Genomic DNA, 69,376 nt, shown 5'->3' with positions numbered 1-69,376 from the left:
AAACATATTTTTGTTTTTTTTTTTTTTTTACCTCCATTTAGGCCTCCGGCCAAACGTCTATAGCTATAGCATAAAAAAGGCAGCTATAACAAAAGCTAATTTAGAGTTGGTTGCCCATGCCATGGTATAGAATTCAAATGCTTAGTGCATTAGAGCCACTGCAGCCTGCTGCACTAAAGGCTGACTTATGTGCACAAAATGCTCAGCTTCCCGCTCAACCTGCTCCCAACACCGTTCGGCATTCTTCCCTTCCTTCATCTTCTTCACAAAACCCACGAAACGTCTCCAGTTATCTTCTTGGAACAAATGAGGACTCATCCTCAAGTATGTAAAGGCACACATTTCCCTGTCACCTGAATTACAATCGACATTCAGTGATGCTGCCTGCAAGATTTGCTCGTGTGCATATTCATCGTATCGTGGCAACGCATTTTCCCCGGCTAGTGGAATCTGGGCTTTCTGAGTTGCTAAAGCCACCTGCTGCACAAGCTTCTCTGGTGCACAAAGGGCATCCTGCGGCTGCTCATGATCACGCATCTCGATACAAGTGAAGTTGAAAATAGCACCATGGCGTCCTAACATTTGTGCAATAGGAAGGTAACCATCCCGATATCTTGTGTTATAATACCCAGCTGTCAGCTCTGGGGCATGAGACCTTGTCCCATAGTGCCAATGAATTCCTGCAATCTTTACTGAGATTTTTACATTGGAGTTCTCAAAGATGGCCTTGGCTGATGAAAGTATCCTGTCACCATGGTCTAGGAGCATCTGAGAGTACCAATTAAGGAAAAATTCACCATAAGGACTGATCCAACCACCATTTTCTTTACGAAAGAATTGGGTATCTTCTGGCCAGTTGTTATAGTGACCAGCATCAGTAGGACCTGTGCTACCCCATTCTGGCTTACCAGCAGCTTCAGCTGCAGCTTTCAGGCTGCTAAGCATGTACTGTATCGTGTTGTACAAAATCAAGTTAGAAACAAAAAATTGCGAATTGCGGGTGTAATGGCTTTATTAATAGGTGAGAATGATTTTAACTACCTTGTCATAACATTGGAAAGCTCCAATTCCAGGAAATTTCCATGTCCCATTCTGTTCTGGGTAGGAGGGGTAGCGCAGCTCACCTGCTGGACCCATCCCCACTTGAATTTCCTGAAATAAACAGAATTTTAACTATTCAGAGAGAACCTCCTTTAAATTTGTTTAATCAACGAATCGAAATCCAAAGAAAACTCCATGGAACCACGACAAGTATAAAATACATCGACGAGAGTTTATTAAACAGCAATGAGTAATTACCACAATGGTATCACCAAGAAGGTTTTTGAAGTTGTCTCTGAAGGCTCGCATGAAGTCGGAGTAACATTGCACGGGCGTTCGGCCTTTGAGGACCGGAAGGGTATCACAGCCCAGAGATATATATTCATAATTCCTTCTTCCCCACTGATCAGTGTATGCAAGATCTTTATCTTTGTCGACCTCCTCCCCAACCCACTTAGGCAATGGTATACTGCATGCAAGAAATTAATCATTGTTATTCGGGAAGACGAGTATAAACCTCAAACGCGAAGAAAGAAACAATAATTTTCCCGGGGGTCATGTTCCAATCCTAGGAAACAAACCACGAAATTCGAAAAACTCTTTCAATAAGCAACACTCAGTTTAGCTGCACACGAAAATTCTAACTTGCTTCTCTACGTCTCCATGTCATATTACTACTATTACGTGTGAACGAACACAGGCGCGTGTACATCATGTCCAGAACAGCGATGCTACCCATTTCAAAATATGAGTAGGGAAAATTACAATCAAATCCCTAATTTTTTACGAAATTTATTAATTAGCTCTTATTTTAAAATTGCCATAATAACACCTCTAATCAATTTGTAAAAACAAATACTTTAATTTTTTTTATACAAGATTATTATCCGTCTTTATAAAATAAGTATTTGTTCTTGGGATAAATTAATAAATTCTCTAAAAGTTTAAATATCTAATGATAATTCTCAGGAAGATCAGGAACGAAACTCCCACAAGGAGGGGAAAAAAAAAGAGCTAAAATAAATATACTTACGTGCAGGAGTCGCCGACGTTGCCTCCACACTGGTGAAACGACATCACTGCCTGAACCTTAAGCCCATGTCGTTTAGCCATCTGCAAAAGCTCACTGTACCCTCCCCAGTTATACACCCCAGGCGCATCTCTCTCAACCAATCCCCACCACACGTCCATCATGATCCCTTCAACTCCGGCGCTCTTCAACGCCTGCAAACTGGCGTTCATCGCCTTCCTCCGGTTCACGGTGTTGCCCATCGTCACGCTGTCCAACGGCATCATCACGTACACCGGCACACCACTCCCTTTCTCCTTCACAGAACCTTCTTTATACATCCTCTCTTCCCCTCCCGTTTCCCTCTCCAATGTCGTCGCCTCAGCCGCAAAAGCACGGCAAGCAACCGACAGATCTGCGCGGATGCCGTTCAGTATTGGAGAACCGCAAGGGCTCGTCGGCTGAGATTTCTGCTCCACAGCGTCTGGGTTTTTAATTTCGCACCGTATATTTGGAGTAGGAGTTTTCCAAACCGCAGCAGCGCTTACCGTCGACGTAGATTCACTAGTGGTTGTGGTGATGGGTCCTGTTGAGATTGGAGTTCCCGCAAGTGCTCCGATCTGGTGGGTAATGTTCATGGCCATATTTGAGTATATATTTCTTTTTATTGTTTTTCTAGATAAAGTAATAGAAAATGTGAAAGAAAATTAAGCCTTTTTCTTTTCTAGGCTATCTTTCAGAATAGAAATCTCTCTCTCTATCCTATGGATCGCGAACTTCGGAAATTTTGAATGTGGAGGAAATGGCTAGTGAGCGGGGATGCTATATTTATAGAGATCGACAAAGCATAATAACATTAAAATAATCATCAGATTAACCGTCAACTTCGCGACACGTGTTCCAATGCTACGTGGCGTCAGGGAATGCAAGGGAGGAGGCGATGGCTACGATCGCTCCGGTGCTAGTGAGGATGGACGGTGAGATGCAAATGCGCGTGAACGAGCCATCGAAAAGCAACTCCCTTTTTTATCCAATTTTAACAAAAAACAATTTGAAATAAATAAATATTCTTACTTGATAATTTAAAAAAATTAAATATCAATTTTATCTCATTTTCTTCTCTTTATTTTTAAAAGAAAATAAAAAATATTCATAAAAATTACGTAACTATTTTCATTTTAAATTTTTTAAATGTAAAACTATAAACTATAAAACTCCTTTAACAGAAATAAGGTTTTTATTTTTCTTTCATTAAAACAAAAGTAAGAAAATTTGAGTTAACAGATTTTCAAACACGAAGCAAGTCTGGTAAGAGTGAAAACAAAAAAAAAAACAAGAAAATGAATGAACCGACGTAGGAAACGGAGGAGACACGTGAGAGGAAGAGAGTGGTCACGTGTCCAGTCCGTCAGTTATGGCCTAAAACATGTTATTGGGTGGTGTTTTGTCTGTGAGCTGATTTTCTAAGGCTACTCTGACGTCCCGAAGGATCGTGGAAGGTGTAGTTAAAGAAGTGACTAACACGTGGCTGGCGGAGGATAAAAGGGCGGTTGTATTGTCCAATCATCTTCAGCTTGTGACGCGTACATAAGCTTAATGAGATGAAATAGTAATTTCACTAAGATAAATTGTAAAATTATTTAAATTTTCAAAGAGAAAATTACTTTTACATTTTTTAGATATATCTTAATTAATATTTATATTTCTATATTTTAAAATTTAATGATTCGTCTCTTATATTTTAACTTTATCAAATTGAAAGTTTTTCTACCTAAACAATATCTTTTTCTAACTCGCAGAAAGTTAAAATATAAGATTAAATTATTTATTTTTAAAAATATTGAAAAATAAGTGTTAATTTTAATATTATTTAATTTTATAATTCATTAATTATTTAAAAGTATTTTAATCATTTTATTCAATTTAATTTATAGAATTTTAAATTTTCAGTTTGATTTAATTTTTTATGATAAAAAAAATTATAAAATAAAAAAAAAATCAAACTGAACTAATTCCCTGCTGCTATGTCGTTTTACTTAGCTATATGTAGGGGAGAGCATAAATCGGTTTGAACCGAAAAACCGAACCGAACCGATCGATTTCAGTTTATCGGTTCGGTTAATCAGGATGTTCGGTTTGGTTCGGTTAATATATTTAAGATTATTCGGTTTTCGGTTCGGTTCGGTTCAAACGTGTTAAATAACCGATCAAACCGAAATAACCGAGTTTAAAGCTAAACCCTCCCCCTCCCCCTCCCCCTCCCCCTCCCCCTCCCCCTTTCAGCCCTTCTCTTCTCCTACCCTGATTCAGGCTATCTCCAGTCCCCATTCCCGATTTCTCCTCCGAGCCCGAACCCCTATTCACTCACAGTCAGTCGAAAGTAAAATCCGAATCGTCGAATCCCATTAATTTCTTTCCCGTCGAACCGTCAACCTCTTTCCCGTTGATTTGCTTTGCTGAACTTCATCCTCGTAAGATCTTTAATTTCAGAAGCTCTTCTTTTTCATTTAAACCTAATAATGCTCCGGGATGAAGTTGGGTTAATCGGGATGACACAGTGTAGCGACGCCGGAGCGTGCTGAAAACAAATGACACAGTGTAGCGACGCCGGAATATTCCTCGTAAGATCTTTAATTTCAGGCAGAAAACAAAAAGAAGCTCTTTTTTTTCATTTAAACCTAATAATGCTTTACACACGAGCAGGAACAACTGGAAAAATCACAAGGAGTCGAGTCCTCTCTTGGACAATAGCATCGTAAAGCATAACAAGAAACCCACAATGATTTCCGGCACCAAAGTTGCCGCATCTTCTCCTATGGAAAACAGAAATCTGCAGTGCTGAAATTGGGCCACCCTGAATATGAGTGGACTGCTAATGGGTTACCAACTTACCATTGAATCACGGTAGCGTTGTAGGTGAGACCATGGGTCGGGTTCAGTAGGACTCCAGCCTCTTCGCTTGTCTCGGCGGCAATGATGAATTCTGTAGGTTCAGTGGGACTCCAGCCTCTTCTTCTTCTTCTTCTTCTTTTTTTTCTTTTTTTTTTTTAATTAAGGTTATTTCGAGCTTTCATGAAATTGATTGTTTATTTCGGTTTGAACCGAACCGAACCGAACCGATTTTTATCGGTTAGGTTCGGTTCGGTTATACTTTTATAATCGGTTTTTTCGGTTTTAAAAATTTTAACAAATCGGTTTTCGGTTTTTTCGGTTCGGTTCGGTTCGGAACCGAACCGACCGATTGCACAGCCCTAGCTATATGTATGTAGATTTTTGAAGTTTTGAGTATTTTTAATTAGTTATTTTGGTGGGTTATATTTTTAATGTGATTAGTTTTATTGTTAGTTATTCAGACTTGATCTTCATAACCAAACGCAGAATAGAAATAGACTAAAAACTGATTCAATCTATTTCTGAATTGGAAATTTCGGTTTTCCTAGGTTAGTTATTATGCTAATAATTTAAATACTGATGTGCTGATATCTAAGTATGGGTAGGCTCAAAATATATTTTAGTAAGTACGGTGTGTTTTATTTTATTTTTTTTTTGTCTAGTGCTACGTAATCACTGTTTTATACTTATACTTTCCTGCCACAATCACGTTGGCCGTACATATGGATATACTGTATCATTTTTCATCGTCAGGCAGCTATTTAATTTTATCTGACACCGTGTGAACATAATTCCGGGCGTCACAGAATTTATTATCTCACGAAGCCATAGGGATAAATAGGGTTAGGTCTCCCGCACAGACTCGAGCCCGGTCCGGCTCATCAATGTGGGTTCTAGGCTTATATATGAGACAAACCTAACTGTTGGACCTTAATAGAGTTGAGACTTGATCTTCGTAGCACGGGCCTAGCCTGAGTCGGGGTGTCTAGGACCCAGTTTTCATCACGTGTCCCTTTACCTACTCATTAATTATTTCAAAAGGCGTAAATTCTAAAACTTCAATTATTAGTGTGTGGCTCTAGGAGAGTTCTTGTCAAAACGTTTCATCTTCGCCTTTATCCATTTCAAACTTGCACTTTTGATTTTACTCATTGTTCTGCCTATTGCGCTGCTTCTGTTATCTTGCCATTTCTCTTCCCTGTGATTCATGCCTTTATGATTCAAAGTATGTCATACTCTTCTTATGATTTCTACTAAAATTCCTAACATAGTGGGTCTAGTGTCCTCCATCACCCATTCCTCTCTTTCTCATTACTTTTTCAGCGACTATTCTGATACCACCATCTATAGGATTAGGGCACCCCTTCCTAATGAGAGGATTGTACACTCCTATCCACTGCCGGCAAGTTTGATAGACGCTTAGCAAGGGTGCTGTAACGACCCCAAAATGGACCGTCACCGGCGCTAGGATTCAGATCGGCTTAAGGCCGCCAGAACCCGTAGCAAGCCTGCTATACTCTCTGAGTACCTATAAAATCTCATACATGGTCATACATTTTATGTGAAAATCAAAATTTTTCTCTGGACCAAGACTTAACCTGTGCATGCAGTATCTCTGTACTCTGTACCCCTGACTAGAGCTTGCTCTAGATGGGTTAATTCATACCTGTTAAGCCTAGTGTTCACATACTCTGTAAAACAGTTATATAAACAGACCATGTATACAAAAGATTTACAACACAAAATAACTAAGTCAAGCACAATTCTAACTTTATACACAATTGTTACATCTCTTTACTATTACATGTCCACAATAGTCTATTACAACACACTTCTCTCTTCCTGTACTTTGCTGGACTTCCCCTGTACACTGTACACTGAACCTGCAAGACTGGGGTTAAGGGAGTGGGATGAGCTCTATAGCCCAGTGAGTAGAACAGTAAAACAAGTCATAAAACATGATCTTATGGAATGCATCATATCACAGACAATCCACATCAAGGGTAAACCCGTCACCACATAGTCCCAGTATCTGTTCCGTGCCAGGCCGTAGAATGGGGTCCTGGTCTTCCTGTACTATATATGTATATGTGTATATAACACATGTACTTACCATTTGCCAGGGCGTAGACTGGGCACCTGGTCTTGCTATACCTGCAAGGCCGTAGAATGGGGTCCTGGACTTTCCTATACCTGCCAGGCCGTAGAATGGGGTCCTGGACTTCCTGTCTGGAACTATTGGATCATTCAGCATTCACCCATATCAACAAATAAGTATGCAATGCAACATCTTTGTGAATTCTAATGCAATCAACCTATTGCATATCATGGTGCATGAAATATATGAAAAGCATTCAATGTCTTAATTAAAACGAGTATTCAGTTTAGTTCCACTCACCTCTGGCTATCTGGACTGACTCTGCAGGCTCTGTAAACTCTGGAGCAGTACTCACTGCTGCTCTCTCTGGTTCCTCTGGTCTGTGCCTACACAGATGGACTCAAATGAGGGACCAAACTAGCTTATGAACAACTCTATTAGACTCCCCAAGAATCCTCTTACACTTACTCAAACATCCATGCAAAGCATGTAAAGGAAGGCTGGACAGGACACTTTCGGCGGTAGGTTCGACGGCCGAAAGTCCTCTCTAGAGCCGAAACTCATGCACCTTCGGTGGCTGAATCTCAACTTTTGATAGCCGAACCCTTTCGGGGGCAAGTTTCGGGGGCTGAAAGACACTCCAGAGACGAAAGTCTCTAACCTTCGGTGGCACCTTCGGCGGCCGAATCTCCCCTCCAGAGCCGAAAGTCCAAAGGCTCGGGGGCAAGCTTAGGCAACCGAAGCCACCTCCTCAGCACATTCGGCGGCCGAACCATCTTCGGCGGCCGAAGTTGGGTTCATCAGCAAGGCAAAACCTTACTCTGCCTCACGCCAAAATGCACCAATCTTCCTCCTACTCAAACACCTCAACTCCTCCATATGCATACACTCAAGTATATGCTCAAAGGGGTCAGAAACTACCTTAAAACCCCAACAAACAGCAAAGCATAACACATACACAAGCTTTTCTCACAAAATCATCAAAACCTCTCTTTTTACCCTATTCATGCAACTCTCTCCCAAAACCTCATAAAACTTTCATAAATCATAAAAACAAGTTCAGGATCTTCACTTACCTCTTGAAACCAAGAAGATGAACGATCCTAACGTGGAGTTTTGGAGCAACTCTCCTTCAAACTCTCCAAACTTCAAATCTTGGGTTTTTAACTCAAAACCTTCAAAAGAACATAAAAATCAATCAAATATTTGCAAGATGTAATGAAAACATGAAGCAAACTTAAGGAAGACAGAGTCTCACCTCAGAAAGTGAAAGAAAACGGCAATACTTATCCTTTCAACCGACTGAGGGCCTTTTATAGGTGGCTGGCCAGACCACCTTCGGCGGCCTATCGTGAAACCGAAAGCCATGCAAGTTCGGAGGCCGAATGTTACCTTTGGCGGCCGAACCTGGCTTTTCTGCCTTGGTTCTTTTCTTGCAAAAACTCTTTTCAGTTTAACTTGAACACATTAAAACATACGATATGACTTTAAAAAAAAACATAAATCTTACCCTTCTAAAGATTCCGACATCCTGGATTCCACCAGACGACAGGAATTCCGATGCCGGACTCTAGCCGGGTATTACAGGTGCAATCTGGTTTTTTTTGTCAAACAACACGATTTTTGGCTGACCTTCCCTTTTAACCCTTTCTTCATTGAGGTCTTTCATTATTTTAGGGTGACTTCTCAGATGATGTCCCCCAATTCTATCGTGTTCATGTACTGTTTCGAGTCTATTTGCCTGTGCTAAGGTTTTGCCCCTTCTATTGAGTTGTTCTGCACCTTTTTTTGACTCGTTAGGTCTACCCATAGAGTCTACTACTTTGGTTATCGAGTTGGATTGTCTATATTTGCTGGATATAAGGACTCAATAAAAGGTTGGGCCGAGCCTTTTGTTATCGTCGAGCTAAAAGAGAGTTCAGAGATCAATTGGGATGTCGATCTCTTCTGGGGGAGGTCTTCTAGGGCTGTAATGATTTTCCTAGGTTAAGCCTAGTGGATCAAGTTTGTCTTATCCGACTGACCTCTATAAAGAAGAAGTATGACGTCGAAAAGTACATGTTTATGTCCAACCTGCAGGACTGTCGGGAAGCTGGTATTCTTTTCTAGTTTTCTTTCTCTTTTTGCTTTCCTTTTGTTGTTTTAGGCTCTAACTAAATTGGCATTTTCTTTTCAGCTTCTACGATGTCAATGGACTCCATCAAACTCTCGAAGAATTTCACTCTGTCCTGGGAGAGCATGAAGGCGACTCTAGCCTCCTTTAAGGCTAGCAAGACTATAGCTTATGTGACCTGGGAGGTCTTCCAGGCCGTAGATCCTGCTTCTGCAGCTCGTCGTTCTGCCCTTGCCCCTGTGCCTTCTCTGCCTTTGGTGCTCACAGCAAGGGGCTCTCACTCCACCGCCTCAAGAATGACAATCCCCTCTAAAGCGCCGGCTTCTGCTAAGACTCCTCCTGCTCCCAAAAAACCCCTAAGGAGCCCATCACGCTCAGCGAGTCAGCTAGGAGTAGCTCAGAATAGGGCACACAGACTGCTCTCTTAGATGTCCCACCTATCCAGGTCGTGGGAGCTGTCGTGATTAGGGGTGGGGCTGCCAAGCGAGCCCGGACTTCTAAACTTGTGATCGAGGGCAAGGCTTCTAAACACGCCCGGACCTCGGGACCTGCCAGGACAGCCCCGTCTCTCCATTCCAATAAAGGGAAAAAGGCAGTGGAGCACCTGTAATCTGTCCTAGACAACGAGTTGTTGAATGTCGCAGAGGTGACTGTTGAGTCGACACTAGCCTCTGCGACCAGGATGCTGTGCGAGAGGATGTTCGGGGGAGTCTCAGATGCTTCTGATCCCCGCTTCCTAGCCCTCATCAACCATCTGGCCTACTATACTAAGCAACAGGTGGCCTTTAGCTCGCGCTCCCTAGAGAACCTTAGGGACAGCTTGAGGGAGATGTTCTTCATAATAGGTTATTTGCCCTCTTGATAATATTTTTAATCTTTTAGCTTTCTTAACCTCGCTTTTGCTTTTCTGTGGTAGGCTTTTAGCGTGTTCATGGAGATCGACACTAAAACTGGTCCTTCTAGAGTTCAGTGGAATAGTGTATCGCTAAGAAGTGCTGAGATAAAAATATAGTTGCCACTGGTGAGGCCCGCGGGCACATTATCGAGTTCCAAGGGCAAATTGAGGACCTCACCAAGCAGCTGGGGGAGATGAGGGAGGAGGTCACCAGGGATTCCCAACGAGCTTATGTGGCGGAGTCTCAGCAAGATGAAGCATTTGCTCAACTGTCTGCCTTGGAGGAGACCTATCGTCAGTGTGATGAGGTCGGAGCCCAGCGCCACGAGGCTTTGGCTCGTGTTGCCATGCGTCTTCTAGCAAGAGCTTGACAAATATATTGAGAAGCTGAGGGGCATGACCTTGGCGGCGGAGAAGTCCCGACTTCAGCAGCAGCAACTTCACCAAGAGATTTTTGCCTTGAAGGAGAGGTGTACTTCGTTGCTGAGGGATGCCCGAGCTGCAGAGGACAGGGTCCAGCAAGCCTGCGAGGAGCGATTGCAAGAGTACAAGGACTCTACAGAATTGAAAAAAAAAATTCAATAAGCCTGTGAAGCGCAGCTAGAGAAGTATAAGTCCTCAGCAGAGCTAAAGGAGAGAGAGTATAAAGAGGCCTTCTGCATGCTCGCTTCAGGCTTCAACTAGGGCCTTAAAGCAGCTCGGGATGCCCCATCCACTCCGTTGGTAGACCTGCGAGCTCCTAAACTCGACTCTGATGGTGAGGAGGTCCGCTACAGAGACGATGACAACCCTTGCCCAAGAACCCTCCTCCTTTGCCCTCTTGAATGCAAGGGGAGATTCTATAAATAATAACCCTATAAATTATTTAGTTAGTTCTGCTCCCCCTTCCCCTGCTGCTTTTGTAAACCCACTCTAATAACTAGTTGAATTAATAAAATTTTAAGTTTTTCTGTTATTTTCTATCAGTTCGTCTTTCTTTTCTTGTTTATTTAATTTTTATTTATGTTGCCATACTTAGATTATTTTTATGTGTGTTGTTTGTGCTGAGCTAGTTAGTCGTCTGACATTTTGCTTGTAAAGCACCTAACTTATTATGTTTTATACTTTGTTTATCAAATGCCTTAATGTCTCATGCTTTTTGTTCCACCGGATTCTTTAGTTGGCCGGGCTTTTGTTTGTTATTGTCTCTAGTTTTCCCCCAAGTTGTATTTTTTACTTACTCGTATTCTGACATTCACGAATTCATCTCGGAGTTAATAACATGCATTAATTTGATTTTTATTTTGCGTTGGCTTTACTTCTCTTTGAACTTTAAGGGTGCTCAAGCTCTTTTTCTAAGTCGGTGTTATGCCTTGGCCTTATTTATTGTTATTTATGAGTCGAGCTCTTTTGTGAGGTCGGAACCAGCCTTTTAACCTTATCACTTTCTTCTTTGGATAATGGGAAGGTCTTCAGCTTGTCCACAGGCTCAGTCCTAGTCTCCTTTTTTTATCTTGGACCTCCATAACTTTAGGGTTTATTTCCTCTGGTTGGGCGTATTGTTCCTCCACTGTGGTTAGGTATACAGTTCTGGCCTCCTCCTGTCTTCCCCGAACAACTCCTACCCCTACCTCTGTTGGAAACTTCATGGTCAGATACCGAATGCTGATCACTACTTCAAAGTCATAAAGCATCGGTCTTCTTAGAATGACATTATAGCTCAGGGGTAACTTAACTATAAAAAATATAGCATAGTGAGTCCGTGACAGGGGCCACTCCCCTAGGGTAAGGGCTACTTTTACTTTCCCTTCCACTGCTACTGGGGTTCCCCCTATCCCCTTGACCGGGGTTTGATCCTTGACCAGCTGTTCTACAAGTATCTTCATCTGCTGGAAGACCCTGTAAGGTAGTAAATTTACTTTGTTGTCATCATCTATCAACACCTTTCGAACTCTAAAGTTATGGATGACGGCCTGAATGACTAAAGTGTCGTCATGAGGCATCTGCACTCCTTGCGCATCCTCCGGGAAAAAAGAAATGGTTACTAGAGAGCGATTGGTAACTTACATCACTTCTGCACTACTTTCGTCTTCGTTTCTGCTTCTCTTCTTTCCCCTCCTACTCATGCGACCCCCAGTTCCTCTTAGAATCATATTGATGGTCCCACTGGAGCCATCATTCACTGGTGCCCCAATCTACCTCTTGAATCTCTCCCCGGCCGTATTCCATTGCTACCTCTAGCCCTCTAACTTCTTCATGAAATTTCTGAGGTGGTCTCTTTTGATATCAGTTGGTAACAATCGTTTGTGTCATGACCATGAGTCCTGTGGTATTGGCAATATTTGTCTGAGTCTCTTCTATTTGCTTCTACTTTCATGGGCTTGGGCCATTGTGTGAAGTCTTTGTCATGGACTGCCACGAGCACTTCGGCTATGGACACGTTCAAGGGAGTGATTTCAGTGAGGAGCCAAGGTTGATAGGGTCTTTGCTCCTTTCTCTCCCACCGGTGTTTGTCCAATGCCTCCGGTCCCCAATCTTGCCTCCTCTCCGGCTTATCTTATCTCTTGTTCTCCTCGGCCCTTCCTCGGTCTCTATCATCTTTAGCAAACCTGCTTATAGTTAAGGCATCATCCTGCCTTATATACTTCTCTACTCTTTTCATCAGCTCTGCTAGGGTGGTAGGAGGCTTCCTGTACAATGACCGAAGAACTCCGAAGAGGTAGTGCCCTTATACATAGCTTCTATGGCTCTTCCTTCATAAAGCTCAGGTATCTGCAAAGCTTTAGAGTTGAACCTGGTCACATACTCCCTTAAGGATTCGTTCCTCCTCTACCGAACGGCTTTCAAGTAGCTTGTCTTTCTCTTCGCAGGGACTCCGACAATGAACCTACTGATGAACACATTGGCTAAGTCAACAAAGCTCTTAATACTTCCTGCCTTTAAGCTATTAAAGTACGGTCTGGCTAGTCCTATTAAGGTAGTAGAAAAAACCTTGCACATCAAGGCATCTGAGTGATTTTGCAGTTCCATGAATGTCTTGTAGTTCAAGACGTACTCCCTGGGGTTTTTCGTCCCGTTGTAAGCCGCCATTGTTGGCATTATGAACTTTTTGGGAATAATCTCTTTTTGAACCCATCTCACAAATGGTGATAAGGTTTGTAACAGGGGACTGCTGCTGTCTCGTGCTCCCAACTCCGTCACTAGTTGTTCTTTCAACCTTTCTAACTTCTGATCCATGTCTACATCCTCCTTCCTGGGCCATTTCTCTAGATGGTAGTTTCTTTCTAGCTCTTCACTCTCTGATCTTTTTGCTGGTTCGGAGGAATAACTCTCAACCCCATCATTCTCGATGAGCTCTCTCACTACCCTGCCACTTGTTCTAGCTATTGGCTCGTTTCTCCGACTGGCCTCTCCATCCTCGTCATTTGTTCTCCTACTGTTCTGTTGAGGGGCTTGATAGTTTAGTGTGGGCTAAGGTTCATTGACGATGAACCCTTCAGCGGTGGATGGTACGCTCAATGGTGAGCCCCTTCTGTTGCAGCATCTGGCCTAGCCAATGAGCGTTGTTCTATAGCTGGAGAAGTATATTTTGCACCTTTTAGTCAGGTAAGATAGTTCGGGGCATAGCCCCCGTTGAGCTCTGCAAGGGATTAAATAATGTGGGTGGCTGGCTTATTAGAGCGGTCGGGCTAGAAAATGAGAACTGTGGTTCTTCCTGAGTCGAATTCAAGTCGTTTGAGGTGTTTCCGGTATGGGTTTTGCCATGATTGGTCATGTGGATCTTAGTGGGTGAAATAAGGATGAGAACTCCGGTGATAAAAAAAGTTCTTTTTCGTTCCCACAGACAACGCCAATTGATGTTCTGAGATCCAGTAAGAGGTAGGCTCAATATGTATTTTGATAAGTTTGGTCTTATGTGTCTCTCCCTTACTTCCTTTATTCCTTTCTCTCTTTTATCATCTAGTGATGCGGAACCGCCATCCTGCGTTTGTACCCTCCTGTCACAGTCACGCTGGTCATACATACAACTGTACTGTTTCATTTCCTATCATCAGGTGACCATTTAATTCTGTCACATGACCATTTATTTCCATTTGGTGCCATATGATATGATCCCATACGTCACATGATTTATTATCTCACGAGACTAAAAGAATAAATGAAATCAAGCCTTCGGCGTGTAAACTCGAGTCTAGTCCGGTTCATCCACGGGAATGGGAACACCCCAGTTATCATCACGTGGTGTCTCGTGGATTTCTTTTTTCCAAAATAAGTGTCCCGTCGAATAAGACATTAATAATTTTCTTAACGATACAATCAATAATAATAGCAAAATACAGAATCTAATTGGCAAGTTTTATAGTTAAGATTGAATTGCAACTATTTACAAATCCCTCAAGTTAATGGTAGTTACGATTAAAATAAAAACACTAATTATTTTTATTTCAAAGTTAAAAACTCTAAAAAAAACCTTTTTTTGGTATAGAAGGTAATTTAAAAAAAAAAGTCAAGTTTCTATATATTTATGTTTAGTAGTTATAATTTTTATAAATTTAGGTGTTAAATAGATTACAATTTTAATTCAGATATTTAATAGATTAATTTAATTAATATATATATATATATATATATATATATATATATATATATATATATATATATATATATATAGAAGAAAAAAAATTATGCTTTTGAATGAACTTCACCTGGAAGCGTGAAAGCATCAGCAATAACAATATGTTCGAACCACGCAAATATAAGGAAAAAAAAACACTAATATAAAAGAGTAATTTCTTGACAAACAATTCTCTCGTGGTGATACAACTTTAACCACAAAAGTACAACTTAACATGGTATATGATGAATAATAATTAAAAATCCTCATACACTAATAATTTTGTGTATTGATCAAGCGAATGACTGCTCAAGAAATCTAGGTTGCTGGAAACAACTCATCCACGCCTCTGAATGCGGTGTTTAAAGAAACCATCTGTATCATTTGATAGAGTAAACCATCAGCTATCTCTAAAAATCAAATCAGTCATCGTGGACTATATTTACCAAAATCAAGAAATTAAATCTTCTTGGACGTATGTAAAGTTTTCCCAACCTAAGAAACTAGTTGGAGGAAGTAAAATAGATCGAGAGCCTCTCATATAATGCACCTATATTATATAGCACCAGTAAATAATAATGAGGAACAGTTTCCAGAATCTACTTAATATTTTTGTGGACATAACTAGAACTAATGAAGGAAATATGAAAAGGGATGGGGAAAATCTTGCAAGATTCTTCTCTCAGACAGAAACATAACATTCAAGTGTTATAACTCACATGGCTCCTGACTCCTCAGTCCTGAGCACTAGTTATTAGCATTCTAAAGCATATGTTGGGACCTACAATAAAACAAGAGTAACATAAGCGATTTAAATAAAAAAATAGGGAAATATACAAATATCGCAGATATGGAGATGACGCAAGGGGGGAGGACTCTGTAGCCTAAAGCCCTTTAAGCCTCTACTGAATTTTAAAAAAAAAATTACTTTGTTACAATAATAGCAATTTCATTCATCATTATTTTTTCTTTTTCATAAAACTACATTCAACTATTATGAGAAGTGACAAGTAACCATACGTTTGCTACTGCTTCCTCAAGCATGCGCTCGTCAAGAAAAGAGGATGTATAATTTGTACCATGAGAATTATCATATTGGAAAATCCTAAGCTTCCCTTCCTGCATATGCAATAACCAACATTTACCGTTCAAGATAGTAACTCCAGGAGCTTAGAAAGCAGAATTCCTTTGCAAATTGCATACCTTAGTCCCATACACAAGCCCACCTCCAACTGAGGGATGAAAGCATGCAACATTGACCTCATCTTCTGCACTAGGAAGAACTCTAACAAGTTTCATATCAGAAACTCGGTACACCTGAAACAAAGATATTAAAAGTTGAAAAATAGTAAACAAAAACAGAATGGACATTTAAAGTAAAATTTTATAACCAATGTTTTCCATTAAAAAAAAAGTAAAAATACTATCAAACAAAGAAGATAAGGGTGAATTCACTTCAAATATATTGATGAGAGAAAAATATAAATCTCAAATCTATCCACTTTGTCAATGCTTCCCATGAACTTGGTCATCATCCTTTCTAAATGCTTCCACAATAATATCACAAAACAAGAGTATTTCTAGTACATAATGCCACTGATTATTGGAAAAATTAATGGCTACATAAAGAATCTCATCCCAAATCGCACCATATCCATGAGATGGGCTTTCCAAACATATACAAGCATCTGGCTCAACTGAGCTACCCTTGCCTTTATATCCCATCCCACCAAAAAGCAAGGTTATATTTCAGAAGTCCTCCAGGGCTGAATCACCTAGGCCTCTAACATTTAGGTGCCATCACCAAATTCACAAGCATGCTATTGTTTCTGGTACTGTTTTTAACTGTGCTGCTCTGTCTTCCCAACACTCAACATCCTAGTTTACTTTTGCCGTGTTTGTACACACTGTATGTTGATGCATAACTGTTGTTGTGGGGTTAAGCATACAAGAAGCATGCTGCAAATTTTGCAACAACAATCATTTTTCACTCCTCTCACTTTGGTTACCTTTTACTATGTAAGATCTGCACTATCAATGATAAACTTTTACAAAATATGCTGAAGACTGAAAGACTTCCTTTACACTGTCAAAGTCTGTGATGCTAGTCTACCTCTTATAACATATTCTGCATCTTATTGTGCATTTAACAATACAAATGACAAAAATATTAATGATGGACTTTTCTCTGGTAAAGCAGCATTCACAAAGTAGCCAGAGTAGATATGACATAACAATGATAAGAACAAATTTATACCTCAAGAATAGTGTAAATCGGTACTGTCGTCTCCCTGTCAATGACAACACTTTTAAGGAGCGAACTGTGACGACGGCCATAGGCTAGCAGTAAGTGCTCTGATGTGGGAGAGAACTACAAACAAAAAAAACATTTTTAATTTTATAAAAGCAAACAAAGTACCATAAGTTAGATAACAATTTGATGTTATGCCTCTCTCAAACATACATGAACCTGTTACCACTTCATCTAAAAGCAAGTCCAAATTAACTTATGCAATTTAAACAATAAATTACTTTGTTGGCTCCATCACATTCAATAAATATACGGTTTATGCAGGAGAGCTGAATTAGATCTCTGGATCCATAATACCATAAAACCGGTTCCCATCCAAATTTCCAACATCCATACAAATCAAGCTGAGGTGGAATTAATTGACCATTTCATAATGACTATTGACTCCAGACTGGGATAATAAATATGTTTTTTATGTTTTCTAACCACCAGAAAAGGAGTGGAAATGAGGGCATGTAAGACCCTGGAATCTGATAGAAAGACCGCTCAAGATGTAAGGCCTTTTAAGTTTTAACCAAGGTGGAAAATTTTGGAAACCTTCCAAAAGTACATCTTTGTTTTTTCTTTTTGTGGTTCCCTGACTTCTGTCTCCCCACCTCCCCATTTTTGGCAAGACACTTATTCATTTGTTCATTGCTGGTACAGTAACATAAAGTAGTATTCTTATCAAAACTGTTGGAACAATGCTAATGAAGATTATAAATTAACTAATAGTAGGAGCAGGACAATCACAATTATTGTGCAAGACAAGTTACTTCCACTCTTCAATTTACCCAAAAGCATCCATGTCAGATAAGTATATACTGACATTAGTTAACATGAATTAGCATTTTCAGATTTGTGGAAAACCTATGAAAATTTTAGAAAATACAAGAGCCCAACCTCCAGTACATACTCTTACCAAGCCCAACAAACAAAGAATAAGAAACCAAGTGAAACAGAATATGATAAAAACAAATCTTTTATAAGAAACACACAGCATCTAGTGAAGGAGTATCACGGCAATTACACAATATTGTTGGTGAAATTCAATTAACATTTACATTTTAATTGCATTTGCAGTTCTGCACAACTATTCCATTGGATATCCCATGGCAGAAAAACTATACAGCTACAAGTTATTACATAATTCCTTAAAAATCTAAAAATTGAAGATAAAACAGAAAAAGAAAAGAAAGAAAGATAGGCACATGCAGATGAGAGAGCATGATACACTTCATGTTTAGTCCCCTAATCTCAATGAAAGGCTGATCTTCAAAAAGTAACTGACCTGAATCGAAGTTAAACAGTGAGCAGCTCTTATAGCCCGGGATGCAAGCACCAAGCCAAACCTATATTTACAGATAATATTTCATAAGAATAAAACAAAGAAAAATATACCAGCAAAGATCAGATTCTGCAAGATGTTTTAAGTATTACGTTGCCTCCTCAAGGGAATATATCCGAAGCTCATACATAACTTGGTGGGCTGAAATTGGATGCCGTGTTGGGGATGTTGCAGCCCCTGCATTTTCATTAAGCACCTGGCCTTGTAAGCCAGGATCAGCTTCCACATGAGGGAGCACACATGCAACACAAGCAGCTAAAAATCTCCCACAAGGTGAAAAATGAGCGCCCATTTCACTGCAAACATATTCCAACATGTAATGAGAAAAGCTCACAAATACTCATGGAAGGCAATGATTTTAATCTTGAAATGTTCATATGAAATTAAGTTTAGATACTAAATCATGAATCATAAAAAGATAAGGCAACAGCAAGGACTCAAATTGCAAATAAGAATTTAACAGAACAGAAGGGCTACACCTGCAAAGTACAGCATGTGATATAGTTAGGCGACATTGCTCAGCATCAAGAGGGACAAAGGGATCTTTTACATCATAAGGCCAAATTCTTAACTTGACAGTGCAAGGTAACTCTGCGGCAGCAGCTGCAGCCAGGGAGGTAGCAAGTTCAGATTGGACTCTGCTAGCAACGGGCAGAGCATCATTTTCATTACGTCCCATGCTGTCAAAAGCAGAGCTTCCACCAGACCCAGTTGCAGATGTTTGGGATCGCGAAGATCGATAATGCAGACCAGATCTCCCATTGCCTCTAGATTGGCCAATACTAATTGGCATTACAGGGGATGAAGCATGATTTTCTGTTTCACCAAATGTTCTTAAATTTTCATGAGTCAAACCATTAAGTGAGCCCATTGCATGGTGCGCTGTTTGGCTCTGGCCAACTAACCACCCATGCAAAAAAGGAATTTCCCAGTACAGTTGATCACCAAAAGGTAAGGTGGAAGTATTTCTCTCTACAGTGTGCACTTCTGCTGTCTCAGCAGTATCCATTGCAAATTGAGGAGCTTCATTATCAATTTCACCCATGAAAGAATCAGTCTGGCCTTCTTCTGGCACAGGAGATGAGCTATTAGGTTCAATGGGAGATAGCAGAAGTTCATACTGCCCTGATGGAGTTGAATATGTCAGAAGGCGCACAGAAGTGGAAGGATCAAATCTTTGTTGCACACGACTAGAACCAACATCTCCATCAGTTTGCTGCAGAGGTATTCTACCAACATCCCTAGCAAATGAAGGCCGCATAAGAAAGGGCAAGGACATTAAAGGCAGTTCATCCCCAAACCCAAGGCGTCGTTCAGGATGAGCATCTGCCAAATATACAGTGGGAGGAGGATAGCACAGGTACCCTGGAGAAGTTGCAAGTGTCATTGAGGAATCAGATGAATCGAGGTCATTTACCTACAAAACAGTGAAATAATAGATGTACAACATTGTAAACTAAGTTGTAACTCAAAATTAGCAAAACTTTACACATACAATGGAACCAATCACAAATCACAATTTGATCACAAAGAGAGAGAGAGAGAGAGAGATTTACCTCTGCTGTTAAGAGAAATGGAGCACCATGTGGGTGAAAATGCACAGCACGAAGTGAACGACGTGTCTTCAGCACAATAGCTGGAGAGGATGTCTCCCCTTTATTGTTATATTGCCATATGTATAGCTAACACAAAAAAATTTCCAAGAGGTCAGAATGAAAGTGAATAAAAAGACAAAAAAAAAGTTCAAAATGGAAAATGATCCCCACCTTGTGACCAGAAGCTACGGCAAGAAGCTCCCCATGAGCATGAAAAGCAATAGATGCAATCGGACGGTCTGCAGGGTGAAAAAATAAACCCCAGCAATTACATTGACCATAGAACCTTAACGACATTGTTTAAGAGACAAGAAATCTAGTTTAGTGGTTACAGAAGTCACGAGATCCTATACACTCTGCAGCATTTGCATTCCACAGACGAACTTCATGATCCAAACTTCCACTTGCTAGTATTTCTGGACAAGTAGGATGAAACCTAACCTGCAAAAGGTCAGCTGGACATAAGATAGAAACAAACACCTCAAATAAAAGGGATGCCCAAAACAGGTGTATATATGTGCAAAAGGTAAGACTGTCAATAACAGAAAATTGACTGGAACTTGGAAACTATTCAATTTACGTATTGCAACAGGCCATAGACAAAAGTTGTGTTTAATAAGGACCACGCATGGACCAATGCACACTTATTGAGCCAAGGAGAATGTAGTACTATAAATCATAAGGCTTGGGAGCAATAACAGACTTGCAAACATGTGAATTCAATTTTGCATAATACAGGAATTCTTTATTTGAATCTCTACTTGTTTGTACACTTGAGATAATGGAGCAATCAAATGCATAGCCATAACGTACATCAGCTTTCATAATAACTTACCTACTAGAGGCTGGAGCCTCAAATTCAAAATACATCATATCTCTGAAGGGAAAAACACTTCATGGATCTAGGTCTACCTAATTTAGAAGTGTTTTCTCGTAAAATTTGAGAATTTTATTATCGGACAAAAAGTTCCATATGTAAGTATGATGTCCAACTACAAGAACAATTTCAATTGATAATAAATATGAAACCTGACTATTATATCAGATCAGAGGACCTCAGAGCAGGAATAAGGCTCCAAATGGCAACACACCATACAAATGTTTAGAGCATGTTAGGTAAATTGTAAAGGAATGTTGCAGAGAGTAATAGAATGGAAATTTACGTGCAACGACTAACAATTTGAATTTTCTTCTAGTACATTCCATTATGGTCGATTAAATTCATCAAACATGATGACTAGTGTAATTGTTGAATCCCACGTCGGTTGTGGAAAGGGTAATATGCCCCTTATACGAACCATAGGCAATCCTACCCCTTGAGCTAGCTTTTGGGGTGAGTTAGGTCTGACCCAAATTTAACATAGTATCAGAGCCCCCTATCCGATGTCGGGCCTCCTATAAATGTGTCACGCACCACTAAAAATTCTAGCTATGAGGGGGTGTTGAATCCCACATCGATCGTGAAAAGGTAATATGCCCCTTATATGAGGCATAGGCAATCCTCCCCTTGAACTAGCTTTTGGGGTGAGTTAGGCCTTACACAAATTTAACAATAATAATAGTACAATAACAAAATAAAAAAATTGTGAGCATCACGCCTTCAACTGTATGATCCAATACCAAAGTAGGTGTTCTGATATAATGGGCATGATCACAATATTAACAATCTGGGATTTGAAAAACAATGCAGCACAGGAAAAAAGATGCAGGTAACGCTACTTACTACCCAGGGCGTCCTCCGATGACCGCTCAAGACCCTTAAGCATTTCCCAGTTCGGCAATCCATAATCTTTACAGTATGATCTCCACTGCACAAACAGACACAAAATGCAGTTTGGCAGAGAAAGAAAATCAAAGGATAATGTCTCATTCATTCTCATGGTATCTGGAAAAAGAGAAAAAAGAAGAAGAAGAAGAAAAAAAAAAAAACTCACTGCGTAGAAGCAAGGACCTTGCCATCAGAACTGAAGGCTGCGGCTATGGTTGATCTAGGAGGAGGCAACAGCGGACAATATTTGGCTGATAAATTCAGCAAAGATTCTGCCTCCACCCTTATTTAACAAAAAAAAAATGGCAATTAAAACGATTACCTAAAAGTGACAACGAAAAATTCCCAAAGAAAAACAACGAGGAAACAACTATAAAGTTTCCACAAGGTTACCATGAAACAAGAGCGCGCCTGGCATCTACGCCTGATTCGGCACTGAGCGCAAAGGAATCCAGACGCTTATCGAAAGATTCGCCCCACCAATTTTTACAGGCATGCTTTGCTCGAGGGCAAACCTCTCTTCGTGCCAGCAGTCGAAACACATTATTACCACTGGCAAAATCAATGATCGAATTATCAAAAGCAACATTCGAGACACGCAAATTAATTGTTATCAAATAACAAAAATCAAATCGTAATTGAATCGCACATAAAAATAAATAAACGAACAAGAGAAAAATCGATCGGCAACTAATATAACGTCAAGGATTTGATTCAAATTGGGAGATTTGAGAGGGAAGACCTGTGACGGCGGGAAGAGGGAGGCTGAGGATGAATGCGAGGATGCGAGCTGGAGGTTGATGGGGAATTAGATTCGTCAACCCAAAATGATCCCCTCATTTTGACAACATGAAAATTCTCATAGTTCGGAATTTTCCGTCATTTTCCCGAGAAATTTTGATACAGGGGAAAGGGACAGCGTTTCCGATAAAATTCAATATCAGGCAACTCTGAGGAGCAACAATTATACAGGGAGCACTTCCGTGAAACGGGGACATAGAATTTATGCCTGCGCCAAAAAAAATTTCTCTTTCCTTCGCTTTTGTATGAACGGTATTTTTTAAAGGAAAATTATTATTTAATTACTGATGTATATAAAAATTAATAGTATTTATATTCTGAAAATATATTAAAATATTTTAAAAATTTTAAAAAATTTACCCATTAATTTCTCTGTTACTAAGCTGATAATTATTATGGAAAAGGGTAAAACACTTTTGAAATTAATAAATATTATTATAAAATTAAAAAACTAATTAATAATTTTTTATATTACAATAATTAATTTTTTTATATTACAATAATTAAATTTTAAAATTAATAAAAAATAATTAATTAATAGATTTTATAAAATTTAATAAAAAATTTAATATATTTTTTAAAATCACTAATAAACTTTTATATAGTACTGAGACTAATTAATAATTTTAAAAATACATAAAATAAAATATTACTTTTTATTTTATAATTTTTATTAATTTTACTTTTTTTATATAATAAAAAATATAATTTTTTAATATTTTTTAATTATACTCATTTTAAAAATAATATTTTATTAAATATTAAAAAATATTTTAATAATTAATAAGAGATTATTATAAAAATAAAATTAAATAGAATTATAATAATTAATTTATATATTAATTATATGTATATAATAAATTAGACAATAATTTTAAAATAATTAAAAAATAAAATTTATGAAATAAAAGGCATAAGTATTATATAAATCATTACGGATGTTTATTTTTTTTTATCGTCAAGTAACGGTGTAATTTTCTTTCTATACTCGTATTGATAGAGTCACGGTATAATTAGGTTTATTCTTCAATGAACCATCACGTCAAGTGAGCTAATGAATCTGAATTCCGTCAATTCAATTTATTTGAATATAATCTAAATTATGCACTAATGAATTTTAATAGATTTTGAAATTGATTTTCTTATGGGAGTTCGAAAACTGTTTGGATGTCAAAATATCATAAAAAATTATATATGATTTAAAAAGTTATTTAAATTATAAAGTGAATAATTCTAAATAAATATTAAAATTTTAAATTATAATCAGATTAACTATAAAAGAGTGGCTTTTATATTACTAATAAAGAAGATTCTTTCGTGTACCACTTTAACACTTTGATAAGAGAAATGTGTATATGGTGAAATCTGGATATTCTGCGTATATGAATTTGCTAAGAATATCATTTTAATGTGAGAGTGAGTTGTAGACTAGTTTGTGAAATGTTTCGACCCCTCCAAAAGTGAAAGATTTCTGTTGGAGAGCTAGTAGAAATAGATTGCCTATAAAGGATAACTTAAGGTAAAGGGGTGTGAATGTAGATATTATATGTTTTTGGTTTCATGAATATGAAAGTGTCAATCATATTTTGTTGTATTGTCCTGTGTCCAAGAAAATTTAGAGGTTAGGGGGTGTGGAAGATTTGTACCTTAATGATAATTTTTTTAATTTTTTACTGCAAATTTTAAAGTCCCAAGATAATATTCGGAAAAACATTTGTAATGGTTCGTGCATAAAAATTATGGTTAGCAAGGAACTCATTATTATGGAGCCAAGTGCAAAATTCAGTAGTTCACCTTATGGAAAGACATCATATATCATATCTTGAATTGGAAAGCTGCTCAATATGTTGGTGCTTTGCATGGAAATACCACTGCCATTAGGAACTTATTTTATTCCTCCAACTCTTCTTGTGATCCTGAAGCCAATCCTCTTCAAATTCGTACGTCAACTTCAAATTTGGACAATTTCAGTCGGTTTTGTCAAGTTGATAGGGCTTTATTTTAAACTCAAGATTTTAATATTTATGGTTTTGTTGTGAAAGACTGAATATTTCAATGTGATATTTTTGATTTATCGAAAGGTAATGATACGTTAGTAATTGTTGAAACTTTAACTCTCCGTCACTGTTTGCTTTTTGCAACAGAATTTTTATATTTTAATGACTGCATTCTTATGCACTGTTTACAATTAGTTCAAGTTCTTCAGTCTCTACATTTAGACATTTCTGAAATTGATTTAATTTTGAATGATCGTAAATTTTTATTAGACTCTGAAACTGATATTTGTGTTAAATGAGTTCGTTATCATGCCACTTTAACTGCTTATATTTTAGTTAGAAAATCTTAGGTATGATCATTTCTCTATTTGAAATAATATTTTTTTTTATTTTTCATCATTTAAAAATATAAATTAAAAATATATTAGACTAGGTAGCTTTTATTAACTAATAACTTTGCCTCGGAATTGTATGATTTATGTATTATTTTATTTACACTTTTAAAAGTATAACCACTATTTACAAAAAAAATCATCACTAAAATTATTAAATAACATAAAAAATATTTTGAAAAATAAATATTTATATTTAAAATATTTTTTACTCTATATATCACCTTTTAAAAATAAAATATATTTAAATTTATTATAACAATGAAAATTTAGAGACGTAGCGCATTTCACTATTTTTTTTAATTTGTTGAAATTTTAATTAAAAGTGATTAATTTTATAGATTTTTTTTTTAAGAGTTGGGGGATTCCAAAAGTATTAGTATGTGTAATAAATTTATACTAAAAATTTGAAATTACTTAGATAAGTTAATTTTTAACATCAAAATAAAGATGTAAAACATAACAGAAATTATTACATATATGAAAAAAGAAAACTCGGTTGATTCTTCTACTAAACGACCTAGTATTGCGCAAACGGCTTTATATATAAACCATTGCTCGACAATGGTAGTTTCTAAGGAGCTTAAAATCTCAGAAGCAGAAAAGAGACATGAGGCTTACGCAGGTGGATTTATTCGACACGGAGGAGCAGGGATCAACAATGGCGATGGAAGTCGACGACGTTGACCCACTGGAGGTCTTCAAGGAAGGTGCCATCAACGTCGACAACAAGCTCGCCGACGCCGATTTCTTCAACAATTTCGCGGACGATTTCGACGACTCCGACATCAATTGATGCTCTCGCATCCCCTACCCTCTACTGCTATATATCTCTTCTTTTTTATCTATTGAGGGGCAAAAGAGGGGACAGCCGGAAAGGGTATGCATGGATTATTACATGCTTTAATTGAATTCGTGTGTATGCATTATGCTGTATCTACCATGTGGTATCAATCATTATAAGTTGCTCTATGTGGTATTTTATGGAAATGCGAGTTTTTTTAGTTGCTGTGAAAATTTAGGTTAAAAGCGAAGCATATTAGATACACGTTATATAGCCTTTATCTAAGGATTTCTGAGTTTGCGGTGCAATAATATCACTGCTGATTGAACGTTGGGGCGAAAAATTAAAATACCGTAGATGTGTTATTTTATTCTTCCTTCTTCATGATAATCTGCCGTTGGAATTTTTATTTTTTGGCCTTTCATGGTGATTTTCCGTTTAATGCACTAATGATTCTGAAGAACGATCTCTGGGAATATTGTTATCAGGTGGTTGGCCTTTTAGCTTAAAGCAGCATTCTGAGGGATGTGGTAAAGGGGTGTTCTCATATCAAGGGGGTAGGAACTGGAAATGTACTATGATCTTGTTCATGTTAGTTGTGTGTTCATCTATTGGCGGATTAATGTCCATTTGCATTTTAGCTAATTAATTACCTGTAAAATTTTTCTATGTTCTTTACATTAACTTATATATGGGATTCATAATGTGCATGAACATAAGGGTGCTAATACTGCTGATGAATATCGGAAGTAATTATAGAAATTGACTTCGGTGTTCGGTTCCTTTTATGGTTTCCCCCGTTATCTCTCTCCATTGGTTTCCTCCATCTCTTGTATCTATATTAACTTTGTATCTGAGCAACAGGTGGTAGAGTAACATGCTTTTATGTTTTCTTGCACTTCCTGTTAAATTTTCTATCCAGTAAACCAGTAATACCTTTAATAACAATACTGATTAATTTTAGTGATTTTCATCGAACAGTGCAATATTATGAAGGCACACTAGAAAGCAAAAAGCAGGATCACAACAATAGGTGATAAGGCAATTTCTTTGCTACTTGATTTGTAGTGGGGATATCATGCATCGTCTTCCCATAATAACCCAATATAGTCATGAAATTTGCCTGATAGACCTACCATATTGACATCACAAGGGGAACCATTAAGAGAAACCCTATTGCTTTGTTTCCTTCTAATTGCTTTGAAGCAGGCCTTCAAAGCTGTGGTGTTGCCGCCCAAGCCTGTATTATTTTGCAACATATCTGTTGATGCTTTTTAAGATGGTGGATCATTAGAGAGAGGTCCTTCCAATTGATTATGGGATATGTGTACAAATTTCAAACTTAACATCTCACTGAAAGTCAATGGGATGGGCCCGGAGAGCTTGTTGTGGGAGATATTGAACACTTCAAACCTCTGTAGAAGCCCTGACTCCTGAGGCAAAGCTCCTGTAACTTATCTGGCTTATGTCAAGGCTCTGGAAATAGTGTGTAGGTTGCCAATCTGGAAGTCCATACGTCATTTTCAAGCTCTTCAGATTGACTTTTGCCTAATTAACATATATAGCTCACCATACAAGTTATTGTAGCTGAGGTCAATATAATGCAAGTATGGATACAGGCCTAGCTCATCCACTATATTTCTTGTAAGTAGCTAGATTCCTTCAAGTCCAACTCAAAATAAATTTAGGCATTGTTTGGTTCAATATGATCTATAGAAGCATATTTCTTAGGAAGTCTACTTTGAGAAAATTTACTTCTTAGGATGTATTAAAAAAATATGTTTGGTTTATAAAATAACTTCTCAAGAAGTAAATTTATTTTTAATTTTTAAAAGATAATAATGCTTTTGATATAATTTGAAGTTTAATAAATTAAAAGATAAATTTATAAATTTCGTGTAGTAAAGTAGAACTTACTAAGGATAATTTGAGTAAGTTACTTCTAAAGTAAAATGTTTTACTTTCCAAAAGTTATTTTAATAAGAGAACTTTTTACGCTTTCTAAGAAGTGCTACTTTCCCAACTTTCTTATTTCCAATCAAACTCTAACTAAACAAGATCTTAGTATAGTTTTTCAAGCTCTCGGGAATTTAGGCTTAGAAATTGGTGGAATCTGCAGTCGATGTCGCCAAAGCAATATATCAGACAACATGTTCCCATTCAACAGCAGATCATTCAAGGAGTTTAAGGTTAGTCAGTTGTGGAGGGCATTAGCCAGTGCGTATGTTGCCAAATAAATTGAGGTTGGAAAGGAGGATCATCTGAGATTCCTACTTCTGGTTGTGTGCATGTACTTCTGGTTGTATGCATGTAGCGTGATAATTGATCAACAGTAAATAGTCATGTGTCCAACAGTGGACGGAATTGAGCCGTTAAACTTGTTGTCTCTGGAGTTTAGATAGTATAGAATTATCAGGTTTTCAGTAGTTGAAGGATAGTAAAGATTTCTCAGGTTTACGTAGGTCGGAGACCCGTCAGTTTAGCATCTTCATCAGAAACTGAGATAATCCTGATGAGGACTAATTTGATCTATAATTAAATACGAACATTCCTAGCTTATAGAATTAATGTTCATTTGATAAAAATAGCTGCCAGGTTATTAAACCTGACATAAAAGTCAAGACATTCGCAAGTTATGGCCCCTCAACTGATCTGAATACTATTTTTTTCGAGAAACAAGTGTATATAATGCAATTTTGTGTAATGCAATCTCTTCTCTTATTATTATTATTATTATTATTATTATTTTGAAAGTAAGAAAAGCAAGAAATTTCATTTTTCAGTATAGATGCTTTTGGCAACACTTTTAATCACAGTGATTATTAGTTTGACGGATAATTGAATTACTTTGATTATTTTTGGATTCTGAAAATCATTTAGTAATTATCTCTTAAATTAATTCAAACGCCATCGCATGGAAATTAAAAAACATATAATAGTAATATTTGTCTAGATCACTGTAACCTTTTCTACACCAAGACCATAATGCGCCGCCGTATAAACTGCAAAGGCACTTTAGAATGCCATGACTTTTCAAACTGTACTATTTATTTTGCAAAGTCAGCAAAGTGGTACTGAGGAATTCATACATTGCTTTGGCTGTACGCCCTTATATTTGACCAGTAGACCAGTGACCACCTTCGTAGAAGCTCATCATTTACTAACGCTATCTTCTTCATTTGGGGATTCATTCTGTTGTGGGTTGTTAATAAGGAGTCTTCCCATTCAATTTTTAAGTTCTCCAAAGTGACCTCCTTTCATTAGGTATTAACAATTAAAGTATTGCATTCACCAACTATATATTTTCACATTATGCCACTTACCCAGCTTTTTCACATTTGTTTGTCAAACAGAGATCATGTATATGCCATTACCTTCCTGGCTGTTAGAAATGCAATCTCTATCCAGCATCCTGGTGGAATTCACTTGGACCTTCCAAGATCAGTAAACAATGTACATAATTAAGATTCTACATTTAACTGCAACAAGCTTGGCAATTAGCCAAAACTTTTGTGGACCACCAACAACTTCCAACCCTGGCTCCCGAATTGACTAATCACAAGGCTAGAGGAGGTCTCCATTATGGACTCCTAATTTGTCTTCTTCTTTTCATACCACACATTTATAATCAAAATGAAGACATGTGACTTGTTTTGAAATCTTATCATATGTGTGCCCCACCACCTGCAATGTAGGAAGATTTTCAAAGGTATTACCACTTCCAACTTTATTGCACCACAAGATACTCTCCTCTTCCAAAGGAGCACCCACATGGTGCATTAAATTCACGAAGGATTCCTAATTCATAAAAGAATAAAGGAATGTACTCATCCACCATCAAGTAGTATCCAGTAATATTTTATTAAAAAATTAACCGAATTGAATTAATTTAAAATTTTATTTTTATTTTTTATTTATTTTAATTTAATTTAATTTTTAATTTTAAAATATTTTAATTCAGTTTGATTTTAATTAAAAAAAATAAAAAAAATCAAATCCAACCAATTAGTGATAATAATATATTATTTTTAATAATATAAAGAGATTAGACTATAATTAAAATTAAATTTAAAATATTATAAATAAAATATAAAAAATAAAAAAATTTATTAAAAAGTCCAATCGATTAAATCAAATTAAATTAGATCTATTCGATTCAAATTGATTTTTTGTTTAAAATCAATTCGATTTTTATAAATACTAAAATTTTAATTTTTAATTTATTTGATTTAATTCGATTTTAAACTAAATCGACTAAATGATGACGGATCAAACCTCTTGTAACTATTGTTTTTTACTCGAAACGTTGGAATCATCGATTTTGATATATATCTAAAATTCATATACTTGCACTATAATTTTATAATGACTCCCATAAGTTGAATATCATGAGAAATTATTGCGCTGCTGACTTTTTGTTTGCTTATGAATAGAAAACAATACAATCCCATTAGGATTACGTAGCCACTCATCAAACCTTGATATCCAATGCTTTATATTACAGAGCCATACACTTCATCTTCTTCATGTTAACATGTATAACTACGGATACAAAATAAACCCATTCTAGTCCAAGTCTTCGTTAACCTAACAAGCACCACCCACCAACCAATTCCTTGATTTTCACACACAATATCTAAAAGATAATATTTAATAAAAATCTCAAAAAAAAAAAAAGTAATGAAAATCTAAACATGTGATGAATTGGGAGTTGTGGCCGAGGGTTCAATTTTCCTAAGCTTCATTCCACTCTTTTGAGACTCATCTTCATCGTGGTAGACGTAAGCGAAACCACCATGCCGGGTCAGATCCATACCCGCCATCTCATCTTCAGCTGAGATTCTTAAAAGCTTAAGCTTGTGAAGAATATAAAATAATGGACCCATAGTGGCACTCACCCAACCAGTAATCACCAGAATCTGTATGACATGAGCAGCCAAAAGCTTTCCACCACCGCCCATGAATAACCCGTATGGTCGACCTGGCTTGTAAACCTGACCCACGTACTTTTCTCTCGCAAACAAGGCTGTGAAAATCACTCCCCACGTTCCACAACCACCGTGAAGCTGAGCAGCCTCAAGTGGGTCATCAAACTTAAACTTCTCAGCCAACTTGTTGCAGCCAATTAATACCAAAGCAGCTACGAACCCGCAGATTATTGCGGCCCATGGATCGACCACGGAGCAACCAGCTGTAATGGCAGCGAATCCACCAAGCAAACCATTGCACACATCTGTTACATTCCAGTGACCAGATAACATCCTTTTCCCAAAAAGAGTGGTTAAGGCTGCAGTGCAACCGGCTAAGGTGGTGGTAACGGCAGTTCGTCCAACTGCACTCCATTGGCCGTTGAAGCTCCCATCAGTGTAAGCCACCAAGATTTTGTTGAATGACCCCGGATTGAATCCGTACCATCCAAACCAGAGCAAGAAAGTACCGAGAACCACCAGAGAAGCGCTGTGACCACGTAGAGCAATGGCCCTGCCAGAATGGTCAAAACGACCTAATCTTGGGCCTTCAATGAGAGCGCCCCATAACCCAGCAATACCACCGACCATATGCACCACCCCAGATCCAGCAAAATCGATGACTCCACTACCAAACAAGAGATTGTCAGTTCTGAAGGCAGAAGCCCATCCATCAGTAGACCAGAACCAGTGAGACACAACTGGGTAAACAAAGCCAGTTAAAAAGGACGAGTAAATTAAGTAAGCGACAAATTGTGTTCTTTCGGCAATTGAGCCACTAGTAATCCCAGCAGCAGCTATAGCAAACGCCCACTGGTAAAGAAAGTTGCTGTAGTCCAAATCTTCAGATGGGATGGTCTTGAGGCCGAAGTGGTGTTTGCCAATAAAGCCATTCTCTGAGCCACCGGTACCGAAGGCAAAGGCAAAACCGAAGAGGTAATAAAAAAGGCCACCAGTAGCCGCGTCAAGGACATTGGTGAGCATAATATTCATGGTATTTTTGGCACGAACAGAGCCTGCACAAAGCATGGCAAAACCTAGCTGCATGGAGAAGACGAGATAGGCTGAGAATAGGAGATAGGTAGTGTCAACGGCATATCTGGTAGCGGTGAAGTTGTTATCAGAGGCAGTGAAGCGAGAGCAGATGAAGTCGGCAGCAGCTGTAGAGTTGGGGCCGAGGAGCTGTGCCAACTCGTTGGCTGAGCAGGCCATGGAGACCAGAATTTTTTTGGTGCAGACAGTGTAGAGACTTTGGAAAGAACTTGAAGAAATAAATGAAGGAATAGCGTGGAAAGAGAGCTTTATAGGAGAAAGGACGACTAGTCGTACGATCCAAATGTAAAGGCTGGAGAAAATTGGTGCGCAGTGATCGGAAAATAAGACTTTTCTTTTTCACATTAATTGCTGTTTTATATATATATATGGTTGTTTTTTATGTTCCATTGACAATTATTTTGAATAATTGGTGCGTCATGAATGCGTTGATTTGGAATATATATACTTCCACCTTCTGTTTATTTACATGATCGTTTTATTTTATTTTCTTTTACTGTGTGAAAAAAGAAAGTCGTAGTTGTTAAAGGAAGACTTTTTTTGAAATTAATAAATTTTATTTTTTTAGTAGAAAATTTTACTTATTTAATAAACTACATCTCAAAAAAAAAAAAAGAAAATGTATATTCACATCTCCAGATTATATAAGTTTTCAATCTTACTAGTTATTTTCTCTTTAAAAACTATTAATGCACAGGAACAAATTTAGTTTTATTAAAATTGTAGTAATTAAAGCCTCTATCACACAAAAAAATATACTTATACTTTCATATGATTAAGAAAAAAATTGAATTAACACAGTTAAAATAAGAAATATTGTTTATTTTATTTTATTTTTTTGAGGAATGGGTGCAAATAATTAATTTAATTATGTTCCATATTTTGATAATTGCGCACATAGAATGAGTTAGTATTATAAAGTACATGTGCAGGTAACGTTTTTGTAGCTGAGGCAGAAGCAGCTATCAAATATTAAATTAAGCATTGTATTAGCTGGGTTCTGTTTATTTTATGACTTTCATTAATCACATTCTAATAAGCAATCCTTTTAATTTTTCTTTAGTGGGGGCCACCACATGATATCAGATGAACCACGGCGGTCTCCCTTCGTCCAATTTGAAGATTCTTCTCGTTAAATAAATAAAAAAAAAACTTTTAAGAGTTTATAAAATAATAATGGTAATGTATTGGAACTCATAGACATAGTTCAAAATATAATTGGATCCCCACTTGTCCATTGAATAATTTGATTACTATCTTTCATTTTGAAAAGTCAACTGCACTAGATTTCTACAATTACATTAAAAAGTCATTCCAGAATGGGTGGTAGATTGTTGAATGAAGCAATTGACTTTCCGCATACGTGGCCACAGTGCTCCCCGTCTTAAATATTCAATTATTATTATTATTATTATTATTTTTAAAAAATCATTCCTAACCCTAAGACAAATCAATCAGAAGATTTTAGAAGCAACAACATCAACTGCCTTTTTCACCGCAAACATTTCTTTAAGATCAAACCGCCGGAACCCGCAATTGGGTCGACAAAATTGCATTCGGTTTATTACATCAAATAATATAACTGATTAATGAAAGTCATAACCCGAGATACCTTCTTAAGACACCTTTTATCCTTTTTTATTCTTTTTTATCCTTTTTTTTTTTGAAATTTAATTGAGCCATGAACAAATTCCGACTTCCTGAATCTAAATTTTAGGTCATTGGTTTAGTTGCTCGCATTCTGTATTGCAAAATCAAAGGCTTACAAGGCTCAGACTTTTCCGTCCAACACCAAATTTTACAGCTAAAAGCATTGCTTCTATAGTTCTTTGTATTTCTTTTCAAGTATAAGAAGAGATCCTCCACACCCTCAAAATTGAATTGCAAGTTTCAAATATCCATTCTACCTGCTATTTCGTGTTCATGGTTTTCTTCTGCCTCCTCCGCTGATCTCTTGATCCTGATAAAAAATATGGAGAAAAGTACTTAGATTGTAGCACAAATTCCCACTACAGGCATATATGGGGAAAAAACGAATTGAGAAGAGAAAAATGAGCAAGATAAGGAATAAAAATACGTTTCTTCTCTTCTTTTCTTTTCCGCTTCAAATTCTCTATAATTTTTCGTTTATCTGCCATCTCCTTCACATCCATGCGCACCTGAAATGATAGCGAGGAACAGAACAAACATGAGAACTTGAAACGTAAAAACCCATAAAAAGGACAAAATTATGTAACAATCTGGATTTTGATATTTTTATCACACAAGAAGACCAAAAGCCTTATATTGCAGGCAAGTGCTGAACATATTGCCATAGAGATAAGCCTTCTCAAGATTTTGCAATACATCAGGTGCTGCTTGGTCGAACAACTCTTATTCCTGATACTTCCACTGATTCATTTAGCACCATATTGATAGTCTTTCAAGGTTCTGGATACAAGTAACCAGTCACCACTACATTCTTGTGCTCTGGATGCATCATATCAGTAACCCACCACACGTATTCATTACTCTTTCAATGGACAATTATTATATGCCTTACCATGGAGACCTTCCTTTTAAATTCCAACCATTAGCTATATAGACACAAATATCCTAGGTGTTTACTTTCTTTCTTTTGTTATTAAAATGATTCATTTACTGTCATTCAAAGGGATAGCAGTTTGCAAGCTGCAGCTTCTCACATCACATCATGTACTATAATTTGAAAAATATGAAGACACACAAATCAGCATCTAGGTATTGAAGCATCTTGATCCCCAAATAGAAACACCAAAATAAAGCTATCATGAAATATAAGGAAGTACAGGTGGAGGAAATAACTGAACATGCTACCTCGTGACCAGCACTTCGGAGTGCCTGGAGTGGCTCCACACAATCCTGACCAATAACCACTAGTTTCCTTCTTTTGCTTCCTCCCAAATCATTGCCCGAATTTTGTCTAGCTAATTCTTCTAACTGGTGTTGCAGGAGAGGTGAAACACCGGCCTGTAAGAAAATTTGAACATGTTAAGTTCATCACTTTCATTTGATTCACTACAGTTATATTGATGCATAACATAAAGGCAATCTTGCATCAACTGAAATCAAGGAGCATAAAATACTACAAAATGCAAATGAGACAAATGCCACCAAACAGGCTCACAAGTCCTGCCCCTAAAACCTGTATACAAGGACTGTTGATTCAAGCACACTGTAGATCACATCAAAAGCACATTCAACATCATTCATCAACCTGAGAACGAGTATAATATTCTACTGAGTTTTAAAATACTATTCAGGTTAAAAAAAGAAAACTTTTGTATGCTTCAGATTCAAAACTATATAAAGAACTTAACCAAGCTCAAGTTCAAAGCAGAATACGCCTAGCTCAAGTCAAAGCAGAATACGCCTAGCTCAAAGATCCAAACGCATTAATGCAAGTACAAACATACAGTTATAACTAGCTGCTGGCCATGGTCCAGTTCATATTGTAAACCAGGCCAAAACCAAACCGATCAAACCTGGAACTGGACAAACAGTTCTGATTCATGAACTAGACAGGAACATTTATTAGGGGACCAATTACGGGCCTCCCCTCCTTGAACCAGGAATAACAAGGCTGATTCAAAAGTTCTTTTTTCTTTTTTTTTTTCCCCTAAAAGATTATATTAGTTCCCTTTATCTTTTATTATATAATCTAAATAATGACGTATTATAAACCTATATATTATAAATTTATAAATTATAACATATAGAATATTAATATCATTTAGTTTTAAATTTTCCATACCAGCATCGAACCGGAACCAGAATCAAATCGAATCGGGTTTGAACCATGAATTCAACCAAACCGGCCTATGACAAGGACAAGGTATAGCCACCAATTAAAGATGGTGGGAAAAACTATGAATATTTAGATAAAATCCTAAATTGGACCCGAACATAAAAATCTAAAGTGCTTCAGAATTATGAACAGTAACACAGTTTTAGTGAACAATGTGGGTATTCAAACTGATGGAGCAATATAAGGAAAACAAATATTTAAAAGTACCCCTGCCAAGTATCGATGTGAAAATGTTTTTGGTTGCAATGGACGTGAAAGCAGCATATTGAGCTCCTGCAATTTAAATTATAACGCAATTAACACATCCGGGCAATTTAAAGAAAATGAATTTGTCAACCTCCAATTCCAGATAAGACAGTTCAAAGTAGAATAAGACTATCTATAGTAGATGAAACCTGCTGTAATTTGTTCAACTGCATGGAGGTGATTTTCTTTTGCTTATAATTGTTCACTCTTTCATCCTCACTATCATCCTTCTCCACAATTAACTCAACTGATTCTGCATTTCGTTCAAACCAGGTTTTCTTTGCCTTCTCCTAAGAAGAGGATACATACAAGTTAAAAGGAGGAAGAACACATGACCTGGAACTTTCTACAGCTAATGAAGTAAGAAATTACTTAGCATGCAAGAATAAGGAATTCCTTGGGGCCACATCTAATAAACTAAGTTCTAACTTTACATTAAATAAATAACAAAACAACAGCGGAAGAGTAAAAGATTCATACAAGAACTTACATAACATGCAAGAATATGGAATTCTTTAGGGCCATAGCAAATAAAATAAGTTCGAATTTTACACTAGTAAATAACAAAAAATCACCGGAAAAGTAAAATATTCATACCTGTGAGTTCTTCCGCATTATCTTGTCTATCTGACGTGCAAGAGACAGTCGTTTTATCACCTCAGGCATGTATGATTCCTCTAAAGGAAATCTCTGGAAACTTTCCTGTGTGAAGAGAGAGACAATTTGTGGTCTTACAATTTAGGCTAAATAATATCCAAAAAGATAACTGTTAGTTTATGCGAACAGCTGTGATTGTCAAGCTCACAAAAACCATCAGTCAGCACTTTAATTCTGTAGAAGGATAACTCATAGGTGGAAAGAAAAATGGAGGAAGAAGCAGCATAATTAACAATATTGAAGACTCAAATCTTATACACTACCTTTGAAAATGATTTGCATAAAGAGGCAAATTTTGAGGTATCATTAGGAGAGATTAAAGCAATGCTGCATCCATCAGTAAAAGCTCTAGCAGTTCTTCCACTTCTGTGGACATAGACCTGAAAAAAAAATAATAAACAAAGCAATTTGATGAAAAAGAAAGAAACCAATTTGATCAATATTTACTTAAAAATATCTCAATTTTACTTACTTCTGCTGAATGTGGGAGCTGATAGTGAACAACAGTTCGAACACCAGGAATATCAAGGCCTCTAGCAGCAACATCAGTGGCAATAAGTATACCATGTTCATTTGTGCGAAAACGATCCATTGCCTACATTGGACAGGAAATATGACAGGGTTGAATTAGTTGACAACACATGAAAGTAAAGTATCCACATCAAAGTACATGATCTGCTATTAGCTATTACAAATGGACGACAGCTTACATTATATTTGAAATAGTAGAGAACACATGAAAGTCAAGCATCCAAGTACAACATCTGAAAGGGAAGAAGAAAAATTACAAACCTTCAGTCGAGCTCGCTGCTGCATCTGAGCATGAAGTGTCCAAACATGTACTCCCAGAATGCGCAAGAGGGCAGAAATATGACGCAAAGCTGCAATTGATGTACAGAAAACAATTGTGCGACCTTGTCCATGAACACTCAATATGTAGTATAGGTAAGCATCTTTCTCTTCTTCCCTGCATCTGCAGTCATTGCACCCAAATAAGACACCAAAGTCAAATAAATTATAGCAACAAATAATAGCCAGCATCAACAAACTTTGGTGCATTTGATGTCTGAGAAATGTCACCTGATCTGGGGACAATAGTTATATTGGTTATTATTGCAAGGATACCATTTTAAGATATCAACATCAGAGATTCTATAGCGGTGGTGTAACTATACTGGAAATAAGGCACATGCTGTGAAGCATAAAAGAATCTCCAATAAGGGAGATATGAAACATTGAATTCTTATCACAAACATGCACATGGTCATACACATTGAGAAAGTATACAATTAAGATTGAAAAACTAATAATAATAAAATTCAAAATAAAAGAATAGAAGCTAAATCTTATAATCATTTTTAAAAAATAGCAAGATAGATGATTTTCTTCATGAGTAAGCATCCACTAATGCACAGGCATGGCAGACAGTTAACCATTGTCAAAAAATATCAATCAAACATTAGCTTCAAAATATAATGCTATAAGATGGTAAAATGACTTAAATGAACCATAAATTTTAAGTTGCTAAAGAAGTTCAGATGACATATATCATATGTAATGTAGAGTACATACTCAATAAATGATTCTTCAAGCTTATGTGCCAGGATTGATGCATTTGTCAAATCAATTATGGCTGCATTAGCTCTTATTCCTGCCCGTTCGGAGAGAGTTTCTATAGAATTCAATCCTCCAGTCATTTCTTCCTTTGATTTTAGCAAACCTCGCTTTAGCTTCTTGCGAAAATCGGCAGATAATGCTATTGTTGCGGAAAAAACAAATGTTTGTCTTTTCTTCCTTTGCAGGGTTGAGAGAGTTGCACAATTTTGCACATTTTGAGATTGCCGTTCAACTTCAGTGGAGCTATTGGCCACAGGCAGCATGTCAATTATTGACTGCAACTCATGAAAATGTCCATTTTCAATCATTCGATCAGCTTCGTCCAGCACAAAGAAAGACAATGAATGCAACTGCAAAAATGGAAAACGTAAATAAATAAAGGTCAGCACGTCAAACATCTCCAAGTGCTTCAAACAGTTCTAAAAGCATGATAAGGGGGGATGGAGTCGTCTTACTAAATAACAAACATCAAGAGCCAAAAAAAAATATCATTTAAATAGTGCAACTTTTGAACATGAACAACTACAAAACCACAGATAAATCTGCATCGGCATTGCCTCCCTCAGTACATCATTGTTCAGAACCTACCTCAGCAAGATGCTTTTCTCCTCCTGACATAAGTTCCCATAATCGACCAGGAGTTCCAACAATAACCTCAGGCCTTGCCTTTAAAAGTCTTTCCTGCTTCTCCGTTGACATTCCACCAACAATAGGAACCACCCTAATGTCAATACCCTTAGCTACTTCCTTAAGATGATCAGTAACCTAGAAAAGAAGGAAAAAAAAAAGGTAAATAAGAGTGCTCACCAACAAAAGGATATACAAAGGACAAAAGCAAAAGTAGCCAAGTGGTTCAAATCTACAAAGCTAAAACCCATATCATCTAAAAGCCAACTAGGAAATTTATAACTGCAAACATTGTTCTAAAGAAAAGACTATAATGACAATTCTTATTTTTTTTTGACCAGCTATAATGAAAATTCACCACTTTTGAATTCAATAACCATCAAACGAAATGTGGATTTATTTACAACTTATGAAAATAGGACTGGGATTTGATAAGAAATGATAATCTTGCAAGTTCTTGGCAATGAAGAAATTAAACAATAAGAATTAGCTAGTAAAACCTTGAATCACATATGTTTCAGTCCTATGTCTAGTGTGAATAATAAAAATGAAAACTGTAAATAGCCACAAGAGCATCCAATCATTACTCTACCAGATATTGCAACAGGGCAAATCAAACAATTTTGGATTCATCATAATGCCATATAAACTGAGAGATCAAATAAAAAGAAACAAAATTTTGACATACCTGAAGCGCAAGCTCCCTTGTAGGAGTGATGATCAGTGCCCGCATAAGGCATTTTGGGGCAAACTTTTCAGCTTCACCACCCAACTCTTCAAACATTTTTGTGGCCTTATATCTTTCCTCCAGAAGCCGTTGGAAGATGGGCAAACCAAAAGCAAGTGTCTTTCCAGAACCAGTCTCTGCAGCACCAACAACATCCTGTCACATAAAAACATAACGATGACTACCTGGAAAAACAACACTGTCCACAGATAAGCCTTACCACAAAAAATAACCTTCTCAGAGACATTAACCCTACTAACCTTCCCTTGATGAGCTGCAGCAGGAATACAAGCTTTTTGGATCGGTGTTGGCTCCTTAAACCCAAGCCTATATATTGATTTCATAAGCGAAGGATGAAGTCTCAGCTCATTCCACGCATAAAAATCAGTCTCATCAATCGATTCTCCACCATCATCATCCTCATCCTTGCCATTGCTATCGACATTCACTGATTCACATAGCAAAATTTACATATCATTAAAATTCCAAGCTATTATTAATAAAACTGAAATCTCTATCACTTCATATATTGCCAACAAAATTCCATAAACTATCAAAATAAATAGCTTATAAAGTAGTATAAAGGCAAGAAATCATACTAACAACAGAAACTGAATGCAGGCCAAAAATTTGACCGGCTACATCAAGCTATATAATGAATCAAATATACATGAAACACTAACCAGCAGTGAGTTCCTCATTTTTCTGAGTTCCATTTGCCTTCTTCTTCTTCTCCTTCTTCTTCCGCTTCTCCTTCTTCTTCCTCTTCTTTTTCTTTTCCTCATTCCCCACAGCCTTCTCTGCTTCCTCCACTTTCTCTTCAATTGCATCATTAGCAACATCATGCTTCCGTTTCTTTGATTTTACAGATTTCTCAGGCTTTCCCTTGTCAACATTAGGAAGCTCTAAACCGTAATCAGCCTCATCAATCTCTTCAAGAGAAAGAAAACCTAAATTTCGCCAGCATTGTAGAAAGCAATGAAGTAGAAAATGAAAATTAGAAGCAGGCGGAAACCTTCCATTAACATACAAACATGATTAAACATATAGATAGAGCGCTTATACCACGAAATGCATTGCCGAGGTCACTATAAAACGTATACAAAAAATTTGAAAGCATGAAAATTCTTCCAGTTAGTTTAAGTTAGTCAAGTTTTCCAAGTCCGTATATATGTATATACATAGAGCGAGAGAGAGAGAGAGAGAGAAAGAGAGTTGAAGAACCTCCTTCGAGCTCGTGAGAGCCAGCAAAGGCAGAAAATGGATCATCCTCTGCAAGAGACCGGTGCCATTGAAGCGAGTCGAGCCGGTCAAGTTCCGGGTCCTGAGGATTTCTGTTTCCCTTTCCCTTTCTCTTTTTGTTCGAGGGCTTAGAGGAGAATGATGGTTGCGTCGGCGGCGAATTGGCGGCCATAACAGCAGAGCTTCTAAGCTGAACACCAAGAGGACTAGTAGAGACGGAGATTGCAGGAACGTACGCGCTGTCGTTCAATTTACATTTTAAGAGTGCAACTGCAACCCTATGAAAACAGCAGGTAAGGTACTGATTTTGATTTTGGGCTGGGCTCTTCTTCAAAACAATTTGCCTCTGTCCCGCACGTGTTAGCTTTTCCTGCGAAATTCTAATTTTGCCCTTCTACTTTTTTCTCGTGTCCAAATAACCCATTTTTTGTTAAATCTAAAAAAACGTGACAAAATTATATGAAAACATTAATTTTATATTTTATAAATATTACAAATTATGTATTATTTTAGTTAAAGAATAAAGTCTATATATTTTCTTTTTTTTTTAGCCTACAATAAATGTTACATTTCATGGCTTCTAATAGTAATATAATTTACTACAATAAATTCATTAATTCTTATAACTGATATAATTATTAATCGTGAAACAATAAATTTCAAAACTTAAATTTAGCGACTACGCTAAAAACAAATATGAACTTAAAATTTGTTTAGAGCTGGGCCCAACTGTACAATCGTTCAAACAAATGTCAAAAGCCAATATCTTTAAAGTATACCAGCTATGTAGAACAACTTTTTTCTTTTTACTATTTTATTTCAGTTTTACTATTATTTTATTATTTAACTATTTAATTATTAAACTTACATTAAATTATTATTATTATTATTATATATTTTAAAATAATTTAAAAATTAAAATTTTAATTACAATATGAATTTTAATTTACTATAAATGAAATATTAACTTTTATCTTTTTGATGAAGGTATTATAGTATATTTTTCCTTGCACAAACAATGCTTTAGTATATAATATTATTATTTTATTTTACAATATTAGAATAATGATAATTATTGTTATTATTATTGACAATATTACCCATATGTTTTTTTATGATATATATTTAAAATCATTAATTTATTAAAGGTTTAGGTTTATTAGAAGTAACTATAATTATATGAAACTAATTAAATTTTGATATAATGTATAGTATATTTTAATTTATTTAAATGTTAAAAATATTTTCAAGCAATATGTATACATACATATTTGATTTTTGTATATTAATATCATTACTACAAGAATAGCGTTTTAGATGGCTTAATTTATTTTTTTAATTATTATTATTATTATTTGTACACATAGTCTAATAAAGAACTTTATTATTAGTATCTAATTATATTTTATTAATGCCTTATACTAAGTAAATAATAAATATTGTAATGTTAAAAGTAGTTGATTTTAAATTAAACTAAATTGAGTAACTAAATTTTTATTTCAATTGAATATTTGAATAAAGAATTTTATTGATTATCGATGGATAATTTGTTTTATTTATAATATATAAGTATACTATTTTATATTATTAATTTATTATATAATAAAATTAAAATATATTTTATATAAACTTTTTTCTATATACTATTTATATTAATATAATATATATATGAAATAAATACAAATAAAAATATATATATATGAATTAAAATCGAACCCAAACCAAATTCCCAACTGAAACTGAACCGTAGCTTAGCAAACCTTGAGCCGCACTCTCGCCCCGTGGCAAGTGTCCGTCCGGATGCTGCCACTTTCCCCGCATCCTCAGCGGATCCTTTCTCTCCCTGTCCTCTCCATGCCCTCTCTCCTCTCCAAATCTTTTATTTTCTTCAACCGCAAATCTCCATTTCCCCTGGCTCACCATACCATGGCCAAAGCTCGCCTAAGAGGCGTCGTATTCGACATGGACGGAACCCTAACCGTCCCCGTCATCGATTTTGCTTCAATGTACAAGGCCGTTCTCGGTGACGAGGAGTATCGCAGAATTAAAGCAGAGAATCCTTCTGGGATCGATATCTTGCATCACATTGAGAAGTGGAGTCCCGATAAGCAGCGCAGAGCTTATGAGGTTATCCTTGATTTTGAGCGCCAGGGCCTCGACCGCCTCCAAACTATGCCCGGTTAGTTCGTAATTTGTTGACACAGTGTTGCATTTTTTTGAATTTTGGGGGGTTAATGGAAAATTATATGAATTTTTAGATTTAACTACGGTGCAGGCGCAGTAGAGCTGTGTGGGTTCCTTGATTCAAAGAAAATAAAGTAAAGTTTCGCTTCTCTTAACCCTTTTTCTCCTTTAAGACTTTGCTTGTTTACTTGCGAATATTCATTTGTCAGAGCTTATTCAGTTTGTTACTCAAATTTTATTGCTTCTTTTACAATGTGGCTTGTTTATCTACATTTTTGTTTCCAGTACTAGAGTTTTTGGAAGTTTTAAGTGGTGGGCTGGGTTGGAAGATTGGGTCTGATTTAATCTTCTGTTTAGAAGGACATCTTTTCATGCTTGATTTGCACGAGTATCGAATAATCTGACTGGCTTTGTGAAGATATTCTAGTTTTAGCTTGAAGTACTTAGTTGTGCATATGTGATAGGAAGTGGTACTTGCTAGTGTTTTCCTTCATTTGTTTTTCTTGGGAGTTATTAACGGTGAATTCCTTTTGGTGGTGTCCTGATCCCATACATTTTTAGAATGTTATCAAATCATTGACTTGTGCTTACGAAGTTTCAAATGCAAATTAATTTTTGTCATGATGATGGTACTTGTAGACAAATTTTGCAATGGTATAGACATATAATAACAAATTGCTTTCCCTTTGTTTTTCAGAAGAGGGTTAATTACCCGAAATGTCAAGGAGGCAGTTGATCTTTTTCATTTACGGTCTGGGGTGAGTTTATTTTAATTTGTTGTGTAAAAGTTTGTTAAAGTATCCCTATTTCTACATAATCTTTGCCAAATACATTGACATGTTGTATTTGAGCAGAGAATCTATGGATGTGATATAAAAAGAGTTTGTGCTTAGTATATTATCATGTCAAACATATAAACCAGTAAGTTGACCAACTGGAAAAAGCTTTTGTGGTCAGATTTTTTTAGGGAGATTTACTATTTAGTCTTTGAATATTGCCTACATTTTCAGAAATCTATTAAAATATCTTTATTTTTTTTCTCTATCGACGAAATAGTCTTTCCGTCCAATTCTATTTATTTTTACCTTTAAAAATAAATCAAAAGACTAAAGAGTTTTAAAAATTGGATTATTGAGGAAGAAAAAGTGAAAAAAATTAAATTTTAAAAATTGAGTTATTGAGGAGGAAGAAGAAGAAATTGGGTTATTGAGGAAGAAGAAGAAAGGGGGTTGAGCCTAAAATTAGGTTTTAAAAATTTTCTCTCACATTTTTTATTTATATTTAACGGAAAATAGGATAGAAGGATTGTTTCGTTGACGGTGAGGAAAGATAAGGACATTTTAATAGATTTTTAAAAATGTAGGGATTGACTTATTAATAATGACAATGTCTAGGGATTAAATAATAAATCTTTCTTTTTTTTTATTTTATAATGCCAATCTACCATTGAACCATATTCAAATTAAGAGTTGAATCGCGTTTTCATGGTTATATTATTAGATAAATATTATAAATTATTATTAATAATAATACTTTATGTAATTAATATATTCATTTATTTTATAAATATTTTTTAAAATAAATTTTGTTATACTTTGAATATGTAAATATTTTTAAAAATCATGTATATTTTTTTTAATTAAAATTTTAAATAATAATATTGAAATATTTATAATAAAGAAATGTTAAAAACTTAAATTTTTATAGAAAAAATAAACATTAGTATATTAAATTATGTAACACAATAAAAATTATTTTATATTCCCTCCGTGCCATAATTTTTATCCACTCTGCTTTTTCACACATGTTAAGAAAAATATTTTTTTTATTAACTTTTCAATTATATCTCTCATAAATATATTTAATTTTATTAAATACTATTAAGAGATATTTTGAGAAGTTTGTTGGAAATAAAATAAAATTAAATAAGATGATAATAGTTTATGTATATATTATTATAGTGTAAAAAAGGAAAGTAGACAATAATTTTAAGTCAACTAAAAAATGAAAGGTAGATAAAAATTAGGGGGTGGAGGGAGTATATTTTTATTTTATACTAATAATAACAATATAAAAAGATAATTGATAATTTAACTTATTATTATAATAAATTATTGATACATTCATTATTGAAATTGCAAGTGAATGAAAGTATAAAAAAAACCTTCAATGGTTATTAACTAACTTAAATTAATAAAAGAAATAAAATTGTACTGTAATACACACACACACATGTTGTGATAAAAATACATGACGAAGCTGTAGCTTAAATGTTATGCTATCAATCAAATGCCTCCTTGGTCCATGCTTCGAGCCCCCAAAAATCCCCTTTCCTTTCTTTTTTTCTTTTTTTTTTTTTTTTTGTTTTAAGTGAATATCTGGAAAAGCATTTAAGAACTGGTTGAGTTTCCGGTTTGCTGGTTATCCTGCCAGTTCACTACAGTTCATTTCAGTTTTCTGGAAATGGGGATTAATAGCTAAACTGAATCAGAGCAGGGTTCGGTTCTTGGTTATACAGGTCTGATCAGCTGGTCCATTGCAGGTTTAATTTGTAAGAAACCTTGGTTCTTCTGTACCTTGATCTTGAATCCTTTAATACCTTATCTGGAAGGTGCCTTTTCCCATACTAGTTACCGTGCTTAATTTGTCTTGGGCTGATGGCTGACCTGCTTTTGACTTTGGATGCATTCCTCTCGTGAAAGCTGATTAATTTCTCCTGACTGGCTTTAAATGTGAACTTTGTGGAACTCGTCCACAAGCTGTGTGTCACCGTCAATTGATTGCAGACTCTTCATGTGGAATTTTTTTTTTTCCCCTTCATTTTATACTTTCCAAGCATTTTTACCATTTAGTGTTGGATTTTAATCTTATCTACAATGTCTTATTTCTGTAGATGATGTTTTCTCCAGCATTAAGCAGAGAGTTCCGTCCTTATAAACCAGACCCAGCTCCCCTCCTGCATATCTGTTCAACTTGGGACTTTCAACCTAATGAAGTCATGATGGTTGGTGATAGCCTTAAAGATGATGTAAGCATGGTCTTCTCTTCTTGAAATTTCATTTTCTGATACTGTGATTTGTGGCATTTTGTTTGCTTTGATGTTCACATTAAGTGAGAACTTTAGTTACCACCTTAAAACAAGTTGTACTTCATCACATTAACATTGTCAGGTCATCCGGGGAACTTGTGCTAATTCTGATAAGTTAGGGGGGAATGTAATATTAATGAAGTCATGGTCTTGCAAATAGGATAATTGATTGTATGGATATTACAATTTTCCAGGTGACTTGTGGGAAACGAGCTGGAGCATTCACATGCTTACTTGATGAAAAAGGGAGATACAGTTCTGCTGATTTCGCCAACTTGGATGTAGAACCAGATTTCAAGGTCTCTTCCTTGTCTGAAGTTCATTCTCTATTGGAAGCAAATTTTGATTTGATGGGATAGTTTTCAGTCCCTGATAGAGACTTTACACTTCAATGGAAACTCTGCTTCACCAAGGGAGATAACTACATTAGAGTGGAAGGATCAGCCAACCAAGGAGAATCAAGAAGGTTGACCCATCATCTCCTGAACGATAGTTTAGTTCTCTTCGTTTGGTTGTACTGGTACAAGATGGCCTGCGGAATGGTAGCTTGCAGGATGCAACCATGAAGCGGTTTCCTTGAAATTAGTAACATTCTCTAATACAGATTTACTCATGTTTGCATTGTGCACTGCACTCTGTATTTCTCTCTCTCCTAATTGTATTTTACTTGTATATGTGGATTCCAGTGTAAAAGAGTATTCAGCAATTTTTTTTCATATTATTGTGTTTTATATAGACCTATGTGGTCGAAAGGCCCTTTTCATTCTTGTTCATTTTTGTTTAAACAAAAAAGAAAAAGCGCCCACCTATTTTACTTGTATATGTGGATTCCAGTGTAAAAGAGCATTCAGCAATTTTTTCCATATTATTGTGTTTAATATAGACCGATGTAGTCGATAGGAAACAAAAAAGACAAAGCGCCCACCGTGGGGCTCGAACCCACGACCACAAGGTTAAGAGCCTTGCGCTCTACCAACTGAGCTAGACGGGCTTGCTTGCATAGCTCAACTTGATGTAATAACTTTCACAGAAAACATCTTTCAGTATGTTTTGTTCGCTTATCTCTGCACGCGATCAAGCAGCTGCTAAACTGAATACCTGACAGGCGATTGGCTATCCAGTAACCATTTCATTCTTAGCCTATAGAACCCTGTGAAAGCTCCTTTCACCTTCTTACACATGCCAAGAAAAAGAAAAAAAAAAAAAAAAGTTCATTGCACCAATAAAGAAATTCCAGAAAATGAGTGACCTCGACCAAAAGCTGGAAACCACCGCTGCCACTAGCAATAACGGCAAAAGCATCTTGGAAAATCTTCCTAAATAATCCGTCGATTTCACCCTTCTCCGCCTTGACAGCTTCAATTCATCGGCCACCACCACCCTTCCGCCCCCGATACCATCTACCATACTCCGTGCACCGCCTATGGCTGCTCCGGCTCTTCTGTTCCCGCCATCAACGTCTTTTCTTCCTCCAACAAATGCCGTTCTCCAGAACTTGCTAGTCCTTCCTTGGATCCGCATGATCAAATCCCCAAAAACCCAACAAGCTCTTTCTTGAACCCTAGGAGAACACCAACATAACATCCAGCAGTTTTTCATTCCGTGAGTTCTCCAAGATCACCTTCTCTTGCACCTCATCCGTGCTTCATTCTAGAGCTGCCAAGCCGACTCATACCAACTCCCTTCCCGTCTTGCGTCGCTTTCATTCAGATCCTTACAGCCGTCCGACGGCAGGCTCATACACTCTTTCTGTTTTCGGCAAGGGTTATGCAGCAAACCTGCTTCCGCAATCGCCACCAGAGAACGCCAAGACGGCGGGGGCGATCACTGTGCTGACACCCGGGTCAAAGTGAACTGCTTCTCTGCCACCACAAGCACCGATGCTCAGGATGACTGTCGGATCCATCACCTAACAAAAGCATTTCGCTGTTAACGAGTTGCGATGATTTGACCGTTGATGAGAGTCCACACTATAAGGTTAGCAGTGGTTGCTGGGTTTATTATGGATCCTGAATATGTGATATGGTTGGGTAGGTTAGTCTGCACTTTCTTCTCTATATCTCAATTAATCTTGTAATTTGGCTACAGATGTGAGCTTCATGTATTTGATGCGTTTGGTACGATGATGTATTGTTGGGACTGACAATGCTCTTAAATACGTTAGTAGAGACCGCATTATCGCAACGCGGATCAGTGTTTGTTTTAATGAAGTTTTTGGCATTATTTGGTTAATGTGGAGTTTGTGGGGTTTTCCAGATAACTTAGATTTGTTTAATATGGGCCAATGACAGTGGCTGAGGAAGAAGAATGTTTGCATGAAGGAAATGAATAATTGGTGTGTTGAACGTATGCCTGATGTGAGTGATGGGCGAAGAAGAAGAAGAAGAGAAAGGCAAACAAGGCAATACTGCCAATGCGACGCAGGTATAGATAATAATTACTTTTATAGAACTTTATAAAAATGAAAACAAATGAAAATAAATTTTGAGTCTCATGTCTAATTCTGCTTACTAATTATTTATTTGAATATGGAATTCCTATGGAAAAATCCTAAGATTCAGAATTTTGATGTTTTCATTCTTGAAGTGTTTGCTTGTTAAAGAATGGGTTTGATTTATCTAGTCCTCTGTTTCTTGCAGACTGGTTCAGTAACAGGATATGAAGAAGCTGTTTGTGTGGAAAGAACTGAGTACCTAGCTGTCCAAATTTAAGTATCCCTGTGGCAAAGGCAATCAGATTCTTTTCTCTGGAAGAAGATAAATTTTACAATACAAACTGTCTACGAAACAATGGTTATATTATATCCACTAATACCACAGCCATATAATTTAATACGGCATAATTCATTTTTGGATGAGACTAGGAAAGCACTTGCTCATTTTAGCAGTTAATTATGCATTGAGATGAGTGTATTTAATTAAAAAAAAATACTTCCACCCATCCCAATACATGATCAGTAGATAGGAAACTAATACTCATATGAGTATATGCTTTTTTCAACCTCTCCCTTCATTCTTTTTGGTTTTGAATTCCTCAATAAATTTTTTGTTGAAACCCATGTCATCTATTACAGTAGCTCGTTCTTTAAGTTGGTAGCTTCTTTTCAGAGGATAACTTATTCTGGTAAAGTTCTAATCTTTAGATGAAGGTTACATTCTATTGTTCTTATGGCGTCTTTTGTGGATTGATATTAATCGATAATACCCATCTTTCTGTGTACTTCTAATTTCCCTTTCTTTCGGCACCGAGTCATCAGGGACCCCTTTTTCTCTAGGCAATAGCTTGTTAAGAAATGTCATCGTCAGCAATGGAAAAGTTTATGTTGATTTTGGTAAACATGGCAACAGTTCCAGGTCCGGCCCAGTCAAAAACCTAAACCGGGTGATGGTAATTGAAACTATAACAATAGGATAGGAGCACATATCACTTTGTTCAGTACCCTATTCTGGCTGCAGCTTTGTGCATTTGAGCAAGATATATGCCTTAAATAGAAGAAGAAAACATGAAGGTTCTTCTTGACAACTATGATAATGTGTATATATATTATAGTCGACCTTAATTAACCACCATTATTCAGGCCATTAGAACAGTCAAAAAAAATTTCAAGCATGGGGAGTACGTTTCCGTCACTTAATTTGCACACCCAGAATACAAAACCATTTGCTTTAGGTAGATTAGGTAACTGTGGTTGCCAATTTGGTAGATTTAATTTGTTCCATGAATCTGGTCAACAGGTCTTTCAAGTTTCTAGGCAACTTTAGGGAGGACTCCACATGTGGTGTTGGAAACCAAAACTACCTTGGCAAATGGTATTTTACTGTTACATTGTCCCCCCTCTGCAGAAACTTGGCAGATGATCTTTGTGCTCACTCGTCAAGGAAGGTAGATATGGTATTATATAATAAAAAAGAAAATGGGGATTGATGGCTTAGAGTTGAAGACTGGATTTAGTAAAATTGGCTTAAAGTGGCTTCCTTTTTATGGATTCTCAACAAGGAAAGCTTAATCCACATTGCTTCCAACTTAGGATTTCGTTTTTATTCGGAGAAACTAAGTCAAGATGAATGAATACTTTGCACATATTCAATGGTTTTATTTCTTGTTTTGCACTATGTATATCAGTTTGATGCTTTGTTTGGAAACACAAGAGAGTCTCTTTGCTTTTGTTTTGCTGGAAGGAGAATAGAAAGTTGGAGAAATAATGTTTGTTTTTTGTCCGACAGGAAAGAAAATAGGTTGAAAAAAGAAACATTTGATAATTTTATTTTATACTATATTTTATAAAAATTTAAATGAAAAAGATAAGTTACTAATTTTATTTTATTTTCTTTTTACGCTTGCGTTATTTTTTGTAAGTTCTTTTTTCTCCTTGGATAGAAAAGTGTCAAGTTACCTTTGTTTTTCTCAATTTTTTTTTTTTAAAGTTCTTTTTCCTTTCATATTTTCCACGCATCCAAATAGAGAACGTGATTAAGTTTTACTCGTTTTGCATTGAAATTGATGATGAAAATAATAAGAGAAAAAGAAGTAAGTTATGAAAAATAAAGACAACTTTTATTTTTTTAAAGAAAATAGAAAAGAAAAAAGAAAAGCAAATTGTTTTACTCCATTAGTTTCTATTTAAAGAGAAAAAACTTATTAAGTAAAAAAGGTAAACTTAATTTAAAAATTAGTGTAAAATATTGATTTCGAGATAACAGTAATTATTATTTTATATATATATTTTTAATAATATTTAATATATAAAAAAAATCAAAATTATTAATTATTCCTATTGATTTGGTTGAATAAATATTAAACATAAGGAGGGAGTTGGTCATTAAGAGAGAAAGCTATTTGTATGCAGTGACCACCAAGAAATTTGGAAAGAAGCTAGGAAAAGAAAGAACAAAGCAAGGCCTTTTCTTTTTGACACGTCAGCTAATATATATTTATAACTAAGAATGGGGTATCGCGGTGGGCGTACACATGTGTTTGTCATGGTCACATGCTTCATTGGGTAACCTTAACGTCCTACCAGATCCTCTTCTTTTACGGGTGGGACCCTTCAGATCCTCCGGCACAATTTGCAAACCAACAAAACAAGGTATCATCTCATGGGCTCACACTCACCTCTCTGACTCTCTCTTCTTTTTCTGCAATGTACAAGAACCCTTGCCTACACCCTTCTAGATCTCTCTCTTCCAAGCTATCATATTCTTTCTTCTTCCTCCAGCAATTCACGAAGTGGGATTTCGTCTGCTGCCTTCTTATAATATACTTTTTCTTCTTCTCAGTTGGCCCTGTCATTCTCTTTGGCTCTTTCACAAGCAACTCTTATGCGAGATTGTTTGTTTAGGGTCAAATATTACATAGGAAGTTTTTATCAATTTTGTTGCTGACACCCTTATAATACTCCACAACCATGATTCCTTCATCACCTGCTACTCAACACCCAATGTCCACAATAATTCCCAAAACCCCAAATTTATGTTTATATCCTCCCAAGTTATCTCACGTCCACCTGAAACCAATTAAATGCTCTTTTCAAAATCAAAATCCCAACACCATCAATAGGCTCGCTAAACCCAGAACCCATCTTTTTGGGGTAATTACACCAAGACCAGTCTTTCCCCAGAAAGGCAACGCGAGCAGGGGACATGAGGAGAAGAGAAGTTTTGCCCAAGTGGGTAGTCAGCAGATGGCTGTATTATGTGGGTTTGGGTATTGGATGCAGGGTTTTAGGTGCTTTCCATGGTTGGCTCTCAACTTCCACATGACCTACAATCTCAATCTGCACCCATCAATATTGCAGCTTGTGCAACACTCGGCTAACCTTCCTATGGTGGCCAAGCCTCTATATGGAATCCTCTCTGATGCTATATACATTGGTGGTGCTCATAGAATACCTTATATTCTTATCGGGGGTCAGTTAACATCTCTCTTTTTCCCTTGTTTCCTTGATATGGTCCTTTTTGTATTCTTTCTTCATTGAGCTTATACTATCAAGTTTACCATGTTTGTTCCTCTTCTTTTTTATTTTTCCACTCTTTTTTTTTTGTTATTTTAACTTTATGCGTCTCATGTCTTTTGTGATTTATATTATTGTTGCATCCTCTGTTCTGAATTTTGTCTGCATAGCTTCTTTGGTTTCTGTATGGGCCCCGTATTATCCTAGCTCCGAGACTCTGTTTGTCTATTTCAATGTCCAGTTCCCCAAACGTTCTGCTGATAGGTTATGTAAACTTAGCTTGACATTTTCGGTTTTTCGATAAAGTGAGATAACTATAACTTTTGAAATCAAGAATTTGGCAAGAATGGATTTTTTTTTTTCCTTCTAACTATTCTCTTTTGTTTGGAGCAAATAAGTTGAAATCTTACATGATTTTACAAAAATTCATTTGAATTCTTTTCTTGCAAAATAATCAAGCCAAATAAAGATGCGCTTATTTTACTTGATCCACGATGCTAATCCTCAATGGGTTGCTCAAGTTCTAAACAAGCTGTTTTAATTGTGATCCTTTATTCTTACCATTGGCTTTTTGGAAAAGTGAAAAGTTCCTGTAACCTTCCAGAACATGGTAAAAACAGAGAATTAAATCTATAATGTAAAATGATTGATAATTTGATTTATAAACTGCATGTTGTTTTTGTTTTTTTGGAAAAGAAAAATCAATTTCTTAGCTGGAAATTGTGCTGTCTTTTCTGCTTCTGTGTTTCAAGTTGACTTGGTAATCTTATAGTTCTGCTTGTGAAGACTTTGATAGTAAATCTGATCAATCAAAGCAAAGAAGGTTCTGATAGAAATCAATTTCTCAGTCTTGTTGCAGGCCCTATCTTGGGGGCCTTTGGGATTTGTCCCAGTTGCTCGTGAAGTCCTTCCTACTCTTCTGGCTTGCATTCTTCTTGGTAATCTTGGCGCATCACTCACAGAAGTTGCAAAGGATGCTCTTGTTGCAGAGTATGGACAAAAACATAAAAAGAGAGGCCTCCAGTCCTATGCATTTATGGCTTCAGCTTTGGGTGGAATCCTAGGCAACTTACTTGGTGGTTGCTTCTTATTGAAAATGCCACCACAAAACATGTTCATCATATTTGTCTTTCTATTATTTATTGAACTTGCAATTTCACAAACAGTTAGGGAAGAGTCTCTTGGTTTAGCACAACTATCACATCACAATCTTGCAAAGAAATCCATCTGGGAGAATATCAGGAAACAGCTAAATGGTCTTAAAATGGCATTAGGTGAGGAATCTATCTCTTGGCCTCTTATTTGGGTCGTAGCTTCCATTGCCACAGTCCCAGCTCTCTCAGGTTCTATTTTTTGCTATCAAATGCAATGTCTACATCTTGATCCTTCCGTTATAGGAATGTCACGAGTAATTGGGCAGTTGATACTTCTTTCTATGACTATACTTTATGACCGTTACTTGAAAGAAGTGCCCATGAGGAAATTGATAGGTGCAGTGCAATTCCTGTATGCTGCTTCTCTTCTGCTTGACTTTGTTCTAGTGAGACAAATCAATCTTAGATTTGGGATTCCCAATGAGATATTTGTTTGTTGTTTTTCGGGTATAGCAGACACTCTCGCACAATTTAAGCTTCTTCCCTTTTCAGTATTACTGGCAAATTTGTGTCCCAGGGGTTGTGAAGGTTCTCTCACTTCTTTCTTAGCATCAACATTGTGTCTGTCATCAATTTTTGGTGGATTTTTGGGCGTTGGATTAGCTTCCCTTATGGGAGTAACAGCTGGCAATTACTTAAACCTGCCTGTCCAAATTTTGATACAATTTGTTGCAGCGTTATTGCCTTTGGTATGGATTCAGCTTGTACCGTCCCAACCCATTGTTGAGAAGCACAGAAAGAAAGGTTTAAGTAAAAGAACTCGAAAAAACAGAAGGATCGGAAGAATGGTCTTAGGCTCCATTTGTGTTCATCGACGAGAAAGAGAATCTGAGACACGAAGGTAGTGACTTTCTTGGCAAAACAGTGGTATATATTCTATGAAAAGGAGCAAAATTTTGGAATGCTTGTATTATTGATGTGCTCCAAGGGTTGATACGCTACCTGAGAAAGTGAAGAATATAACTGTATCAAGTTCCATCAGTTTGTAATGGTTATTTCAGCGAGAAGCCCAGAACTCAGTTTCGAACCGTCTGTCAAATGATTTAAACGTGCAAAAGGCAGCCAATTCATTCAACAGCATTACTGCTCTTCACATCTGCGTTCATCTCTGTGCTCCATTAAGTATGAAGTTCTATTATTAGTATATTTTTTATGGGTATCAAGACCTGCTTTTAATTCACCATGCTGCATGGAGTTCGATTGCCGGTGCCCGGAGGTAAATCTGCTGCCATTGAGATCATCAATCAGGCAGCGCTAGTGATGGCAATCAAGCAGGAAGGTATCCAAATGAATAATGTCGTTTCCATGGACTTCATTTTGAAACGCTAGCAAAATCCTTTTGTGGTCCTCTGAAATTATTGTGTAACAAGTAGTGTACTTACTGTTTAGTTATACTACACATCAATACTACTGGGCAAAGTCCACGAGTTTGTGGCAAGCATTGATATTAAAAAGGCTTCAGTTATTACTAGAACGTAACTGCTCATCCTTTAAGCTTCTTGCAGAAGGCGACAACCAGAATTGCTGAGGATGACTTGATAACTGAGCAATTGAGCGCATCTCACAAGTCAAAGATATTCCAATACACCACTACACAAATTTACAGAAGCCGCAAGTACAGAAGCTCATCATACAGCTGACCTGAAATGGCTGGGCCAGTCCGAGAGGATTGTGCACCGTTCACCCGCAAGTTGCAGGAGCATAATTTCAAATCAATCCTAGGAATCTCTTTTCTAAGAGGCTATTTGAACAAATATCAGATGAAGTCTTTTCCAAGCTACGGACGCTTTCCAAGATTATTCCATTTGCTCGTAAAAGTCTGTCATTAGATCCTATAATCTCCTTGAAATTACGATCAACCGAATCTGTATATCCCGCTGTAACAACGTTGCCAGAACTGGCATTTCACCAAACAGGTTCAAACATTGTCTAAATTCCCAGACATAAGAGAACAGCCGAAAATATTACATCCGCTTTTCCCGTGAATCAGTTTTCCTGCTTTCAGGTCACCGAACTCACTGCAACCTTTTGATAAGTGTTACAGAGAGTATGACGTTGATAGCAATAGCTTGTTTTGAATTTTGCGGGTGATTCTTGGAAGTTGGAAGGAGGATCTGACCCAGTCAAGGGCTGGCTCGGCCCATCTGGCTTACGGAAGCTTGGGCTTGGATACGACCCAGGGTTGCCCAAGAAGGACGTGTCGAAACGGGAATCTATCCAAATCGTTTTCATCATTCAAAAATATATTAGATTAATGCAAATAATGAATTGATTCCTATAAAGTACCTTGTTTACGACACAATTTTGAATTTGAGATTATTCTCTCCTAGTTAAAAAGCTTCTTATCTTAACATTGTTTCATTTTGAAACATTAATTAATTAAATAATTATTACCCATGAATCAGAAGTGAAGAAGTAAAACTTGACAGGACTCTTAATTTCTTAATTATGTCTAAGCCAGAAGCCAAACCAGGATTGCTAGGATAATATCCCCCTTCCAGAACAAGAGACATAGAATGTCAAATCATAACAGAAATATTTAAGAAATTATAAGATAAGTTAGCCACATAGAATATGCAAAAAGGGTGAGATAGGAAATCAAGAAAAGATGGAAGGAGAGAATCTAGTTCCAATCTTAATGTGGGATCAATGATGGAAAAAAAATGGTTAAATAAGAGCAGCATTTGCCCATGTCATTTGAGCTTTATGCAAAGGACATGACGACAAAAGAAAGATAATTAAACCTAAAGGGCCAGCACGGATTGTACTAAGTTGAAAGTACTCCATAATCTCTTATTTTATTCTTCATATCTTTTCTCTTGGTTTTTTCATTTCCTTATTATTTTTATTTCCTCATTTCCAAACATAACTTTAAATGTGTGAACTTCCTTTTGGTTTTCCTTTGAGCTTATTTTTTTGTGGAGTTATCCCACCAAATTATATATATTCTTTTATTAATAATCAAATCAAAGTGCAAAAGCAGCAAATTATTACTAGCATCTAGTTCTTTGTGAAGTTAATCTTCATCATACTTATAATGGTGTTCTTGAAACAATATATGCTCTACAAATTTTAAAAAACTACATGAAATAAAATATCTCTATTTTATTTATTATTTAATAAGAAGCTGGTGGTTTAATGCTTATTTAATAACATAGGACATCAAAAATTAAATCACAATAAAAAAAAAATCCTAGTTGAAAGGGCTCTTCCTCTCTCTCTTAGAAGGAAGCATGCGAGCAAGTTTGATCTTCATACAACAAATCATAAGTAACTTTATGCTTCACATAACCAATTTGGACTTCAGAGGACCATTATTAAGGTTTATTCAAAATAGTAAACATAGATTTCTCCAGCTATGCATGGTGATGAGTATTTTCAACTAAAAAATATAGAATAATCTATTATTCTTTTAGTTATGTGCCGAAAGCAAAAAGATTACTCAATATACCGAATTCATACCTCAATTGACTTCTAAATTTATAATACAAATTGGAAAAACTTCATTAATGAAGAGGGTACAGATTCTGGAATTTTTTTTTTTTTTTTGGTTGTTCGTCACAACCAGATTTTTACACCTTGAGCATCAATCTAAGCTCCAGTTTAAGAGCTTTCTCATTTGATGATTTTTAGTGATAGTACCATTTATTTTATCTTTTCTTATGAGGGGCTACAGACCATGAAAATTCTAAAAGCCTTAGAAAGTTAACAGAAGGGTGCGATTAAGTTGTGCATGCCAGCTTTGCCAGATGCACAGGCTGCACTAAAATTGCCATGGACATCGTCCAAGTTCCACAATCCATCCCACAGAATTTCGTCGTTGGAGGCCTCAGGAACTGAAGCATTGGCATTGAACATGTTATATAACAAGCCATGCTCCTCTGCTGGGTTAGGATATATAGTGGCCATATCCTGCCTTATTTGAGGTACATATGGAACTTTGTTTTCACTCTCATCAAGTAAGGACATGATCTTTTTCATGTCCAACTGGTTTAGCTGCAGCAGCTGCAGCTGCTGCTGCTGAGACTGTTGCTGCTGCTGCAGCTGTTGTTGTTGCTGCTGCTGCTGCTGCTGCTGTTGAAATTGTTGCCTTTTCAGGAGACGATTTCTTGCTTTCTCGGAGTTTTCTGGAGAGACTTTGGCTTTTTTCTTGAAATGGGTCCTCCAGTAGTTCTTTATCTCATTATCTGTTCTTCCAGGCAAGCTTCTTGCAATTGTGGACCACCTGAATATTTTTTAACAAAAAACTCCCAAGTTAGCAGTCAAAATTTTCGTTAAAAGGTTCAGAAGAAAACTCGTAAAACTAGGAAAGTAAAGATAGTTCCAAGTTGTTTACCTGTTCCCCCACCTAGCATGCAGCTCAAGGATAATGCTCTCTTCATGTGGAGTTATCTGCCCCCTCTTCAGGTCTGGCCTCAAGTAATTAACCCACCTCAATCTGCAGCTCTTTCCATTCCTTTTCAACCCTGCATGGAGGCAAAAGCAAAGCGAGATGAAAAAATGGGCTAGTGGAAGCCAACAAGACAAAAAAAAAAAAAAAACATTACAAGGAGTCGTAACTATCTCCTAAACAATTAAAACTGAGGTAATTGGCAAAAGGGTAATGCACGAAAAGCAAGTTAAATAAATACCTGCAAGCCTAGCTACAGAGTTCCATCTCCCTTCGCCATGCATCCTTACATATTCAATGAGCAGCCTGTCTTCTTCAGCAGTCCAAGGACCCTTCCTCCAACCCTCTTCAATGAGGCCACCCCAGCCCAGGTGCCCTGCCATGACCCCCCAAGACATGTGAAAAAAGGAGAATGCACAAAAATACTCAAGGTCTTTTAAGGTCTTAAGTAAAGTTTGTCTTCCAAATTCTATGCTACTGGGGTCAGTGTTTATTGCATATTTATATCCGCACTAAAGCCCTAATTCCTACTTCTACATTCCATCACTTAATTTAGTGTCACTATCAAATCATCCCTATCTTCTCATCATCATTTCCCATATTGACCTTTGTACCCTCTCATTTGTGGGTCCTCAAAGGGCTGCCCCATGCCAATCAAGTGGCTGTGATTACATGATCAAGCCTTCTAGAAATGGGGAAACCCTAATGGGGCCTATGCCACTACATGTGACACACAAGGGCATTTGGGAAATCTCAAAAATTGTCAAGGCATTTGGCGACATGTCCTAATAAGGATCAAGTCGATATTAGATTATATTTCCTGATGCCAAAGTAGACAAAAGAGAAAGAGTAATCTCATGGTGTTTGCCACGTATGAACTAGGGCTTATGTATCTAGACATTAAAAATTAATAACCCTAAAGCATAATCCAAGATTTAGGAGATTAAAAAAATTGAAGTGGGTGGTGGAATTTTTTAAGCTGAAAATTACTAGTGGACCAATGGGTTTTTACCAAGTGTTCTGTTTTGCTTTCTTCTTAAGGAGAATGATCCATGTAGTCTCCATGAAACCCTAATATAATAAGTTTTGTTGGATACCATAAATGGTATTGGGGGTATTAAAATATTCATACTACTGATAGGTTTCGAACGTCAGCTTGAGGACAGGTGGAAGGTTTTGGCTTTGAGTTTGGAAAGGAAGTGTTTGTGTGAACTACTGGGGTATGTATTTTCCATGTTTTAACATGGATTTTTAGCTTACAGGTCATTTTTTGATGAGTTGGTAATGCAAATGTATGAGAAGAACCAGGTGCTTTGCTGCTTCACGCCAATTTAAATAATATATAATCAATAATTTGCGTTGAGATATACTTAAATAATCATTTTCAAAAAATGTTCCAAAATGATAACAAAATTTATTAACTATTTTAAATTGTTAAAACATAATACTTATCATATGCAATCACAGATTTGATCTAATAATAAATACATCTGAATAAATCTGAGAGATTTCAAGTTCTACTCTCCCGATTTCCATTCTCATTTTAAAAAATAATAATAATTTAACATTTTTTAAATTTAAATTAAGTCTGATTTGATTTAAATCAAACAAGATATTAGTTATTTTTTTTACCAATTTATCAAAATTATTGCAATTAAATACTTAATTAATCCCAATTAGACACTAATCATCCTTTGTTTTGTACAGATTTTCCCTTTTCTTGGCTTCCTTATGATACTTGGCCTCATTAATTAAGTTATTTTGTTAAACAGCTAAGCATGTGGGCATTTTAGTCATTCAGTATAAACATGCTTGTCCTGCTTAAACATTGTTTAACAGCTAAGCGTGTGTACACTTTAATTAAACTTTTTGAAGTGAATCAATTTAGATCTCATGTGATGTACTTCCTTTGTTAATTTTTAATTTTGGGTGTCTTTTCAAAAGAGATTAGGATAGAGCATTTTGGGATACAGTGGGGTTAGATTGGTCATTTAATACTAATCTAACTTTGGTTTTTTCACTTTGATGAAAGGGATTGTTATGTCTTTTCTCATGAGTTTCTAGAATGCTTTATTAACCTTTTTGCTCTATTTAATCATGGTAATTAATTAATTAACATGCTAAATTAATTTTGAAAACTACTCTCCATTATTCTCTTTTCAATTGCCTTTATTAAAGAGTTTTTTTTTTATTAAAAAAAGAATGATTTAATAACCTCATTTAAAAAATTACTAATACTTTTCATCTATTTTTATTAACCATTTAAAGTTAATCATAAAAAAAATATTCTTTTCTTACAATTCACACTATATTAATTTAATTATCAATCAAAGTCTAAATTTTATACATTATCTCAAATATATTCATATTTAAATATACTATTTTATTTCAAAAATTTATATTATTATTATTATTATTAAATTTTTTTCATTTTATCCATAATTTAAATATACTATTTTATATTAATTCAATTCAGAATTAATCTAGTTGTTAAAATATTTTTTTTTAAATTTATTCTAAATATTATTATAATTTAAAAAATATATGATTAACAATATAGTTAAAAATAAAAAATTAAAAATGTAATTAACAATATAGTTATTATTGCATTGTGTACTAATTTAATGACCAATTAAATTATATCTTTATAATATAATTTTTAAAATAATTTTCTTTATAAAACGTTATCAATTATATTATAATAGTCCGGTTCAAATTGACTCAAATAATTTTTAAGTTCACTTTTCACTTCGTTCAAAATAGTTAATTCAAGTTATTTAATAGTTTCGTACTACCTATTATCTATTGTATACAATTTAGAATTGTCACAATGTTTTGATGTGGGGCGTGGTACAAGCTGACAGCTCAATCAGGCAGATGATTTTCAAATTCTCCATTGCTAAATTTGCAACGTCCTCATTGCAACTGAACCAGATACAATTGCTAAATTAAGACTAGACCCTTGGATATTATGGTTAGCTAATATTTTGGGTGGCTCTACCTCGTCTCTCATGGGTAACCCTTTCTTTACAGGTCCCTGACTCCGTATAATTTGTCTAATTCAAGATGACTCTGATATCAATGGAAACAGTTCAGTCCGAACTGATCCAAATAACTTTTAAATCCATCTTTTACTCAGTTTAAAATAGTTAACCAAAATTATTTAGTAATTTTTTATTAGTTATTATATACAATTTGGAATTGCCGTAATTTCTGGATGTTGAAATAAGCGGGTAGCTGAAGCATATTATTAATTATGTATTTTTTTTATTAAAATAATAATTATGGTAGATTTTAGAAAATATCATTTAGGAGGTGGGTTAATTTAGAATCGAATTAATATAAATTAATATATCCAAATTATAGATAAAATTAAAAAATATATATTATAATAATAATATAAATTTTTAATATTATAAATTTTAATTTTAGATAAAATAGTAAAAAATTCTAAATTTTTAAAAAAAATTACAATTACACTTTTAATCTTTTAAATTTTTATCAATTATATAGTAATTTTATTAGACAGTAACTGTAAAAGTGACGGTAAATACATTTAAGATAATATATAAAATTTAGGGTTTAATGGATAATTGAATTAGTATAAAATATAATTGTAAAAATAAAAAAATAAAGTTTTTTATTAACTTCTAAAATTTTATAAGTTAATTAAAAAATAATTAAATCATTTAAATTTAATAAAATACTTTTTAATTTTATAAATTACATTTTATCTGACTTAGTTATTTAAATCTAAATAATTATCTTTTCATAACAAAAAGTGGGAAATTAAACAAAAAAGAGAAATAGAGGTGATAAGATAAATATATATTAAATTGCACTTGAAATTAAGAGATAAAAAATCAATGTCTATTCTAGCATAGTCCAGCGGCTAAGATATCATATCCAACATGATAGTTAAGTTCGATTCTCCTTAAAATCCCAAATCTCTCATAAAACAATAAGAGAGATAAATACTAATATATTTTTATTTATTATTAACTATATAAATTATATATTTTTAATTAATGAGAAAATAAGCATAGTCATTAATTAAGAGAGATTTTAAAAAATCAATTTATTAAAATATATTTTATAATATCTTGGAATGTTGGTTTCAAATTTGATACATGAGCTTACAGCTTAGTTAGTCAAATTAAAGTTATATTAATGAGATAGTTTGGGTGAGTGGGAACTTCACTAGCAAGTTGAGAGTTGTGGGCTATGGTTAACTACAGCTCTGACATGCAAATATCCTCAATCATGTTTGATGAAATTAGAAAGAAATGCCAGAATTAGAATGATTTCAATATCTTAATTACACTAATTAACCCTATCTTCATCTTCCATCTTTACAGTTACAACAAGGCCAGGAAGCACGAATCACCATCTATATATCATATCCGTGCAAGTTGCCTGCTTCTATCACTGTAATCTTCGCCAACTTGGACGCCATTATTGAATCAACCGCTAAAATTTTCTGGGTTGTCTCCATCACTCTATCTAAAATATATGCTGGCTTGCCGCAATATTATATTATTATACTCTTATTATCCTCTAATTAATCTATGTCATTTAGAAATATTAAAAAATATATTTTTTTCGAGTGATATAAATATTAAAAAAATATTTTTTAAAAAATATTTTCTGCTGAGCAAATAGAACTAATATCCTTTAAACACGAAACCCTTAAAAAGGTAAGGAATAAATTAGTCTGAAATATTAAGCGTTGAACAGTGTATAGAACAATGGATATCAAGTAACTCTTCAAGTACTAGATTGGCCAAAATGGGGGGTTTGAAGCCAGTGGATGTGCCGCTGCTGGTTGTGGACTGGATACTAATAACAATCAGGTAGGTAAGGAGGAGAACAGAAAGAAACCATTTTGAATTGTGATTCTTCAGCTTCTGTCTATATGGCGTTGACTGTATCTATCAAGGAAGGTAAAAAGAAATTTTGGATAATTAAAAAGATGAAAATTTTTATGATGTTGATGAACTCAGAACCAATCCCAATTTGAGTCTGAATGAATTTTCAAGCTCACTGACCATACCTGTAAAACCCCACAAAGACTTGTCCAGTACAAGAACTATTTGGCTAGCAGTGGGGTGGGTGCCTTTTTTTTTTAAGTTAATTTCTTTTTGGTTCCTCGTGTGTTTTCAGTGTCTTTTAGAATATTAAAATCACCACTTTGTTAAATCATGCTTCATTTTTATGATATGGCATAAGCAAAAGCTTAGATCATTTCAGGCAAAAGGAAAAAAAAGAAAAAAGGAAAATGAAGACGGAGGAAGGTTTCTTCATCCCCATCTAAACGGCATGTAGTTTGAAATTGCGGTGGAAGACATTTCAATTTTTAACGTACTTACCTGCCACTGGAACCAATCTTTTGGGTTTTGTCTTGAATTTCTAATAGCATAATTACAAAGTAAATATTCTAAAATTATTGGATCAATAAAATGAAACATTAAATATAAATATTAAATTGTTCCTTATTAATTAAAGAATTAAAAACCAAGTTGTAGTTTTTGTTAAATTTCAAACGTTATTAATTAATAATCAAGTAACTTTAACGGATGCTAAAATCTTTTTTAAATCATAAAATTCAAATTTTAATTTTAATTAAAACTAAATTAATAATTTAATTTTTTTTTTAAAAAAAAAACCACATACACCCATTTTTTTTTTTTGAAAATAGGAGTTGGAAGAGTCGAATCTTAGACCTTTCAAATTATAGGATACACTTTCCACCAGACTAAGTCTTGGAGTGCAACCACATACACCCATTATCCCTTTTTGTTTTAGAAGGAAATTATTTGTATCATCCTCATCCACTTATCTCAATTATTTCAATTTCACAGTTCCATCATCCTTCCTTCACATCACACACTTCAGCTTCATTAACCAAACTTGTCGTCAAATATAATCTTAATACGTGGGCTGTTGGGCACTACCGACCAATCTCCCTAATGTTTCCTTTTACTTGGACAATGTTTGCTGACACTAATTAAAAGTGGTAAAAAGCCTAAAACTCTCTTGTGGATATTAATAATTAAATGATCTTTTTCTATGTAATGTTTATCCTTTGGTTAATCACTCACCATTAAATTAATCTTGTGAGCTGGGTTTCAAACTGCTTTCTAAGCTTACCTTTTTGACCACTGAGCATCGAGATCATGCTCTTATGTGGGTCAATAGGTCAACTATTGGCCTTTGTATCTGCCTTGTACATGCTTCAAATGCAATTGGGGTAGGCTTACATTGTTGTCATCTTCTTTTTCTCAATTCATATGTCATTATTTTTAGAAGATATCAACTCTAGTTATTTATTCAACCCATTAATATTAAAAATTTGAAATCCATACATCATACTAAATTAAATGTTATATTCTGATAACTGCCGGACTTCCTACACCTAGGCCTTAAAAAAAATACAAGCTCAAAACTCATTAGACCATTATCAAGCAGACCGACTCAATATTATAGGCCCTAACCTGGATACATGAGGCAGGGCGGATCAATCCGGTGATATGATATGATAGAGAATAGCCGGTCTAATCACTTCGCAACCCTATTAGCATGTGCGCTGAGAGAATTAAATGGCCGCCTAGCATGGAGGAATGCTCTGACTCGTCCGTACATACAGTCTAAAATGACAGAAACAAATGATATTGTAATAGAAAGACAGTTATACGTTACTAACAGATAAAACGAAAATAGATAAAAGGAAAAGTGAAGGGAGGTGATCTTCCCTAACCAAACTTACACACTGCAAATTCTATTTTTTGAATATTAAAATATCACATTCTATAAAAGACCGAGAAATGAAGACTCTGAATCATAATATACTAAATATTAATATGCATTTAGTTGTTAAATCAAACTGCCGACTTAACATAAAAATGAAATTCAAAGTTGAAGCAATGCAAGAATTTAGTAAAACTCCACACATGTTATGGAAAGAAAGTCAGGAAGATCCATTATCAACTAGATTCTACAATCCACTATATGAGCACTTTGTGAGAATTTTAATCATCACTACCATTTTGACTTCCTTTTTAACTCTTCAATTAAGAAAATTTGGGAAAGAGATTCAAAGAAGAAAATCACACCCATATTTAGAAAATGAAAAATCAAAGAAAATTTTCATTTTGATTTTCTATAAAATAGGAGGGTAATACAAACCCTTTTTTAAAGGTTTTTTATATAATTTAATTAATAAATATTTATAATATATTTAATATGGAGTAATATTTTTTTTCAGTTTGTATGAAAATTCAAATTAAAATAAACAAGACATTGTAAATCTGTAATTGAGGGGAAAAAATGGAAGACATTTCACTTTCATCACCTTTCGATACAGGTAAACAATGCTATCAATCAATCACTTTAATAGTTAGTATATGAAAGTGGGGATGAGATCTGCTTTGTGGTAATTGATTTCAATTTAGACTTTAATCCCCCACTTCAAATTAATTCTTCTTTTTATCTATTCTGCATTTCATTTTCTTAATTGCACTTCCCAAAATATTAAATTAAATTTATGTTTTAATATGTAATTTTTTTATGTAAAATTAGCTCCATCAAAATTTAAGTTTTTAATATAATTTCTTCCCCTTAAATTAAAGTTTATTAATTAATAAATATTGATATATATACAAAGTTTTTTAAAAAAAATATATTGGGATAATTTTTATGAGTTGTCCCTCAAATTCAGAGTAGTTTCATTTTTGTCCCTCATTTGTATTTTATTGCAACAAAATCCAAAAAATAAGTTACACCAAAATTTATCATGGCTGAATTAAAGTATGATAATACTTATATATGCATGACAATTTTCATATTCTAAAACAATGAAATAAAAAAATAGAAAAATCACATAATGTATATTTGAAAAAAAAATAAAATTGAATATTTTAGATTGTACGTAACTTTTTTTAAAATTCTTTTAATTTATTTTTTTATTTTAAAAGAATTTAAATTTAATGATAATAAAATAAAAATAGGGACGACAGTAACTATACTACTGATTGGTATTTTATTTTATTTTATTTAGGAAAATATCCAAGTACCTAATTTAAAAAATTCTAGTTTCAAATCAGTGATAATGAGAAAGGTACTCTTATAACTCTAATTGATTAAAGCTTTTGAGTTGACACGATTGATGTTTTAAAATAATTTTAAATGGAAAGATATTCACATATATATATTTGAGAAATTAAATACAATTTTAAAATAATTTTGATTAAATTTTCATCCTTTATATAAAATATTTAAAAAAATAATTTTAAAATATTTTTTAGAGATTCAATTATTCATCCTGAGTTATGGTTTTGTTAAAAAATCTTATGTCCCTCCATCTATATTTAAGCAATATTCTGTTAGTTTTGGTCTAAAAAGAGATAAAATTTTTAAATTACTAAATTATCCTCTCTCCATCTCCCTTTCTCACCGTTTCTCAGGAATTCTCAAGGAGATGGAAATATCACTAAACGCAGGCATTATTAGCTTATTGCAAAGCTTAGGCAAATGGCAACAGGGGAAGTGTTGGACTTGGTTGACCATAATCTTCAGTTAGTGGACAATAATTTTGAATTATAATGGTTAATTTATATATTAATTATATATAAAAAATAATTTTAAAATAAAAAATAATAAAAATTATAAAACGAAAAAAATATATTATCAAATAATTTTAAATTTATTAATTTTTATAATGCGAATTAGAGTTTTGAGTTTGTTTGCTAATTATAACTCTAATTGATTAAAATGTAATTTTATCTTTTAACTAACTAAATTTTTTTTAAGTGGACGAAGGAACTTATATTTTGATAAAATTAAAACTCATGGAATAAATAATTAAAATTTTCAATTTTAAAAATTGAGACACTAATTCATATTAATGATAAAATTCTAGGATAAAATTGTAATTTTTCTATACGTTTTTAAAAATTTTTAAAGTGTTTTTTGTTTAATCTATAATTTTTTTTTATATATTATGTTAATTCCACATGCATGACATTTCTGAATTTCGGTCCAGCCCAGCCCAGAGACCTGCCTTCCCCTTGGTTAATTGTTTGGGTCTAAACCGGCCCATATTGATCTTGCAGGATATAATACTAAACTACGTCGTTTAGCAGAAAAAGCAAATATCCTTTAACCCTAGTCTATTGTTACGTAATTTTGGAGCAGAGCAGAGCAGAGGCATGGTGATATCCTCTCGCAAACCCTAAACAGTTTAACCCGTTCTTCTGCCGCACCACCTTGAAGCTGCCACCTCCTGGTGTTCACGATTGCGTTTTCACCGCTTTGAAGCTATCACCGTCGCTGTTTAGATTGAACAGGAAGAATCTACACCGACCTCAAATCCAGTATTCTTTTTCAAGGAAGCTGATTCGAAAGAGATTCAATAGTTTACCCAATTCGAGTCCCCGTATATTGAGGTAAATTCCTAAATTAAACTGACTGCTGTTTCTAAAATTGTGGGAAACAATATTAGGTAATTTTTTTTTTTAAGATTATTATAGGCTTAATAGATAACTGATTCTGGGATGGTCTTAGCATCTATGAATTTTTTTTTTTTTTGGCATATCTTACTGTTCTTTAGGAGATCTGCTTCTGTATCCCTTAAATGTTGTATTTGTATTTTGTGCAGTTTCATGGTTTGACTGTATACTTTGTTTGGTTTACGGAATATGACAAATAAGGATTGTCATTGTTGTTGCATGACTATGAAATGGATAAAGTTCACTTGTATGTGGAATTTGTATTTTAAATCAAAGTTGAGAATAACTATTCAAGAGGGGGTTGCCATTCTATTCCATAAACCAAAAATGTTTTCTGACTTCAGAATTTTTTTCTCAGCTCTTGTATCTAGGAAAGTACACAAGTGAATCATAACTAGTAGCTATTACCTAATGGATATGACTGATTCTTTTTCTGATTGTCCTTTGTTGTTGTGCAGTTTCAGTTTCTGCACTAATGAAGAGGAAAACACAAGAGCTTGTCAATGAGCCCAATCTTGATATTGATCTAAAACCTTTCATCCATGAAAATTCTCTGTTCTTTGACAAGTTGATTGAGCTCATCCCGGCTAGGTTCTATCTTCCAACTGATGATAAGGAGAAGAAGTGGTTCCAAGGCCTTAGCAAGGATGAAAAGGCTTTGGCAAAGAAGGAATCAAGAGAAAACATCAAGAAAGCACGGAGAGAGAGGCTAGACCCAGAGAAGACTTCCACAACTACCCTAGATTTGCTTATGAAAAATTTGGACATGGAAAAATCAAATGATGAGAGTGATGAAGAAGAGGTGGAGATTAATCCAATGATATCCGGTCTGGAAGGTGAAGATCAATCAGCAACATATGAGGAACTCCGGCAACGACTTCATCGCAAAATTGAAGAGCTTCGAGGTGGTCGAAACAATAGTAGCTCAAACAAAGTTAAGAAGAAAAATGAGACAAAAGGGATTCAGCAAAAGAAACGCAAGAGGGAATCAGAGTCTGAACAAAAGAAACCAACAATGAGTACTTCAGTGGAAGAAGTGGAGAAGGATATAGCTGAAGCTACGAAGGAACTTAAATTTAGTCATGTTAAACTTGGGAACGAAGAAGAGCTTGGAAAGAAGAAGAAAAAGAAACTTCTAAAGTCGAAGGAACTTGAAAGGGCAAGAAAATTGGAGGAAGCTAAGAAGGACCCAGAGAAAGGGGACATTGTTGCAAAGAAGCATTCATGGAAAGCTGCAACAAGCAGAGCTGCCGGCATTAAGATTCATGATGATGCAAAGCTGTTGAAACAGAGCATAAAGAAGGAGAAGAAGAGACATCAAAAGAATGTTGAGAAATGGAATGAGAGGATTGAAACCCAGCAGAAAATGAAAGCAGAAAAACAGCAGACGAGGTCAAAGAATATAGCTGATAGAATTCACCAGAAAAAGATGCGGCGGATTGCAAAGCGAGAGAAAAAGCTCATGCGGCCAGGGTTTGAAGGTCGGAAGGAAGGTTACATCAATGAAGGTTCAACTGAAGGTGCCCCACGTTAGAAGTTCTGTATTAGCATATATTAATGTGGCCCCTTTTTCCATACTTGCAGTAGAACGGGCGTAATCTTGATACTCAGAGCCATAGATGATGCTTAGGCATACTGTTGTGAACTGATGTTTCCCTCCTTTATACCTTATTAAATTTACCGGCGTCCGAATATTGATTTTTGGTTGCAACAATATTTTATGGGCATCGATCTGCTGTCCACTAGGATGCAGTTGTAACGTTATTTCATCGTCAATTTTTATATGTTATTTTCTTTTTATTGTCTATATGTTATTTTCTTTTTATTGTCTGTTTTAAAGCTTCTAGTTTCGTTTGATGATTCTATTTTCACATTATATGTCATCCTGCGAAGGTGTGCTTTTCTAGAGTTTTACATCAAGAGGCCTTCACACTTCTTTTCCTCATGGGACGGGGCTCAATTATTTGCTGGTGAAAGACAATTTTGGTTCCCCTTATTGAAGCATCTTGCGAGCATTTATTGAAAGCCCTATTGGACAAACTATCTCTGCATTTTGACGACGTACCAATACCGGAGATACAAATGGGTGAACGCAGTAAGATTGGAACTAATTTCACTTCTTCTCGGTTGCTCGGACTGGAAGTCTCCTCTCCTCGAGCGGACTTCAATACATCGATGACCGTACCCGATCCAGAGGGCACAGATGCAGAGACAGAAAGGGCATAAGTCAATGTTTACCAATGGGCTTGCGAGGAAACTGCAGAAGGAATACATGAATCTTTGTGATGCAGTGTTCTCTGGTATTGGAACTGCTATTCGCATCATGGGTTAATTCAGTAGCAAGTCGTCCCAAGTGCTGGTCGATGGAACAGCACCGGGACGTGATTGTCACATATTAACGAACAAATCAAAACACGAGCAAAAGTAACAAGTATCATTGAACATCAATTGTTTGAAGACGGTGAAGCATGTTACCATAGATGCATATGTTTATGATATAATGACACAACTTAGTACTTTCACAA

General features: G+C 35.5%; 10 protein-coding genes and 1 non-coding gene across 16 annotated transcripts in view; 4 read left to right on the top strand and 7 right to left on the bottom strand.

Moving 5' to 3' along the window:
• Window positions 1-2,859, bottom strand: part of LOC110601909 (beta-amylase 1, chloroplastic) — a 3,026-nt gene extending 167 nt beyond the window's left edge. Inside the window, exons 1-4 of the mRNA XM_021739304.2 lie at window positions 2,075-2,859; window positions 1,300-1,510; window positions 1,042-1,152; window positions 1-948 (exon numbers count right to left, since the gene is read on the bottom strand). The exon at window positions 1-948 is cut by the window's left edge and continues 167 nt beyond it. Of these exons, the coding sequence (XP_021594996.1) occupies window positions 142-948; window positions 1,042-1,152; window positions 1,300-1,510; window positions 2,075-2,694 (1,749 nt within the window). The 5' untranslated portion in view covers window positions 2,695-2,859 and the 3' untranslated portion in view covers window positions 1-141. The remainder of the gene's footprint in view (window positions 949-1,041; window positions 1,153-1,299; window positions 1,511-2,074) is intronic.
• An 11,926-nt stretch (window positions 2,860-14,785) lies between these two features.
• Window positions 14,786-22,669, bottom strand: LOC110601972. 4 transcript variants are annotated; one of them, XR_002485918.2, is made up of 16 exons: window positions 22,386-22,668; window positions 22,037-22,195; window positions 21,810-21,926; window positions 21,599-21,683; window positions 20,208-20,316; window positions 20,047-20,114; window positions 19,837-19,962; window positions 18,760-19,697; window positions 18,373-18,576; window positions 18,224-18,284; window positions 16,900-17,013; window positions 15,846-15,959; window positions 15,663-15,761; window positions 15,362-15,423; window positions 15,138-15,192; window positions 14,786-15,017 (listed from the first exon to the last, which is right to left on the bottom strand). XR_002485918.2 is itself a non-coding variant. In XM_043951320.1 (15 exons), exons 1-15 carry the CDS (start codon window positions 22,481-22,483, stop codon window positions 14,961-14,963), a joined length of 2,226 nt encoding a protein of 741 aa, XP_043807255.1. In that variant the 5' UTR covers window positions 22,484-22,669; the 3' UTR covers window positions 14,786-14,960. The 4 variants fall into 4 exon arrangements, 3 of the variants coding, with proteins under 3 accessions (XP_043807255.1, XP_021595085.1, XP_043807254.1); XM_043951320.1 differs by lacking the exons at window positions 15,138-15,192; window positions 15,362-15,423 and having other exon boundaries at window positions 18,760-19,521; window positions 19,645-19,697; window positions 22,386-22,669; XM_021739393.2 differs by lacking the exon at window positions 15,138-15,192.
• A 2,758-nt stretch (window positions 22,670-25,427) lies between these two features.
• LOC122722001 (small acidic protein 1-like) lies at window positions 25,428-27,320 on the top strand. The gene is made up of 2 exons (XM_043951529.1): window positions 25,428-25,713; window positions 26,106-27,320. Exon 1 carries the CDS (start codon window positions 25,444-25,446, stop codon window positions 25,627-25,629), a length of 186 nt encoding a protein of 61 aa, XP_043807464.1. The 5' UTR covers window positions 25,428-25,443; the 3' UTR covers window positions 25,630-25,713; window positions 26,106-27,320.
• A 2,723-nt stretch (window positions 27,321-30,043) lies between these two features.
• LOC110602168 (ammonium transporter 1 member 1) lies at window positions 30,044-31,954 on the bottom strand. The gene has a single exon (XM_021739616.2). It carries the CDS (start codon window positions 31,794-31,796, stop codon window positions 30,306-30,308), a length of 1,491 nt encoding a protein of 496 aa, XP_021595308.1. The 5' UTR covers window positions 31,797-31,954; the 3' UTR covers window positions 30,044-30,305.
• Window positions 31,955-33,338: 1,384 nt separating this feature from the next.
• On the bottom strand, window positions 33,339-40,874 carry LOC110602128 (DEAD-box ATP-dependent RNA helicase 13). Of its 2 annotated transcripts, none has more exons than XM_021739557.2 (15): window positions 40,562-40,874; window positions 40,021-40,287; window positions 39,558-39,785; window positions 39,299-39,474; window positions 38,572-38,748; window positions 37,939-38,333; window positions 37,159-37,339; window positions 36,839-36,961; window positions 36,630-36,746; window positions 36,307-36,411; window positions 35,859-35,999; window positions 35,671-35,736; window positions 34,473-34,625; window positions 33,715-33,796; window positions 33,339-33,597 (listed from the first exon to the last, which is right to left on the bottom strand). In XM_021739557.2, exons 1-15 carry the CDS (start codon window positions 40,749-40,751, stop codon window positions 33,548-33,550), a joined length of 2,451 nt encoding a protein of 816 aa, XP_021595249.1. In that variant the 5' UTR covers window positions 40,752-40,874; the 3' UTR covers window positions 33,339-33,547. The 2 variants fall into 2 exon arrangements, with proteins under 2 accessions (XP_021595249.1, XP_021595250.1); XM_021739558.2 differs by having other exon boundaries at window positions 39,299-39,493; window positions 39,598-39,785.
• Window positions 40,875-42,294: 1,420 nt separating this feature from the next.
• Window positions 42,295-46,567, top strand: LOC110601907 (haloacid dehalogenase-like hydrolase domain-containing protein At2g33255). The gene is made up of 5 exons (XM_021739302.2): window positions 42,295-42,758; window positions 42,855-42,897; window positions 43,461-43,521; window positions 45,657-45,791; window positions 46,046-46,567. Exons 1-5 carry the CDS (start codon window positions 42,380-42,382, stop codon window positions 46,208-46,210), a joined length of 783 nt encoding a protein of 260 aa, XP_021594994.1. The 5' UTR covers window positions 42,295-42,379; the 3' UTR covers window positions 46,211-46,567.
• Window positions 46,568-46,769: 202 nt separating this feature from the next.
• On the bottom strand, window positions 46,770-46,842 carry TRNAK-CUU. The gene has a single exon. It is a non-coding gene; the product is annotated as a tRNA-Lys (tRNA).
• A 3,869-nt stretch (window positions 46,843-50,711) lies between these two features.
• On the top strand, window positions 50,712-54,974 carry LOC110601342 (probable folate-biopterin transporter 8, chloroplastic). Of its 2 annotated transcripts, XR_006348678.1 has the most exons (3): window positions 50,712-51,757; window positions 52,650-54,234; window positions 54,461-54,974. XR_006348678.1 is itself a non-coding variant. In XM_021738439.2 (2 exons), exons 1-2 carry the CDS (start codon window positions 51,256-51,258, stop codon window positions 53,798-53,800), a joined length of 1,653 nt encoding a protein of 550 aa, XP_021594131.1. In that variant the 5' UTR covers window positions 50,712-51,255; the 3' UTR covers window positions 53,801-54,429. The 2 variants fall into 2 exon arrangements, 1 of the variants encoding a protein (XP_021594131.1); XM_021738439.2 differs by lacking the exon at window positions 54,461-54,974 and having other exon boundaries at window positions 52,650-54,429.
• A 1,440-nt stretch (window positions 54,975-56,414) lies between these two features.
• LOC110602691 (transcription factor MYB2) lies at window positions 56,415-57,807 on the bottom strand. The gene is made up of 3 exons (XM_021740267.2): window positions 57,587-57,807; window positions 57,292-57,421; window positions 56,415-57,180 (listed from the first exon to the last, which is right to left on the bottom strand). The coding sequence occupies exons 1-3, from the start codon at window positions 57,741-57,743 to the stop codon at window positions 56,661-56,663; spliced, it is 807 nt and encodes a 268-aa protein (XP_021595959.1). The 5' UTR covers window positions 57,744-57,807; the 3' UTR covers window positions 56,415-56,660.
• An 8,709-nt stretch (window positions 57,808-66,516) lies between these two features.
• Window positions 66,517-68,656, top strand: LOC110602255 (ribosomal RNA-processing protein 14). Its single transcript, XM_021739729.2, has 2 exons — window positions 66,517-66,788; window positions 67,310-68,656. The coding sequence occupies exon 2, from the start codon at window positions 67,327-67,329 to the stop codon at window positions 68,383-68,385; it is 1,059 nt and encodes a 352-aa protein (XP_021595421.1). The 5' UTR covers window positions 66,517-66,788; window positions 67,310-67,326; the 3' UTR covers window positions 68,386-68,656.
• Window positions 68,657-69,267: 611 nt separating this feature from the next.
• Window positions 69,268-69,376, bottom strand: part of LOC110602256 (membrane protein PM19L) — a 1,075-nt gene continuing 966 nt past the window's right edge. The window contains exon 3 of the mRNA XM_021739730.2: window positions 69,268-69,376. This exon is cut by the window's right edge and continues 316 nt beyond it. The gene's annotated coding sequence lies outside the window, so the exon portion shown is untranslated.

This window comes from Manihot esculenta, chromosome 15 (genome assembly GCF_001659605.2).
Source record: "Manihot esculenta cultivar AM560-2 chromosome 15, M.esculenta_v8, whole genome shotgun sequence".
NCBI lineage: Eukaryota > Viridiplantae > Streptophyta > Magnoliopsida > Malpighiales > Euphorbiaceae > Manihot > Manihot esculenta.
This window is presented reverse-complemented; position numbering and strand designations above follow the sequence as displayed.

Bases quoted from the DNA above. Each gene is read 5' to 3' on its own strand.
- LOC122722001 (XM_043951529.1), top strand. From the start codon at position 25,444: ATGAGGCTTACGCAGGTGGATTTATTCGACACGGAGGAGCAGGGATCA.
- LOC110602168 (XM_021739616.2), bottom strand. From the start codon at position 31,796: ATGGCCTGCTCAGCCAACGAGTTGGCACAGCTCCTCGGCCCCAACTCT.
- LOC110602128 (XM_021739557.2), bottom strand. From the start codon at position 40,751: ATGGCCGCCAATTCGCCGCCGACGCAACCATCATTCTCCTCTAAGCCC. The intron at 38,334-38,571 runs GTAGGTTCTGAA...CCATTTTTGCAG, and splicing joins GAGAAAAGCATCTTGCTGAG to TTGCATTCATTGTCTTTCTT. The intron at 36,747-36,838 runs GTAAGTAAAATT...TTTTTTTTTCAG, and splicing joins AGCTCCCACATTCAGCAGAA to GTCTATGTCCACAGAAGTGG.
- LOC110601972 (XM_043951319.1), bottom strand. From the start codon at position 22,483: ATGAGGGGATCATTTTGGGTTGACGAATCTAATTCCCCATCAACCTCC. The intron at 21,684-21,809 runs GTGAGTTTTTTT...CTGTTTGTGCAG, and splicing joins AAGGTCCTTGCTTCTACGCA to TGGAGATCATACTGTAAAGA. The intron at 18,285-18,372 runs GTAATACTTAAA...CTGTAAATATAG, and splicing joins TATTCCCTTGAGGAGGCAAC to GTTTGGCTTGGTGCTTGCAT.
- LOC110602255 (XM_021739729.2), top strand. From the start codon at position 67,327: ATGAAGAGGAAAACACAAGAGCTTGTCAATGAGCCCAATCTTGATATT.
- LOC110601342 (XM_021738439.2), top strand. From the start codon at position 51,256: ATGATTCCTTCATCACCTGCTACTCAACACCCAATGTCCACAATAATT. The intron at 51,758-52,649 runs GTCAGTTAACAT...TCAATTTCTCAG, and splicing joins ACCTTATATTCTTATCGGGG to TCTTGTTGCAGGCCCTATCT.
- LOC110601907 (XM_021739302.2), top strand. From the start codon at position 42,380: ATGCTGCCACTTTCCCCGCATCCTCAGCGGATCCTTTCTCTCCCTGTC. The intron at 42,759-42,854 runs GTTAGTTCGTAA...ACTACGGTGCAG, and splicing joins CCGCCTCCAAACTATGCCCG to GCGCAGTAGAGCTGTGTGGG. The intron at 42,898-43,460 runs GTAAAGTTTCGC...TTTGTTTTTCAG, and splicing joins CTTGATTCAAAGAAAATAAA to AAGAGGGTTAATTACCCGAA.
- LOC110602691 (XM_021740267.2), bottom strand. From the start codon at position 57,743: ATGTCTTGGGGGGTCATGGCAGGGCACCTGGGCTGGGGTGGCCTCATT. The intron at 57,422-57,586 runs GTATTTATTTAA...GCCTCCATGCAG, and splicing joins CTCTGTAGCTAGGCTTGCAG to GGTTGAAAAGGAATGGAAAG. The intron at 57,181-57,291 runs GTAAACAACTTG...AAAAATATTCAG, and splicing joins CATGCTAGGTGGGGGAACAG to GTGGTCCACAATTGCAAGAA.